The sequence below is a fragment of the Arctopsyche grandis genome, chromosome 4 (genome assembly GCF_051622035.1).
Source record: "Arctopsyche grandis isolate Sample6627 chromosome 4, ASM5162203v2, whole genome shotgun sequence".
Classification (NCBI taxonomy): Eukaryota; Metazoa; Arthropoda; class Insecta; order Trichoptera; family Hydropsychidae; genus Arctopsyche; species Arctopsyche grandis.
Genome location: NC_135358.1, coordinates 6,296,847 through 6,368,935, shown reverse-complemented (window position 1 = coordinate 6,368,935; position 72,089 = coordinate 6,296,847).

Here is a 72,089-nt window from a genome sequence, read left to right as displayed (position 1 = left end):
ATTTTTTTAAACGCTTATATCTCGTAAACGATCACCCACCAACAAAAATAATTATCATATTAAAATTCAGTGGGTCAAAGTTAGTAAAGATTGGTTAGTCTCCAATCTGGTAACTAAAAAACGTGATTTTTGTTTACTCAGTGTAATTTTTTGCTTTTAATATTAAGTTAAATTCCCAAAGAAGCTCTCAACTGTATTTTTCAAAATTATGACGGGAACATTTAGGGATTTTCTATAAAAAATAAAGTGGCAGTTTTGAGCATGGCAAATAAGGATTGCAATACCGGTATACCGGCATACCGGTGTACCCGCAAATAAATAAAAAATGTAGCCATCGGAAAATACCGGTGCTAAATAAGTGTTATTACTGGAAACTATTTTATCACGAATAAATTACATATACAGGCAAATAAACGGCATTATATTACATTAAAATCGATGCCAATGGCGTATTGTGGATTAGGTCGTCTGGAATTTGTTAGTTTTTAATATGAAACGATCAACTAAATCGTAATAAATGTGATTAGACGATTGTTTCAATTATGATCGAAACTTTCAAATGGTCCAAATTTTAAATAAATATAAATGTGATTGGTTAAAAATAAAACAAGAAAATTTATTTATTATTACGAAATAACTTATAACATTATTCACCAGAGATTTATTTTTAATTATTTATGATTAAATCTAGGCTAACGTTTTTAGGAAAAGTAACCACATACGATTATCTAATCTACGAAAAAAACTTTTTTCATTAGGAAAAATCACTTACCGTCTACTGGTTTATGAAATTTTACGGTTAATTGAAATCTCTAGTGGCGACTTTGAATTCTCGTTAATCAGTCAAAACTCATCACAATCAATCTAATTAAACTGCAATGGGTTAAAGTTGAGCGTTTATTAATTTTAATAAGTATAAAATAAACTGTTTAAAAAAAGATGCATAAAAATAACCACTAATTCTAAATTTTTGCTTATATAATATAAATCGATTGGGTGGAGGAAATTCGATGAAACATTTTATTTACCTTTCTTATGATACGATGCAAGCTTTCCACTAGGTCCATAGTAGGATATCTGAAATTTGCATTTCTCACACCGGCCTTACATATGTATGTATGTACATATGTTTATATGGTATAAATTTATAAACACACTGAAGATTTATGTATATGTACATATATTGACTCGCCCTCGCCGAAGACAAAACGGAGATACATAACTGGGGCGGAAGACTTAAGCAGATATACAGACACATTTATACAGGGTGTTCCCCGTAATACGTACATACATATTTTGTCTCTGTTGGTTACCACTGGCGTTTGGTCAATCGGCTGTTTTTACGGCGCCGTAACACCGACGCAAATATGTCCGCTTTTATTTTATTGCTCCGATATTACCGCTTTATGCCTCATTCTTCATTCCTACTTGCGCTGCCTGGCTTTTTATTGTCGGGAGCCAATTCCGGCGCTGAGATAACTCCGCGTAATGGTGATGATCTTCGCAAAACCTCCTGGATGACGGGAAAAGGGAAAACCGGGAAAATGAACGCGATAACCACCGCCAGAGATGATAAATACGCCAAATCCCCCCCCCCCCCGCTTACCCCATCCCATCGTGCACGTCGAACAAATATTTGCAACACAATCAAATGCTAATTGCCGTCGTTAATTATATTGATTGGCTTTCAAATATTCAATCTATTTTGTGCGTCAGTCTATTCCGTATCGGAGCTTCCCAAACCTATTCGAAATTTATTTATTTTTGATTTTTATAATAATAATAACAATAATATGACCGCTGTGACCTGACAGGTTGCCCCAAAGTGTCACATCAGTCTTAACAAAAAATAAAAGAACAATAAAAGTTACCAATCATTCATCTGATTCAAATACACTCGTGTCGAATCTAATGAAACTGACCAGCTCATCAACATGACAATTGAACTGGTCCAAATATTCTTCTATCATATTAAGGAACCGGAAAGCCTTCACAAGAGACGAGTTATTGAAAGCAGACGTTTTCGCAGGAATAGGTTGGAAAAGTGAATGATGACGCAAAGCTTTGAAAATTTAAATTCCAATAAAATTGAATATATGTATAATTTCGAAATATGCTAATGTATGCTTTTGGTATAATAAAATATGCTCACCTTTCGATCAATATGATTGTAATTCTATTTTTATTTATAACTAGTTGTTTTGCCGGGCTTCGCTCAGTATTTGTAATATAAACAGATTGATTTTGATTTTTAAATGCTTTTTATTATTACTAAATTATGTTCACAATACATCTTGGGTCTATTTTAATAGCTGCTGATCTACTATTCATTTTCTATTTTTCAATTTTAGTTTAATTTTGTTAGTAATCATAGTATTATGTATATTATTCTAATAATATAATAATAATAATAATAATAGCTTTTATTCCAGACGATGAGGAGAATAGTGCAATCCCCAACGCCCATATAAATAATATATAGATAATAAAAAAAAAGTATTGAAAAATAGTAAACAAAAAATAAATAAATAAATACATAAGTAAATATATAAATATTACTGATAATAAATAATAATAATAATAAATAATAATAATAATAAATAATAATAATAATAATTATAATAAATAAGTCTAATAATAATAAATAATAATATACATAATAGTACAGCATAATAGGAAAAAGAGCTCAAAAACCTATTTACAATTCTTATAAATGCTCATAATACATCTAACACATGATATTAATTAAATAGTAATGTCGATGATCTTATTATTTGAAATATGTTTCATGTAAGAAAATAAGCAAATAAACAAACATTTATATCTAAATATAACAATTTAAACAGTAGAAATATGATCGATTAAGGAAATAATTAGATAAAGATTATACTTTTTAAGATAAACTACTTATATTTTATACTACATATAAAGATTGACTGAGAAATTGACTCTTTGAGAAATTGGAGCTTAAGATACGATTTATATATCACTCGTCACTCGACGCTCCGTGAGAACGGACGTGCCGAAGACGTACTCTCTGTGCGAGCGCTCATAATACAGCGATACGCCATACCGTCAAAAAACCCACACCTTTTAACATACAAAACAAACACCCCCCACAAAACGAACACCAAACGAACACATGTTGGCACCATGCGAGGATCCAACCTGAAAAAGCGAATTAAGAAGACACTGATAACAACAACCGAAGCTCCTCAACCAGGCTGCTCTCAGACCGCTCAGATGGAGACCGAGTGGCAGTTTCCAAAACATACGGCAAAGAACGTGAAAGATGTTGCTCCTGAATTTAAAATTCAGGAGAAAAACAAATTTGAAGGGCTCTTGGAAGTTTCCGATGTCCCCAGAAGCGGTGGAAGAATCCCGCCCATCATCATGACAGCTACTGGCACTCACGGCAGCATGATCGAGTCGATCAAGAAGTTTATAAAAGACTTCACAATGACTTACATTGGTCAAAATAATGTCAAGATACAATGTAAAAGTCTTGAAGACTTTAAAAAACTTCGGGATGGATTGACACCAGACCGACAATTCCATACCTTTTCCAGGAAGGAGGAAAAGGAAATAAAAAGTGTCGTACGTGGCTTGCCGAAATTGCCGGAAGCTGATATTAAAGATGACATCATCAGACAGGGATTCCCTGTAACCAAAGTCATACAGATGAAGACGAAGGAGCCTAGGAGCAACGCCACCGAGCTATACTTGGTGTTCTTCGAGCCATCGGTATCGGCAAAGAATATTAAAGAAATCCGGTACATCTGTTACACAAAGGTCAGTGTCGTTAAATATACTAGTAAATCACAAAATATTACTCAATGTTTCAGATGCCAAGAATATGGACACGCTGCGAAAAACTGCAATCGGCAGGCCAAGTGCGTCAAATGTGCCGGCACTCACCTCACCGCACAATGCAATAAAGGAATAGTTACCCCTGCTGTCTGCTCAGGCTGTTCAGGATCTCACCCCGCTAACTTCAAAGACTGTCCAAAAAGACAGAGCTATCTGAAAATGCTGGAATCGAGGAAGAATCGAGCATCGATTGTCAAAGCCAACCCTTGGAAACTCCCAGTGGCGCAGCCACAAAATATCCCGGTCGTTAACGATCATAACTTCCCAAAGCTACCGACCATTAAAACTCCTTCACCAAATATCCCAAATATCCCTAAAAAACCCCACCAACCAACCAATCCCAACATTCAACCAACAACAGACCTAACTTCCATGGCGTCTATGACGAAGATGTTGAAGATCCTCCAGGAGATTCGTGCCAAGGCCAGCGGTTGCACCGACAAACTAGAGCTGGCACTCATGCTTGTCGAATATCTCGATGTCTTTGATTAACGGGAGGCGCCTGAACATTCTAGCTTGGAATGCTCGTGGACTTAAGAATAAGATTGACGAACTAGAGTCGGCGATCGGTGAGTACTGTGTTGACATAGTTTTAATCTCCGAGACCTTCTTAAAACCTCATATCCGTATTAACCTACCTAACTTTAACTGCTATCGCGAAGACCGAGAGCAGCATGGAGGGGGAGTTGCCATTTTTATAAAATCGTCAATTAAACATTGTCGCGTAATAACTCCGCCACTAAAAAATTTAGAACTAACCGCCATCGAACTAACAATTAACAACACCCATCACATAGTAGCATCCGCTTACAATCCTCCCCAAAAACGATTATTGGCATCCGATCTTAACAAAATATTTAACATTGGTAGTTCGGTAGTGGTAGCTGGTGACTTTAATGCCAAACATCCGTTATGGAGTTGCGTAAACACTGACCTACAAGGCACAACTCTTTATAAATACATTCAACTAACAGATACAATCTTACTTCATCCGGATACATACACACACTATCCCACAAATAACTCACAACCATCCACACTAGATCTTGTCCTCGTCAAGAACTGTCCAAAAATATCGACACCAAATGCCCTTCAAACCCTGTCGTCTGATCATCTCCCGATAATCTTCTCAATCGACGGGAAACCCGAGGAAATCATCAAGCATAGTTGGGATTACGGGAGAGCTAACTGGCGAGAGTTCAAGTCATACATAAATGACCAAACCATTCTAACTTCTACCACACTCACAAACAAAACCGAAATCGACAGCTCCATAATACACCTAACGGAATCAATAACTCGATCCAAACACCTTCACATACCTAAGACACAATACATTGAACACAAATTAGAGATAACTGACTTTGTTGCAAATCTAATTAAAAGTAAAAATAAACTCCGTAAAATTTGGCAAACATCAAAAAATCCAGCATTGAAAACATTAATTAATAAGCTCACATATCAAATTAAAATTAGAATCAAAGAAATCAAAAATGAAGCTTGGTCTAAAAAATTAGAAAAATTGAGCTCAGTTGATGGCTCTCTATGGAAATTAGCTAAAGCGATTCGCAGGACAAAAAACTCGATTCCTCCATTAGATGATGCAGGAATCTCAGTGACGCGTGATTGCGACAAAGCAGAACTATTATCAAAATCCTTCCAAAAACATCACACACTCACACAACATTACAATCAAATACCAACGCATAATAAAGTCAACCGGTCCATTAAAATCATCACAAAAACTCCCACTAACAGTACTAAAAATATAAAATTGGTGCATCCGTGTGAAATCCAAAATATAATACGTAATTTAAAAAATAAAAAGGCACCTGGGCGAGATTCAATAGATAACATCACAATCAAACAACTTCCATTTAAAGCTTTAGTCTCACTATCTAAAATATTCAACGCATGTTTACTCACCGGGTATTTCCCAGAATACTGGAAAACAGCCAACGTAATTCCCATACTTAAGCCCGATAAAAGCTCAAAAAACCCGGCCAATTATCGACCCATTAGCTTACTTTGAACGCTTTCAAAAATTCTGGAAAAAATAATCTACACACGTTTACTTAAAGTCGTAAATAAGAAATTAATAAATGAACAATTTGGATTTCGCACTGGACATTCCACGACCCAACAACTAACAAGACTAACTGAACACGTGACGGAGAACTTTAATATGAAGAGAAGTACCGGAATGGTATGTCTCGACATAGAAAAGGCCTTCGACACGGTTTGGCACGATGGACTCATTCATAAGCTCCTTATTAACAAAATACCAAACTACCTAATTCTCATCATCAAATCGTACTTAACTCGTAGAAAGCTAGTGGTTAGCGTAAATAATGAATTATCGTCTCCAAAAATAATCGCAGCTGGCGTTCCGCAGGGGAGCTTGCTTGGCCCACTCTTGTTCTCCATATATATAAATGACATACCTATTCCAAAAAACTGTCACATAGCCCTATATGCAGATGATACAGCTTGCTTCACAAGTAGCAAAAAACCAGACACTATTCTTAAAAATCTTGAATTTGCAATTAAAACAATGACTGAACACTTCACTAAGTGGAAAATTCAAATTAATCAAACCAAAACAGACGCCATATTCTTTAGTGTTAGAAAACATAAGCCAAGTTCAGATCTGAAAATCCCCTCTGGAGAAAGTCTGAAATGGCAGTTAGTAATAAAATATTTAGGAGTAACGTTTGATAAAAGAATGAGATGGGCACCTCACATCGAGGCAGCAAAATGCAAGGCGATGCGGGGTATATCCTCAATATATCCAATATTTAATCGCCATAGTTCTTTATCAACGCTAAATAAAATAAAATTATATCGCGCGCTCATATTACCATTATTAACCTATGCTTCACCTGTATGGAATAACGCCTCGAATACTAACCTTTCCAAGCTCCAAGTAATACAAAATAAATCCCTTAAAATAATTTATAATACACCCATATATACTAACCTGAAAAAACTGCATGCTATATATAATATTCCGTTTGTTACAGACATTACTAACAAACTAACCAGTAGATTCTATGAAAGAATCACTAATAACCATACTAACACACTTGTGAAGAGTCTCGGTGATTACAACAAAATGTCTATACCCTTCAGGTATAAACACAGATTACCTAAACACAATCTGCTTTAGGTCATCGACTTTAGATAGTCTTTAATTAATATTATGTATTAGATGTATTATGAACATTTATAAGGATTGTAAATAGGTTTTTGAGCTCTTTTTCCTATTATGCTTTAGATTAACATTAGAATAATATAATACTGTAATTACTAACCAAATTAAATTAAAATTGTAAAATAGAAAATGATCAGTAGATCAGTAGCTATTAAAATAGATATAAGATGTATTGTGAACATAATTTCGTAATAATAAAAAGCATTTAAAAATCAAAATCAAAATATAAATATACCAATTAATTGTCCGTGCTAAGAAGAATAGATTGACTTGAATACCGTGAAAATAACAAAAAGATGTACGTTTGTAGATGCATTGTTATTATTTCACCGATTGCAATTTTTATACTCTAAGCCATTTTTTTATAAGAACCCGAATATAAACTTCAAAACTATGTAACAACTGTTTGAAAATTAAATGACAAGTATAAAAGGGTTTGGTGCATCCGCTCTAAAATCGCCAGATTAACAGAACGGCAGCTGTAAACGTAATTCTCGTTTTCTCGAATGATAGATTGCACATCAGATAATAATTGCATCTGTGCACATCGAAAGGTTACCCGTCATCTGATGTGCAATCTATAATTCGAGAAGATGAGAATTGCATTTAAAGCAGCCGTCCGTTAATCTGTCGTTCAATTTGTCTGGCGATTTTAGAGCGGATGCACCGCATACGTATAAAAAACTTCACTGCCAAACAGTTGAGAAACACTGAGAAACGATCTTCTACAAAGACGCTAGTTTTTATATTATTGTTCGATCTGAGTAATCGATGTTTGAAACGTTGCAGTTCACTTCCACGGAATCGTATTGCAAACAAGGACTTTGAAGACGTTTCACCGATTGATACCAATCTGCTAAAGTGTATTCTATTATTCCACAATATCAAAAATACACTTATTTACATATTATACATATTTATGTGCACGTAAAGGTGCTGAATTTATCCACAATGGTGGGTGAGAGGTGAGGCTATGTGAATTTTTGGAAAAGTCCACCATCCGGTTGTCGGATAAAAGGATAAATAATCTCTCCTGGCCCGGGTTAAAAGTGCGGTGTGGGAGTTGGATGATTATGTGGTTCAAATATGCGTCAAATTCAAGGCTTTATATGCAAAAATGCACTCGTTGTGCATTTCTATCGGAGTTAAAAGCTGTCGGGACAAAATCGGTTTGCCGTGAAACCAATTTGTTTCGCGTGTCGAATTTCGATGCTGTACAAAATCGAGTAACGTGGAATGAATTTCATTATTATTTTTTATTTTATTTCATAGAACATAAACACTTGCCTTTACAGATCGCTCCAAATCAACGGTTGCACTTAAACAGATACAATACAATCAATATACATAATCATTTTATATAATGCGAATTCATACAAACGTCCACAGTGACATCTATGGAGAAATTTTTGCAGCATTTCATAATCAAATACTTGAGATTAGTAAGAGAGATAGGAAAGGAAATGCCAATTTTTTCAGGAACCGTTTCAATGAAAAATAGAAAAGTTGGCAAACAAACGAACGTTTGTTTCAATGAAAATTGGCAAATTCTGAAAAGAAACGATCGACCTGGAGTCAAAAACGAAGGTCTGGCTAGTAGCGGGACTCTATTGGGACTCGAACCCGTGACCACTCTGCTTGAAAGCATAATATACCAACCACGAGTCCAAGCCACTGGTTTCCATGTACATATATTTGTCCAATAGTCCAATTGTCGTAAGATCTTTCTAAAGAGGACAATAATTTCACAAGGACAATAATTTAATTTCACACATTTTCGCTATTAATGACGGTTATTGAAATAAAATGAGCATCTAATAATTGCTTAAAACAATAATTACATATAAAATTGTCTTTGGGTTTGTTATTTTAAATTACCAAGGCGTAAAAACGCTGAATTTTTGAATGATATTGGTGCGTTCTTGGCCTCTTGTGGTGAAAAGCTCATGTATACACCACGGAGGTTTTTTTTCAACAAGTTTCTCCTACATTTCTTCTAATATGGGAATCATCATTATGCATCACCGTTAAACCTATGTCAATACAAGGGTTTTTGGCCAAGGTGTCATACCATAGATTATGCGTGATAGCGGTATTATTACATGTGCAAAACTATCTTAAAAAAAAGCAACACGTGCCGAATGCCTCTTTCTGTGTCTGCACCTTAAATGTACATATATAAAGATCGATTTTGATTGATGATTTTGATAGTGATTTAAATATCATCTAAACTCTGTAACTGTTTTTAATTTTAAATAGCAAACATTATTTTAAGATGAAGCCTTGCGGAACAATCATCATCGTTTTAATGAATATTTTAAAACCCTCAGCTTTGTACAATATACATACAAGCAGAGCTTCAACATTGAATGACTGTAAACAGCAGTATAGGTATATTGTTGTTCTTGCATTTTGATAACACTAGGTATATAAGCCAAAAATACGTCCATTTATCTTAATCAATTTCCTTGTTTTCATTATTTTCTGTTCTTCCCAAAGGCAGTGAAAATTCACTGAAAAATACCCCTCCTATGGCGTTAATTTAATGGTAAGCCGTTAGAATGAGTCAAAGATAAAGCAACAATCAAAATAAAACCAGTGCTACATTAAAAGGTACATGCATATGTATACAATTTTTTATACTTCTTGAAGCAATAAAGATTGTGGGATATCTTTATTCAGGAGATCATCATTATTTCGCTTAACTTCACACTGAGAGAAGGTGCAACGGTATGTAATACTTGGATTGTAATTTTCGTTGGTGGGAAAAGCCTTTGCGGTTCCATGACGTGGGACACTTGGCGGTCGGCTCGGAGATAAACGATTTTCCACAGAGGAAAATGAATGGCCGCAGAAGTGTCTTGACGTGCGGTTAGCCAAAGCTGGCTGTAGACAAAAGCTGTGTAGTGCAGCTTTGGCCACTCGCCCATTGATCGGCGATATTTTCTTAGAGCTTTTCCGACTGCACACCATGCGCCAATAAATACCAATAAATTATACCGACAAAGTTCCTGACCAACTATACCTACATACATATATATAAACGGTCACCCTGATGGGACTTTTTGGGCTTTTTAAGTGTTTTCGACGCTTCGATGGATTCGTTTCGAATTTCGTTTGATCCGGTCGGCACAGTCGGATCGGTGAATGATGCATTTAGTGAAAGTCGAAGCGAGAGTTGAGTCAACACGAGGAAACGAACGCTTTTCCATTATCGACATCGAGTGTGTACGGGGTGCATAAATTTCGTGTGTACGTTTGTAAAATGCGCTCTTTTGCAGCAGCTGAATAAATATAAATTCTGCCATTTTGTATACAACCTTCACCAAAAGTATTGAGAAAACTCTGCAATTGTTCGAGATTTCATGATATATATTTATGTAATATGTGCGTATGTAGTAAAGATATTCATTTAAATTATTTTTTTTTTACATACATACATATATACCAGGAAGACCTTACAGGTAAACCCCAATGCGCCTTCCTGGCCAATTACAAATTACAATGCAGCATTTTCATTACAAGTCGTTGAATTACGATACACTGAAAAACTCGCAAATTAATGAGACATCTATGAATTGTACATTAATCATACTCAAATAGTGGTGACATAGTAGGTAGGATGGATTTTTAGCCAATTTTTAAACGGTAACTGTTTTAAAAATGAAATCAGATAAAATTAGCAAACTCTGATAGGAAACGATCGACCTGGAGTCACAAATATCCAAGTCTGACCAGCAGCACTACAGATGTACTCAGAAAAATACTTTTCGATCGAGATCACCTCACGGGATTGAACTGAAAGTAATTACGTCCCAAAGTAATACGTCCCACCTGGGACGTACCTAAAACGGATTATAATTTTTCAGAGAAATTAGTGTTTTTTTCGACTGAAGCTCATCATATATCCAAACATCGCACATTGGAGATGGAAGAGTCAACCATCAGCTGGAGAATGAGGAATAAATTATGAAAAGTCGCTTATCAGCTATATTTAAAAATTTAAAGTAAAAAATTTCCAGTGAAGTACTATCAGTATTGCAATCCCTAATCATGATATAATCAAGTCGAAATTGAATACAAAGACATGCAAATATTAATTAAAAAGTATCAATATTTACAGTAAAAAAATCGGAACAGCACAGTGAATGACTTTGGAATGTTACTTGAAAGTTGTAACATAAAAATAAACAAAATCCGCAATTTTGTTTTTGCTATGTATGAGTTTGACTGACATCTTCTTTTATAGAAAGCAAAAAATATATTAGGGGCGTTAATTACTTTCAGTTCATGCTGTGCGCTACAAAATAAACTGCGATCAATCTGCCTATAGTATGTTCGAGGACTTAATTCATTTTTGCGTCGAACGGCGCGAATAATTAATTATTTTCATGGGCTTGCATTTCGTCGCGGTGCACCGAACCGTTTCGAGGAATAATTCGTGCAAAATAAATTAACGAGACTTTCCGGAAAAGAATCACGATGAAGGGTGCGGAGGGTGGCAGCTCAAAGAAGTACCTTTCTGCCCCCGAAAAAGCAAACCGGAAATAAAACACAAGCCAGGCTGAAAATTAAACGCCCACAACGCACTCGTTTAAAAGTTAAATTATCAGCCTGTTAAGAGGGCCTTAATTAAGGGCATCAAAAGCAAACCTGCATGCTGTACCGATTATACAATACACTTACATACATATATATATATATATATATATATATATATATATATATATATATATATATATATATATATATATATATTCGACGGAAAAATTGATGATTCGATAACATGTGTATATTTGTACACGGTGGGTTTTGTTTGTTATTGTACGTATGCATTCAGAGTTGTGTGTGTTCGAAAATATCATTGGGAAATGAGCAAATGCTTTATTGCAAATAGTGCAATCGAGCTTTTGAAGCTCACTCGCGTGCAATTATTTAATGAGGTTTTAAGCTTTTAAGGCAAAGCTTTCAACCGTAATTTGTCCATGTTTCGCTCGTACACTTTTCAATATACACATTTATGTTTATTGACAAAGCTTCGATTGTACATATGTACATATGTACATACAAAAATAAAATGAAAAAGAAAATCAATGTATTATATGATATATTTGGCATAAAAATAAAAATACTTCCACACAATCACTTTGATGTAGATATTAATTAAAAGTTGATCATGAATTGAGACTTTATATTTGAAAGTGGCAAAAGTCCAATGTCCAGCATCTCGGAAAATTTTTATTTTTCAATATTGTTAAACGTAAAGCATAATATAAAATGTTTTGTGAAATATTTGCTGAAATGAAGAAAAGTGGACTTTTGCTACTTTTCAAATATAGCGGGTCAATTATCGACTTAAATACAAAAATAATAAATAATTAAAAGTATTGTATTTCGTTTGATTACGTTTCGCACAATAGCCATCTCTTCCCTATGACTGTTAAATGGCATAATGACCTTTCTCCGACTCACGAAAGCTATAAAGCGTATTCAAAGACCCATTTAATATAATTGCTAATAAGTAATCATACGTTGGATCAATAGTTAAACCTGTTGATTGCCACGATCATAAAATAATATATGTACATATGTCTTTATACTACATATATAATAAATTAATTTCAGTTAATATTTTACCATTAACCTCAAAATCATTTTTAAACGTTCATTCTACTAAACCTTCATAAGGAGTATAGTCAATTCTATAACGAATTTTTATTTGTTAAAGTAAATTTACGTTTTAATAAATTTAAGACAGCTTTACTTATTTTATACAAAACAATATTTCAGTTTGATTGACAGGTATATGTAAAACATAAAGCAAAGAAAAGCTAACATGAAGGTAAATAATATACCGCAGATTGAATAAAATAACATGTTGTATGTATGTACATACATATGTATGGTATGAATAAATGAACCCAAATTGAGTATAATAATCTAACGTTATTAAATAAATTTCATTGTTGGAAATTTATCACAATTTGAAATCTCAAGCTCAAATGTACTGTAAAATATTATACATCATTTTTAAAACGCACGAAAACTACATTTGAGTCATTTTATTATTTTATAAGCATAGGTCCATGTTTCCCCATTTCTTGACATATTTCGCGAAACAGTAAAGTTTCGCAAAATATGTTTTGCGTAAAACAATATTTTAAAATACTGGTGGCCTATATCCTGCCCTTCCAATATTCTGGAAATATAAGAATTAAAATAACTGATAACAATTTGTGAATTAAGTCTAACAGACGCTGGTTTTTTTTAAATTGAAAATTGGACTTTGGAATATAACTGCTCATATGTATGTATGTATGTTAATACATATATCGAGTTTATACATGAGTAAATACATAAGTTTAATATTAGATACATATGTATGCACAATATACATACATATGTAAATATATATTATCTTACGTATATTTGTACATATTTATATGTATATTTTATCAATTATATTTTGAAAACGGAGTTCGATAATATACATATGTACATCAGATAAAAATTTTCCTTTCAAACCAATAAAAGCTCGTTTTACAAGGTTGTTATTATGATTTATCTCGACATTCTGAAAATTTATTTAAGATATTGTATAGGTACTCTAGAAAATATATACAAAATACCGAACATTTATGTAATCTATCTGTTATCGCAGACAGAATTGATTTAAGATTGAATTTACACAAGTGATTTTATCATAAAAGCTGCTCTATTAAAAAATAAATTTACGAAGTTTAACACGTGTGAATCTAATGAAGCCTGCATCTATCTGGCTTATTAACAATGTTGATAATAAATAAATTTATGATTATATATTTTCTATAAAATTTTGTATTCTTTCAGCGATACCCGATCTCCCAAATTGAAATAAGTGCAGACGTCAATATGCATACATATAAGCGAATAAAATGTATATAAAACGGCATTATGCAAATACATAGAATGTTTCGAATGCGACAAAATCGATTCTCTTCGAGTGGTCTTGGTCCACTTTCGCCACGTTCGAAGCCCCACAAAATACACACACACACACACACCCACACGAAGTGTCCTTATTGCGATCGAATACGACCGACAGTTGAAGTGTGCACGTATGCAATCGCTTTGTGGCCTCTGCTGCAAGTATCGCTTGCAACGTATGCAGATGCAATTGTCGCGAAGCTTGCACCGCTCCGTCTGACCGTGTGATATCGACGATTTTCCGCTAGATTTTCTCCGTGTACATCACTCGATGCCCTGCGAGGGGGTGGAAAATCGCATCCCCCATCTAGTGGGCAGGAAAGCATTCAGTTTGAGCAGGAAACGGACTGCACGGCGATTCTCCCGTCGAGTTTCCGGTCTAGAGAGCGTTCGCCGGAAGCTGAATCTGCACACCACCAGCCCAGTCCGTCTGCCTATCTCGGTGTGCACAATTTTGATAGATAAAATCAAGATAGCTGATAGTTCAACATTAATTTAGATCGGGGGTATTGCTCGTGACGAAATATAAACGAAAATTTATCTGTCTCTGTAGACGTAGGCAGGTTGAGTTTTCCCCGGCTCAAAGTGAACTTAAGGTAGGGTTTTTGTGTGTCAATGGGGCTGGGAAATGGGAACCTAAACAGTTTTCCTCCCCTCTTGGATAGGGTCAACGTCGCACCGATAGTAAATTCGTTGAGCATTATGGGGCTTTGCGCGGTCTTAAGACGAAAAGATATATTGTAACAATAGACCGCTGTATTCAGTTAAGAAGAAAAAATATATAAAGTGTGTGTAAATTGTTTTTCTATTACATTTTAATTGTGCGCTTAACACTGAACAGACTTTCTTCGTAGTCCAATATACGCTTGTATAAGACTATCTAGTATTGTAACCAATGTTTCGTATAAGTGGGGTAGCTTTTCCTAGGCTTTTCATTAGTAAAAAACAAGAAATTTAAAAGGCAAACGTATCTACTTCAAACATAAATTTCTTTCGAGGAAAATAATAATTTAATTGTAAGCAACGGTATCTCAAGAGTGACGGAAAATAAATGAGGAAGGTCAACATTTTATATCCATAAATTGTATGTTATAAAAGGTCACATCAAAAGGTTTTGTATCAGAATGAATCTTTTTATATTTTCATACAGAAAATACTCCAAATTAATTAATTTATAATATATAAAATTGATTCAATATACATAAAATGGAGTACATACAACGCCGTTAAAAGCCCTACGTTACATGAAACGTAAAAGTAAAAAAAATGTTGGACTGATTTAAATACAATTTTCTTCAACAAGTTCTGAATTTTTACATTAGGCACTTAGCAATCAGATGTTAATTATGACAAAAGGCTGGATAACTAATATTAGATATTAAAAAAATAGAAAATGCACGTATTAAATGTACATATGTATTATAGTTGAGAGGCATGCAAACTTTTTTTTACAATATTATTCTAAGAATACTATGTATGTATGTACATATCTATTTAATTTTTTTGAACACATGTATATACATATATGTATATGCAAGGTTTTACAGGAAAACCCCAATGAACTTTTCTTGCCAATAACAAACATGGATAAAATATTATGTTTTTACAGTACCATAGAGATATCTATGGATAAATTCGATCATACTCATAAGACGAGACATAAATACACTTTTTAACAGAGAGGGTAGCATTAATAACACCTGAAAATTAGGGATGCTACAAATTTGGTGGAATCGTTTCAATACAATCCGATAAATTGGCAAACTTGATTCATATATTTATTTTTTACAATTTCGCCATACTGACATTACAGATAAGCTCCAGTCGTCACTATGGCTAATTTATTACAAGATATTGAAAATTCATAATTAACGAGACATCTAAATACATAATTATTACATACATACACATGTAAATCGAAACAATACTTGACATCTATGGTGAGATATTACAAACATCGTATAAAATACGATTAATAACATTTATCATGTAACATTACGAATTTTTACATTCGATAAACAACCACAGAGACATGGTGAGAGATCTGGCGAAACCTGAGATATAACAATAACTCCAGGCTTGCAACAGAAAATTGGGAAGGAAAAGCCAATTTTACAGGAACCGTTTCATTGAAAATCAGAAAAATTGGCAAATTCTGATAAGAAATGATCGACCTCGACAAACCAAGGTCTGGCCAACAACGAGACTCTTAGTGGGAATCGAACCCGTGATATCAAGCACGAAATAATTCAATACTCACCAGTAGACCACGCTGCTGGTTAATATAATAATAATCAATAATAACATATGTATATCGAAGGTGTGAACAGCAACGTAGGTCAAGGAATTAACCCATTAACTCTTACACTTATCATTAAGATATACATATATATGTTCATACATACATATATGAATATAAAATGAACATTTAGATCTTAATTGTCTAAATTAATCGGAATAAAGCTCGAGATAAAAAAAATAAATGTGTATTTTTCACGAATTTATAAGAAAAAAATGGACCGTTTATGAAACAAGGACTGTGTATCCAATGATGATTTATCAATCGTGACATAGACGTCATTCCCTGTTTTGACAACATTGATTGACATTTTAACATCTTTACTATCGTGGCAATCAACTTTATATTAACTATGACTTTTATTTATTTGATATACATACATATGTATATATAAAGTCGTGTTCTTCGATAGATTTTTATTATGTGAAAAACGGTTTCCCTTACGGAATAAATCAATGCACAGTTGTTGAAATTCTATGGCTTGCTTAAACGAGCAGTGAAATCCGACAAGCTGAAGTTGTCGAACTTGTGATCGTTCGCGTTTTAAACGCGACAAGCGTAGCTTTCGGTAAAGTCGGACTTTTTCCTCTTGCGACGGGGCCGGAAAAAGAAGAAAAAGCTCGGTTTGTCAGGGTCGGAAAAGTCTCATAGAACAGTCGAACGGAAAGTTGCTTCGGTGGCGTTTGAAGTCCGTGTCATTATAACAAAATTTCTCTTTGAGAGTGGAGCGCGCGTGACCCGCGAAACTTTCGAGCCAAAATGGTGTTTAAATGTACTTGGAAATAAATTACGACATCCCCAACCCCACACCCCCTCCGTCTTATCATATTGATATTCAATTTGCTTTCTTAAGGGTAGTTCGTGATATGGAATAAATTACGCGAATGCTCCTCCCCACCAGTAATCGTCGCTGTGAAATGGGTTCTTAAACGATTTTCCGGAGAGGAAAACAATTGCCGGAAAATATTTGCTTACACAATTCTCACGGTGTAGACGAAGGGGGTTGTCGCCGCTTTTCCGAAAGCACTCCGCAGCGACCACCTAATATCGGTATTCAATGTATTTTATACACCTTTATACGAAACTATAGCTGTATCTTATATTGGATGAGACAATTTTCACCTTCTACGTTAGATTTTTTTACGGTAACATACTCATTTCTTATATTTTATACGAGGTTGAGAATTCGATTATATATATTGACTTCATTGCTTTTTCCGATAATTGGGTATGGTTTGTATGTTTGTCATACGATTTTTTGAAAATATTCATCGAATAAGTCGTTATTTTTTTAAGCATTATTATTAATATTGTACAGCATTATTTGTGAAAAATGTCAATTTATGGTAATATTGTCAAATACGAAAAATGTCAATTTTGTTCACATCTCGTTGTTGGTTTGAAAAAAAAACAATTAAAACTGTAACGTAACATGTATTTTATAAATTGCTTTTTATAATAAAATTTAAATTAGAAATCTCAAAAAAATTTAAGCATGCCCATAAAAATTCATAAATAAAAAGCCTTGTAAAAATTAAATTAATTATGGCGTTTAATTACACAAAGCAACAGAAAAAAAAGTAATTACTAGAGCGGAAACAAATCTTTAGTAAATAATAAATAAATCTTTAGTAAGTAATAAATCTTCAGTAAGTTATGACCCACTGAATTTGAATATGATAATGATTATTTTGAGCCACAGCGTAGTGCACCGGCATACCAGTTGAGAGGTCATGAGTTCAAGTCTCGGCAAAATTCACTGCAGGTAAGATTTTGGGGTTATTAAAATATAGATCAACCGTCTCCAGCTATTATTTTCCGACTTTTCTAGCTTAATTGTTGTGACGGATCCAATAAATCAGTATCCTCCCCTTCAATTTCTCGCAAATTAGAGTTATTAGCATCTGGAATTTCTCGTATCTTATAAAATGGTACTTACATAATTCATTTCCATAAATGTCTCTGATGTACTCCTATGTATGTAATGTTATGTTTGAAAAATTGTTAGTAATTATGTACAGAAATAATATGTCGCTTTGAGGTAATTTCTGTCATAATAATTCATTAATAAAATGATATTAGTAATTTTTTTTGGTTAGTTCTTGTATACGAACATTTAGAAAAAAGCGCAATTTTTACAGTTTTTTGGCTTTTAGGGTATTTATCTCAAATTCTAGTTTTTCTGTACTCAAAGTGAGAATTGTAATCAATAGTCAGATGTTTTTTTCTAATAATTATGATTATTATTACTTAAAAAAACTTATAATAAATTCTCTAGAGATTTTTAAATGTCAAAAATAAAATTTTTTCATGACAATATGCGTTTATTTTCCCAGTGTTTAATGTTTTATTTTATTTATGTATTTATAAAAGGAAGGCCTAACAGGTTAACCCAATTATCCTTCTTGGCCAATCACAAATGAAGTAATAATCATTGAATAAATGATATGAACGGGTCTGGGTCACTGCATCGAAAATCGAAAGCCGAAAGATCGAAAAGCAAAGATCAAAAATAATGTATGCATGGTAAACGGTACTATATATGTATGTACATATCTTTGGTAATATCACCCGTTCTTCATATGTATGCATGGTAAACGGAATATTTCACATATTGTCATAAATATCATAAATATATTGACTTTCAATCAAGTCAATTTCATTGCAGTGATGGCCACCGCATATAAATATATATATATACATACATATGTATATACACAGATTCAATCAAAAGGAAGTTGAAATACAATCATTATCACAAATCAATTTAATTTAGTGTACAAAATCGTAAAGCAATTCAATTAATTTGTTCAATAATAACTTCATAAAATTTATTGCAGTTTTTAGAGTGCGACACAGTGAAAAATCACCAGGCTCATATTCACAAACTGAAAATCACAAACTGAAAATGTATTTATTAAACGTACGTCAGTATTAACCGACATTGATTGATACTCCCGTTCGGACAGAGGCCATAAATTAAATAGCGAAATGTTTACTTTTTACCGACGTAAATTTTCACGAGGCCTTTGACAGATCATCGAAAACAAATCCGGAAAAATGAAAGCGATATACAATACGACGACACGCCGATATCCGTAAAGTTTTTCCCATCGATTGAACGTCTCATACGTCGTTAAGTTCTGACGCATTTGCTTCGGAGGAAAAAACTCATTTTCGTCCCAGCAGGAGACGTTCATCCATTTACCCCACGCGGGTGTGGGAATTAAATTAAAAGGTTTTCTTTTTTTTTTACCTTTTTTTCTTGGTTCTCCTGCCAATCTCGTTAGCTCAACTCTCGACTGTGCACCGACCAAATATTTACTCAATTTCATTGCTGTCTCGTCGCTCCTCCGGTTTACAAACGTTTATTGAAGGTTTCGCGATCGGATTGGATCTATTTCTACTGCTCTTGTGGGCAATAGAGATTGTGTGATTGTATTATTTATAAATGAAATCCTCGTATCGTTTGTAATTATTATTCGACAACGAAATTGATCCAAATACGGGAAAGCTTTACAGAATGCTTGCTGGACTTCGACCGTAAAAGCTTTTGCAATTCAATTCTGTACCACCGTTGTATTTGTTCAATGTGAATTTTATATACATAAATACATACATACATATATACAGTGAAGATTCCAGTATAAAACTCGTCCAAAAGAGAAAATAGCGTGAAATGGTCGAAACAATTGACTGCACAGTAATTGAATAACAACAAATTGACATTGTTTTATTGAATGAATGTATTTCAAAAATTAATTAGTATATATAGATATCGTAGTATTATTCAATTCATTTCTAAACTATATGCCCCATATGTATTATATTATATATTTATACAAAAACGTACGTCAAATTCGTAATGTCAGTCATATGTGAAGAGGGTCGCAATTCTGGTAAAAATGTAACTATCTCAATATCGAGACAAGTGAGAAAACATTGAAACTATTATATTTATGTATAATACATAAAATGAATATATAATAATTATTCTGGCTGTTACTTTTACATGAAATACAAATTCGTTTTGTTATTTGATAAATTAATAGAAATCGCACAAACATAAATAAGTATGTACCCTAGCTTAGTAATACATTAGAATCTAATTTTTCTAATGCAATCATCCAATACATATGTACAAACATACGTATGTGATTATCTGGTTGTTTTCATGTTTATCTTAAGTTAAGTTGCGTAGGGGTGGGTGGAGGATCCAAATAAAAGGCCAAAGTCACTTCACAGCATTTATTGGGTTATTAAGGAGATCCACCCACTGCCAGTGCTCCGTCCAGAATGCCTTCATATGGCCTAAGTACCTGCTTATAAAGGGCAGGTCGCTCACTGGATCTTTTTCTACACGTTTGTTTACCTATTGTTATAGTCACGTACTATGTATGCAGGCCCACGGTCTCGTCATGCAGTCCCACGCTTTCGCGCTGTCAGTTCTGAGAACTATATCAGGAAGTGGCTAGGTGCTGTTACTGACCACTAAGTCCATTCGGGAGTCTCTATTGTTAGCCGGAAGCACTTAAGCCTGGAGATAATCTTCAAAAACCAATTATAACGGCGGCTCTTCTTAGCATATGCTACAATACTGTTGCGTAGGGGTGGTTGGAGGATCCAAGTAAAAGGCCAACAGTCGTTTCACAGCATTTATTGATGATTCAGGAGATACACGCAGTGTCACGGCTAAGTCCAGAATGAATTATATCGCCTACGTACCGCCTTATAAAGGGTAGATCTCTCAGGACGCCTAATCTGTTTACCTGTTGTATAGTCACGTATTCGGATATGTATTTCCAAGACATTGGGTCTTTCCGTACCGATTCTGAGAAAAAACTAATAACGGTCATTGTTTAGCCTAAATGCACTTAGAGTCCAGATATAATCTTTGGAAGTAAGTGCATGCATTTAGTTAATCCAATAACAGATATCCGTTGGTGTAAGTACAATTCGCTCAATCCACGGCGTACGTAACAATCATATATATAACGACGGTAATCTGTGTGTGTGTGTGTGTCCTAACTCTCGCCGAACATAATGAACGAATCGATAAAAATCGATTAATTCATTTTTCGACGAGACGACTTTGTCGCGACTCGAACCGATCACCCCAAATAGCCTGAATATGGGTCTAATGAGCTAATGGTCTCGGACATCGTGCCAAATCCAATTTTTCATTTCGCCTTTTTTTATTAAACATTAATTGAAATATTCCTTCTCGCCATATAAAAATACGTAATTTTAATAATTTCATTTAGCGAGGTTTTGAACCATTTTTTTTTCTTTTCATATAAAACAATTAAATATATATTTTTAATTGAAATTATTGAAATTAATTTATATTTTAGCGATATTTGAAAAATAAAATTAATTCCAAAACGCGGGATCGAGCTGGGGTCCTCGCGTTCAGAACATTCACGCTAACCACTACACTGCGGTCTCGATAGAAAAAATGCTCTTAATTACGTACATAATATTCGATTACCCTTTACAAGTATGGGGAACCAATCATTCGCGTATCTTCGGCTTTCGTTGACAATCGACAATCGACTTTTTTTTCAAATTTTTCATCTTTTTCATTGTTTCCATTTTTTTCAGTTTTTTCATTTTTTTCATAATTTTCATTTTTTTCTGCCTTTGTCTTTCCGAAACCAGTCGATTCCATATCTTTAACTTTATTTTTATTCGAGTTTCAATTTCTTTTCGAAACCACCCATTGAAATCAACGGGCCCTACACTAGTACTAATAATAATAAGCCAGCAGCATAACTCATTAAGCTTCTGCTTAGCGTCGAGAGGCGCCGGGTTTGATCCCATGAGCTGACCTCGATTGAAAGTATATCTGTAGTGCTACTGGTCAGACCTGGATATTTGTGACTCCAGGTCTATCGTTTCCTATCAGAGTTTGCCAATTTTATCTGATTTCATTGTTGAAACGGTTCCCGGTAAAATTGGCTAAATTTCCTTCCTACCTACTATGTCACCACTATTTGAGATTGATTAATGTACAATAAAATTTATGTACAATTCATAGATGTCTCGTTAATTTGCGAGTTTTTCAGTGTCTCGTAATTCAGCGACTTGTATAATAAAAAAAAAATGCTGCAATGTTTGTAAAAATGCTGCAATGAAGGCGCATTGGGGTTATCTGTAAAGCCTTCCTGGTATATATGTAAAAAATAAATAAATAAATAACTGTATCAAATGTACATTGTTTCTGACCAGGAAGGCGCATTGGGGTTACCCGTTAGGCCTAACTGGTATAAATTTAAGATAACAAAAAGAAAATAAAAATTACACGATAACACCATTTAATTGATTAATATTTTAAAGATTTAACTTTTCCGCATTGCACCCAAATATAATATAAAACATCACATCGGAAAAATCTGACCCGAGCGCTCAAAATGTATACAGACATTTTGAATTGATAAGGCGGCCGCCCACGGCGTGTGTTTATTTCCTGTGTAAAAATACGCCCTTAGCGAGTGTATGCAATACATCACGTAGAGTCTTAAAAGTTGTAGTCAGTGATATTAAGCCTCACGCCCCGCGAGGATTGTTTACCTTCCAGGGACGTGCGTCGAATCTAAAACACACGAACAGGAGAAAGGGAACGGGATGAAACCCCCCTTCGACTACTCCAAATTTTTCGTCGGTAATCTCGTGATTGAAGGTTTTTCCATATCGGCTGAATAAGGGATATCCTCGGGGCTAGGTCGTCTTCACACTTGGAAACTGTCATAACTGATTTAGATGTTTGCTCTATTATGTTTGTGTGTGTGCGAGTCCCGGGACGAGGGTCTGACTTCATCCAGTGTCGCTTTGAACTCTCGCGCTTTTCCGTCGCGCGTTCAACACGTGTCAATTTCAAGTTTTTCCTCGTCGTCGCTTTTCCGCACACTTTTCCCCGAGACACACCTATTCTGTTCGCGCGGCGACAAGTCGCTCCTCTACGGTTTTCGAATTCGATTTTCGCATTGTGAGAACGTCAGTGTGTTTAGGATTTTGAGGTGTTCGTTTCGATGAATTGTCGTGACTTCTATATGGCACCATTTTCGTACGGCAAAAAGACGGTCGGGAAATTATTTGTTATGTATAGAGACTATTAATGAATGTTAACAAATCTCGCTATAACAAACCGTTTAAATATTTGGGTATGCTGAAAATTGGTTATAATGAAGCTTAAAAAAACAAACAAACAGTAAAATGCCATATTGCACTTTTGTCTTGGACCGGTGAAATAATTGGTCATGTTGGAATTTTCGATCAAAGAGCAATCAGTTATAATAAATAACTGTTATTTTTAAATTTAACTTTTTTTATTTATTAAAAAAAGTTTGATGAGGCTTCGAAATTAAAATAAAGTATTCATATTATTTTTTGCAATAAGCTAAAAAATTGAAAAAGTCGACGATTTAACTAATTAGATTATAAAAGGAGACATTGGACTAAAAAAATATAAGAGTTTATTTTATAAAGGCTGAAGTTATAATTTAATTTTGATTATTAAATGAATTGCAAAAATACTCATTAGTTGAAATTTATTATTTTCGATTTTGAAAATTTATATATAAAATTACAAATTAAAATTTGAAGTATTTGTACATGCATTTATTAATGTTTCATATGAAAGTGTTATGTAATATTATGAGAAGCAGTAGTAGCATTATTATTAGAAATAATATTGTAGCATTAGAAGGAAATCCTAAAGAAAGATTGTGATTTAAATCCAAAACCTCCTCTTCTTGTCAATTAATTATAGGGGAATATATAATCTATATAGAATACTTCATTTTAGATAGAATTCACTAAGTAAAATGAACATTAATTCGGTTACATTATACTCAAAATTAGATACTCTTCACTTAGCCTACACTTTATCTATGTCTATTATCGAACAGTTTTAAATTTAAAAAATAGATACTATTCACTTAGTAGACCTTAATTAAAAAAAAACAAGGTGAAAAAATTATAGACAAATAAAAGTCAAAATTAAAGTTCAATTAAATATCGCCCTTAATTATATAAGTTAATAATGTTAATAATTTATTTACAATAAATTTTACTATCAAGGAGATTTACAAGTAAATAAAATCGGTTCCCGGAAGAATGCACTAAATAGTGGCACAGTTTCGAGAAATCCTAATTTTTAAAGACGCGCAAGTAGAATTTAAGCAATATATGTATTTATGTATATACATATATTATATACGAATATACGCTTTTTTGTGGAAGTTCTTTTTGAGCATCTTTGAAAGTTTGGATGTCTCGAGATTGCGGCTCTCTTGAGTGCATTTACCCGGTCACTAATAAAACCATGACCATTAAAATAAAACATGACTCAATACGAAGATATAGCAATCCCAATAGCAAACAGCCAGCAGCATGGCTCTGTGGTCGCGTTTATGTTTAGCACCGAGAGGTTACTGGGTCCGATTCCGTGCTAATCTTTAATACTGCTGGTCAGACTTGGATATTTATGCTCCAAGTCTATCGTTTCTTATCAGAGTTTGTCAATTTATCTGATTTCATTGTTGAAACGGTTCCACCATCAAATTTGCAAAAAACATTCTACCCGCTATGTCACAAATATCTGAATTTAGTATGGATTAATTAATTTATTAATAAATTGATAATTTCTTCAGCCTCTCGAAATATAGTGATTTGTGTGATAAAAATGTTGCAATGTTTGTAATTAATTGTCTAGGAAGGCGCATTGGGGTCCAACTGTTAGACCTTCCTCGTATATTTTATTTTATTTTATTTCACATAGATATATAGGTATACCAGGAAGACTTGACGGGAAGACTCCAATGCGCCTTCCTGAACAATTAATTACAAACAATGCAGCATTTTATTATTACATACATAAATCACTGTATTTCGAGAAGCTGAGGAACACGAAATAAAAATTAATTAATTAAAAAATTAATCCACTGAGACAACTATGGATTTTTAGATTTTTACATAATAAAAATATCTATGTAAAATAAAATGAAATAAAAACACATATGTACATATGCAGAACTGCAGGAGATGTACGACTACGATAAAAAATACGATATTCAAAAGTGTCGCATAAATATGTAAATTCGTTAATGACAGTATATAATCGAACTTTTCAAGAAGCGCACGCGGAGTGGAATAAAAAAAATATATGCAAAGAGTCCCGAGCGCCTCCAGGATCATGATCCTGGCGTATAATTTCACTATCGCGCCCCGTCATTTTTCTTTTTCTAAGTCGCCGTCCCCGAAATCCACTGATTTATTCCGAGAATGTGCCGATAGATAAGGTGCGGGCTGTGAAAATTTTTTCGCAGTGCGATCACGTCGAAAAATTTGCATGATTTATGATGATAATGTTGGGCAGGTATTTGAACCGCTGACCCGTGGGGGTTCCCCACCCACACCCCACCCCCACACCCCACAGTGGTCCTCCCCCCGACAGGGCCGGAGTGAGATTTATGCGTCGGATGTGCCCGCGTTTGATTGATAGCCTTAACGCTTCATCACACGGGGAGCACCTGGCGCGTGAGAGGGCCGGACCCTACGAAAAACCGCCTCTGTATTCATTATATCTGAAGAACGGACCCAGGAGTGACCCTAAAAGGGGAATCCTTAAATAAAAACGATCCGATCGTCCGAAGCACTCCACACGCTTGTTGCACTATATTATAACTATACCAAGAATAAACCAGGCATTCATTTTAAAACGACCTGAAATTTATCTATTTTTTATCGTAGAACTACATCTACATATATTATAATATATGTATGTACATAGTCGCTCGGCTACAAATCACTGCAATACACGCGGCTGCATGATCATTTCGATTTCAGTATTTTTCATCTCGATGAAATTCGCAACTGTTTGACTACATGTTCACTCGAACTTGTATCGATGTCGAACGTATGGATGACTCTTTTGCACGCATATATTTTGCCGCGAGTATGTCAGATTTCCAACATACCTCTCCACTTGTTTTGTGATACTTGTCAGGATCTTGATATTTGTCTCGAATTTTGCCTTTTTAAACTTGCCAAAAAGATCGCGACAACTCGATGTTAATAATTGCCAATCATCAATGCACATCGAAATATCATCTGTGCGAGCCAATGAATATCTCGTCTTTCGTACATGCTTACATTCAAACAGTCGCAAATTTCGTCGAGATGTCAAATATCGTAACGTGGCAACATGGGAGATAGTATCCACCGTCTATGTCCATTCGTGGGTGAACAATAGATAACCCGGATTAGGCTAACGGGACTCAGTAAGTGCCCGAACAAAAGATACGCTGGGGTTCTCACAGAACGGGGCGAGTGCGGGTAGACTCACGTGCCTAGACACTAGACAGGGGATCGGGTATGCTATGATGTGCCATTTGTCCTTTATAAGGAGGTACACACGGTAGATCAAGTATTGTGGAGTGAGCGGTGGTTACGTGTGGACTCTTATACAATAAAACTAGCAATACTCTGACTTTTGTTTAGTATTGCGTTTGAATGAAAAAATCAAATGAAAATGAAGGTAGCACAGAGGTTGATGGACTATTGGCCAAATGGTCACTTGGCTGACGGACATTAGGGCGATGGACGCTTGACCACGGACACTAGGCCGAACCGACACTCTGCCGAACGGACACTAAGCCATTGGTATCAAAAATACCAATTTTTAATGATACGAGCCGTTATATTTGAAATTCGAAAATTCCACTTTTCCTTTCCACATCATATCCAGTATCATACATATTTCGGAGATATCATTTATTCCAACCACTGGGAGGTCCTGGGTTCAAGTCTTTGCGTTATTTTGGCAACTTATTAATGCCAATGATGTCCAATGATAAAATATACGAGACAATGTGATGTAAGTATGTACATATATGAATATACATATATGAAGTATAAAAGAAAATAAATGTAGATGAGTGAATAGGTGGCAACGATTACAATGAAATCTGATAATGTTTTTTGACGTAAAACTGGAGAAATTCAATTTAGTTCAAGAGGACGAGCATTGTGATTCTAATAAATACGGATGATGTTATAAATCAGGAAATTATATTTGAAATTTTATATGAGAGAATTATTAGATATTACAATTTATTCTTAAATTATTGTTTTTTTATTTATTTAATCTAATTTTATATTCAAATATTCTTCAAATATCAATATTTATAGGTATAGATACACAATATTTTTTATCCTATAAATGCTTTTAATAAGATTCAAATTAGAATAATCAGAATTTAAGCGGAAGAAAAACAACACGAAAAAAGCCCACAGAAGCGCTTATCTAACTATAATATCAGCATTAATTGTTTGGTTAGCTTTCAACAACTCTTAATAAATAATTCCCTTTATATCCCACCAAAAACAAAGCATTTAGAATTTAGCAAAGAATTTAACAAAAAGAATTTAGAAAACCACTGTTGACTGTTTCGAACATCGATAGCACCTCTACCGTACACATCACATATGTTATTGGTTGCCACTGTTGTATTATGGCCTTTATTAAATTCAAAAAGTAAACAGTGTCGATTTGCACTATTTTCTCTGACATTTTCAAAAATCACAAGTGCTCTGTATACCTCGTCTGCTGACGATAGACTGAAAAAAATATTGAAAGAGACCCTCCTCTACATAATACAAAGGCAAAATTAAGCACAGATGCTAAAACTATTGGTTAAAAACAACATGTCATAGTCTATGTAAAAATACGACGTTACTTTTGCATCAACCTAATACATATAGAAATCTATAGATTAATTTTAGCCACAGCTTGATTAAGTATTGTTTTTATACGCAAATATTATCCAATCAGAATATATTATGTATACATACATTCATAATTATGAATCTGCCAGTTTCAGCTATCGAAGTGGGACGTAAGAGATGAGAGGCTCTATTTTTAAAAATATTACGAGCACGAAAATAATATCGGAAAATGCTGAAAACGAACATAACACTTCCTTGAAACAACGAATCGATTCATGAAAAGCAGAATCGCAAAATACACCAAATGTATTAGCTATTTATAAAATGAAACATAATTTATAATTACCTGAAACATGTATAGTTAAATATGTTGTATAGTTAAATATATACCAATGTGGAGAAGATCATGTGTTCGAAGATTAATAATAGAACATCTTCAGCAGGGTTATCAAATATTCGAATATCGACTAAGTAGGAGGATTCAATTATTTGGATAAAGTTTAAGAAAAGTTAAAATATTAAGAGAATGCTAATCTGGTACATCAAATAGAATCAAATTTGCTGTAGGTTGAAAATAAAATAAGTTCGTCTTAAAATTATTCGAATACACAGATTCAAGATTCCTTATCTTAAGAAAGTCTTCAAGTTAATACATAATAGACGTAAATGATAGTAAAACGTTGCAAAACAATTTGGTTTATATTTGGATATATTTGATAGTGGCTAAGGTCAAATAATAAACAACTATATATAGTCAATTGTCTGGTAATAAAATGATAATAAAAAGTAAAGGCTACTCGTATCCTTGTTTGGATTCGTATTACATATTATTCACATAAAAACAAACAGATTTTACTCAAAGAAAAAGATTGTGTATATATAATATGTATTGTAAATATGTGATGGTTGAAAGTGTTTGATATAAGATTAATAAGAACCTTTCGATCTTCTATTGGGTTGTATTATACATATGGACAAACACAAAAAAAAGACAGATTTAGTTCACGCTTTGATATACATAAAATACTTGGAAGCAATGATCGGTCTTTTATAGCATATTTTCAAACACATCGCTGAGATTGGATTCAAAGCAATAATACTAAGCAAAGAGAGTGTGTAATGCGATTGAGCATTCAACGAAATATGTGAGATGAAAGGCCACCATACACGCTGAATACAAAGAGCTTTCACGTAACGCGTCCGCCGTTTCCGTCAAAGAAGTGACGCAAGGACTCGAAAGTCTTTTTGAATGTCAAAATAAAAAAAAGAAAGAATGAAGGGGAAAAAATGGAGTGGAAATCCTCGATTCCTTTCCTCCTCACGGTCTACGTGGCACATATTTGACGGCGTTTCACAGCACGTGAACGTGACGTATCGCCGGCGTGCAATCTACGAAAAGACCCATTGCAATTTTGAATAATATCTCAATATGCTCGAGATGCTCGAGATTGTAAAAATCCATCTTATCGGACGTGAAAACGGCCACATTACATTACACCCGCATACGTTTAGGTACCGTGATTGATGTATTACAATCTAATGCAAGGTTCGAATCGCACGACCGAAACACTCAATATAACATACATATGTATTTTATTTTACTTATTTTTAATTTATACCAGGAAGGTCTAACAGGTAACCTCAATTCGCCTTCTTGGCCAGAAACATTGAATATTTGATACAAATAGTATTAGTATTATACAAAGTACATAAATACAAATCAATTAATATCCACACAAACATTTATGGTCAAATTGGTAAATTTGCAGCATTTTCAATCAACTCAGGGGAATTCAGTTAATACATATCAATTAACATCCACACAGACATTTTAAGTCAAATCTGTAAATTTGCAGCATTTTATACAATTTGGCGAAATTCGAGATTGCTGAAAACTCGAGGTTTTGCGAGAAAATGGCTAAGGTTGCCGATTTGTTGGAACCGTTTTAATTAAAATCAGATAAATTGGCAAACTCTGATAGGAATCGATCGACCTGGTCTCAAATCCAAGGTCTGGCCAACAGAAACCAGTGAGATCTGAATCCGTGACCACTTTGTTCAAAGCATTATATGCTAACCACTAACCTTTCCTGCTGGTATTATAATATATGTATATATGATTCTGAGACATTTTTTCGGGTTTGAAGCCCTTTATTTCGTTTGTTAAATATGTAACTGTTTACACATTACGAGGTTCAACGCTCGCGGGTTTGCGGAAACTCGCCTGTAAATCCCAATGCGTGCACCTATGAAAATTTGAATAAGCCGGAGAAAATTTGAAATACCTGTATTTACACTGGTGGAAAGGAAAAATTAAATCTGTGCAGGATAAATATGATAGAAATTTAATACGAAGGAGTATCATTCTTAGTCGGGAGGTACGAGCAAATAAAATCTGAATACATTGCTTTAATTTTCCGCGAGCATATCAGTCATGGGAAAAGTGGGGTTTGAGAGCCTCTCTTGAAAATTTATATATAACTATAATGGATTAATTGTCAAACATTTTAATTAGCCAGATTAGCCAGCAGCACAGCATGGTGGTTTTGTTAATGCTAACCACTGAGAAGTTGCTGTGTTCGATCCCGTAGGTTGATTGATTTAATTTATAAAATAATTGATTCCAAGTAGGTATTATCTGTAATGCTGTTGGTCAGACTATTGGATAGGGTATTTTCCGACTCTAGATCGATCGATTCCTGCTAAACTTTGCCTATTTATCTGATTTCATTTGTTGAGACGGTTCAATAATTTATAAGGCTTAATTAAAATAATGAAATATTGTTTTAAAAAAATTACTACTTTCGGTGTACAAATCACAACCCAAAACCATATCAACTCTAAGTTAGTACATAAAGAATACAAATATAAATTTTCAGCTTGACACGTTCAGGGGTGTGGAAAAAATCGTGTGGTCCCAACATTTTTTTACTTTTCTGAGGAAAAAATCCCACTTCCGGTTTATTAAAATTATTGATTTTCTTTTATTTTCATTAAATTGATACAAGGGTAAAATTAATGACTTTTATTTTCATCGCTTGAATTTTGTCGTGAAGAGCACACATGTTCAGCAGCATAGATCAACGGTTCGCTTATAATGCTCTTTATTGTGTGGTCAAGGGTTCTATCCTTGGTGTATGCTGATGGCCAGACCTTGGGTATGTGTCTCCAAAATCCGTCATTTCATTGTCGATTTCATTGAAATGATTCCAACAAATTTGCAACCCTGTCCTGTTTCTCGCAAAAATTAAAATTATTCAGCCTCTCGATATCCGCTGATTTGCCTTGTATAATACTTAGTACAATAGTTCTGTACAATATTTGACCATATATGTATGCATATCATGTTTTACGTTTAAAAATGGGTGTATGTATGTCACCTTTTCCAAATAAATAAATATAATTTTTACTGAATTTTCCCGAAAAGTATTGTTTTTAATTTATATACACGTATTTAATATGTTTGAAATATTCCACCAAATATTATATACATATTTATGTATGTACATTTTTACATAATTCATTTAAATGACATTTGGATATTGTTGTTGTTATATTTGAAAGTGGCGGAAGAACAATTTTCAGTTCCAAAAACACTATTTCTGTTTGACTTAATTCACAAATTGTTGTCATTTCTTTTAATTTGATTTGTCCAGAATCTCGGAATAACAGAATAAACGTATTATAGGCCATCAGTATTTTTAAATATTGTTAAACGCAAAACATATTTAATGTTTTGCGAAATATTTCTCGAAATGAAGAAAAGTGGATTTATGCCACTCATATATCGGTTTTAAATGTAATGATGGTTACACATATTTTTTGATTGCTTTCTAAGGAATACTATGTACATATATATTATTGTTTACACTAACTCGATTTTTTTAATATAATATTATAAGTAGTTAGGAATGCATCGATACATTTTCTGTTTTATTTTGTATATTCATTTTTATTATATTTTAATATATTTTATTAAACATTTATAAAATGATGTCAAAATTAAAAGTTAAGTATTACAAGAAATGATATATTCTTAAATATACTTTTTCAACTACTCACATACAAGGTAATTAAATTATAACTGAAAAAACTGAGCCCAGCAAATGATCGAATTTGTATATCATATTTTTTTTTTTTTAGTATTTTTAAAGTAAAAATAATACAATTTGTTTCTATAACGTCCATTATGGTTGACTACCCCTGCTATATAAATAATACACGTGTTTGTGTATGTTTTGTGGAAGCGTTTTGTATACGTCGGTGTGTCAATAGCACTCGGAAGCACACAAGAAGCTTGTCAATCATTTTTTCCTTGCTTTTCGCTCGCTCACGAAACGAAACTTTTCCGGAATTTTCCACCGAACCGCACATAGACAATAAGTTATCGATCGGAAAACGTGGGCCCAACCTTGAATCTCGCCTTTGTGTACATTTTATAAACGATCTCGGTTTGGCCTAAGTCAAATTAAATCCGAAGGAAACTTTCAAACATAACGTATCGACGTGTTGAGATATACACACATACAAATGTACATAGTATACTATTTATGTATGAAGTCAAATTGCAAAATGTCATATATGTACATATATAATTTAAATATGTATATTTAGTACATATGCAGAATTGCAGCTTTAGCAATTATGGACTTGTGCACAGTTTCTATAGTATATAAATTGAATAAACGTGGCTTTCCCGATCTATTCTGCTGGATAAGTGACGGCCAATTGGTCAGTTTTCATTGAAAAGCTTATTTTATATTGCATAATGAATTCAAAAATAATGAAAGGCCTGTATTTGTTTGGTCAGTAGCTTCGTTCGATCAGTAAATAGATGGGCAGTAAGTTATATCATCGGCTCGACTATGTTCTGTTTGTCAAAAAATACTTAAATCAACAAGCAGATTACTGGCCGTTAATTTATATTTATTATCACTGAATTTTCGTAAAAGTTGTGACCATTCATTGAAAAAAACAGATGATTTAATTTGTTGCTGTATATGTATTTATTTATTTATTTTTTATTTAATTTACACCAAGAAGGCCTAACAGGTAAACCCAATGCACCTTCCTGGCCAAAGACAATTATATAAACATATATGTACACCATCCATATATACACAAATTCTTACACGTATACACAAATACACATACATACATTCATAAATATAAAAATACACATATATACATATACATACACACCTACACATATATATATATATATATATATATATATATATATATATATATATATATATATATATATATATATATTCACATATACATACATACACATATACATATACATATGTATGTATATGTATGATACGTACGCAATTCAAGCCTTAGTTTTTAAATAATTTATGAATCAGTAAAAAATAGTCATATACATATGTATACATATATGTACATATGTATGTACATACACACATATATAATATTATAAAAAATATTTCATTTTAAGATCATATTAATACAAAAATTTAAATTCGGTGTGTATGTATGTTCATATATAACATAGTTAAATACTTATAAAACATCGGCGTGTTTCATTGATCAAAAAAAGTTTGATTTATTTTTATTATTTTAAGAAAGGAAAAAATATTATTTTAAGAAAGGAAAAAATATTTTAGTTGGCATGCGAAGAAAAATATTTTAAAATTCATTCTTCTTCTTTTCATTCTTGGAAGTAATCAATGTATCATTTTTATATATGTATATACATATATGATTTTTACGTAAAGGTATTCGACAAAACGTCTCATTATTTATAAAAAAATATTTGAAGGCATCCCATAGGAATAATGTAAAAAAAAGAATAATAATTTTTCAGATATTCGCTCAACTTTTTTATAAATTGACAATTTGTGGATAAAAACAGAAATTGCGATAAATTTGATCAAAATTTGAAACCCTTTTTCGAGAAAGATATTCAAAGCCTCATATAATATATTTTATACATCGTATGTAGATATGTCTAAAAATACATAAATACATAAAATATACGTATGATAAAATATTTTTTAGATTTTTTTTTAAATAAAAAACCACACCCACTTTTATAACAATTTCAATATCAACTACTGTTATTAATATTGTCAAATAGCGCCAAACATCCTCCGTTCCAATATATTAGTATAAAATCCGAGTAAAAGCTACATTATATAGGTATATTTCGCTATGAGGAGAAATTACAAGGTACACAACTCAAATGATAGGATAGAGTCTAGAGCCGATAGACGATAAAGAGGTCTAAATCTGAACAAGGGTAAACCACCTTAATACTACAGAAAGAAAGATTTGGTCTACTATCAAAGGTAAAGACAGTGTTTACCGATCAAACGGCGGGGTCAAACGGCACGCTCGGCAGTACGAAGCGGAACGCAAAACCAGCAGCAGCCGGCGAGTTGTCATTTTAAAACAAGCCGGCAAAAACTAATTTAAGTCTGGCGCAACTTTGCCAAGATATATATGTATGTATTTACCAGCGACTGAATTCAATTACACCAAGTGACAAGACGACGAATCCGTCTTGCCGGCGCCCATAAAACGGGCACGATCGCTGCAACAATATAAGAAAGATAGACAGAGATGGGGAGGTCGGGGTTGGGATCGGGGCCCCGGAGGGGGTGGGGGGAGGATGAAAGAGGGCGGTGGGCCTTTATTAACTTCCCAGCGATCCGCGTAAGCCCTGCGAGGTTTAGGGCAAATCTTTGAAGTTAAATTAAACGAAGAAACGTATCCGGCATACAAAGGTTTTAAGGTCGGATTCACAAAGCGCGCCCCATACGCGATAAGAACGCGAGACTATCTAATTGAAAACTTTAAATGCACCCGGTGTCAACCGATCGATGTCAAAAATACAAATAAAATGTAATTTTTAAAAATATATGTATAAAAAAATGTTTTTTAAAAACTAACCTCTTTTTTATAAAATTAAGACAATATATAAAAACCCTAATTAAGAATTCACCAATTCTCTCCGTAAACTTTGATCATGAGTATGGCAAAGTGCTCAATATGCCATAGTGAAAGGGTGGTGAGAAGGGAAAAAACGATCAAAACAGTGTGGACAAATAGACAGTGTGGACGATAGACGTCACCGTCAACGATAGACGTCACCGTGAAGTAAGATGCAGTATTTTCAAACGTGTCTATTACGATTATTTTTCATGGCGGACGTCATTTCCACTTACATATATTGATTACCAAACCGAGCAAAATGGCATACGTCTTTTATACTTTACTTACGATTCAAATTCAGGAAAAAATTTGCCTCTTAACCGATCGTTTTCATACATTGCCATATTGCTCATTTTGGTCAACAATATAAGTAAATGGATCCTCCGCCACTACGATGGAGAAAAAATATCGTTTTGGACGCGTTTGGAATTTGAATTTCTGAAAAGTGCCTGACGCTTATCCAGTTTTTAGTTTTAAACATAGATGGCGGTAGTAAAATAAAATTATTGGTATTTTTATTCAAAATAATAATTTTTATTAAATGGACTGTCACGACTAAACAAAAATATATACTGTGGAGGCTTGCCGAGCCAACGGTCTTGAGTTTTGCCACACCGGACTTAATGCAGGGTGGCCACACTGGGACATGTGGCATACTAATTTATACCATGTATTTAGCTACATATTATAAAACAAAACATTTTTTGAAAAAATTAAATTCTTACTATTTTTTCAACATCCAAATTTCACCCGTTCGAATGACTATATAATATTAATAAGAAAATATCCTATATAATAATGACTATATAATATTATATTATATAAATAAATTAAACAACTACATACATCGTTTCATCATATCCATATAAATATATAGTTCATATACATCTGTGGACAAATATATTGGGCCACTTGTAAAAATGGTTTTAACCGAAAATACTCGCGAATTCAAAACACTTCTACATATTAGCATCGCATCACCTGAAATTCCTCTTTTATTCTACCCCACCTTTTTACGAACCTCTTCTTACTTTACTTTCGATCTTTTCTTCCTTCTTTTACAAGTGGCCTAATACATTTGTCCACGGCTGTATATCCTATATATGTACATATGTACATAAAACGAATTAAATTTGCACACCGAATCGAAAATAACGCGCTCGAACCTACATAAGTACGTAACTAGTCACTTTGACTCCTCACAGAAACACTCGAATCTTTGAAAAGACATTCAGCTCATATGAAACACGTCAAGTCAAAAATCTGCAAACGCGCTCATTCGTACGAACATACATACATACATACATATACACAAACATCGAAAGATCGAAAATGCCAAGTTCTACGAAGCAAACACCGGTCTACGATGCAGACGAATTTCCTTCGTTACGCTCGCGAAGTTTTCCACGGCAACACTTCTGCAACCTCCCATCTCCCATCCACCCACCCACCCACCCCTCCCTCCCCCCGGCTCAGCCCTGAAGACGTTCAAATAGGGGTTACTACGACTCGACATTAATTTCGTCAGATTAAATAGACGAGATTAATACGGGACGAAAGTCCCCGAGATAATAATGGAGTGTTACACTTATCTGTGTCTCCCATTCAGCGCCCGTCTGAATTAACCGTTTCCTAATAGCTAACTCCGAAAACGTGACGCGAGGGCAATTTGTACTTAAGAACCGACAGCTCTTTGATCAGACATGGTATAATTTAATCTCGCATTAAGCTCACACATACTTATAACATATGTACGTATGTATTATATATGTATATACTAGTGTTACCATATTCTGTCCATCGGAAAATAAGACATATATTTGGCACATATAAGAACTTTTGATGTCAAAGTTCTTTGAGTAATAATTGCTTTGGTGACGTCACACCTCACAAAAATTTGCAAATTTGAAACATTGCACGAATATAGTGAGATAGTAGAAAAATCACCTCATCATTTCATCTGATTCTATACTTCTCGTATCCTTCCTTCTTTGGAAGTATGTACACGTGGTATTTTAAACATGTCTTCAACTCACATACTTATAGTCAATGAAATTATCTCATTTCCGTAACAATGGGTTCTAAAAACTTTTGTTTTGACACATTATAGTTACAAAAACTTTTTTTTTTTCTACCAAACCAACCAAATTCAACTGAATGATGTGCTATTAGGATAATATCTTAACATCTCTGATCATTACGTCTATATAGAAATGAGTAGTTGTTTCGGGGCTAATAAGTGAACGAGTGAAAATTCAAAATGCATGGAACAGTGAATAGTAAAACTTCGGAACATAAAGTCGAAATGAGGACATTGGTTTTGGTGTTTAAATTTCTTGTATACGTTGCATTTATTTATTCTCAACAATATCCGACTACTAATGATTCGAAAATACAATGCTAAGAAGGAAAAGTTTATTTACGTACTTTAAAGACATTTGAACGACATGTTTCTGGAAATTTTAAACTTGTAAATCTTTGAAAATCCACTGAATGACATCACAGCTTTCACACACCTACATATTATATGTATGTATGTGTACATAGGAAATATTTATATGGAGTTTTAGCAAGGTCAAAGTATGTTTATTATTTCAATAGAATCTTAATCTATGTACCTATAGATACATCGAATCGAATCGGACGTGTTTATTTATTGATTTATTTACATATTTTTGCCACAGTGACAAAACTAGAGGTAGGATAACCAAGGTGCCGTTTATTGTGCATTTAAATGTTGTAAATGCATTGTTAAAGGTTTGCCGAACCTTTTTTACAAAGCAATTACAACAATTGAACAATAAGTGGCACCTTGGCTATCCTACCTCTAGGCATAACAGAATACTCTAACGCGTCACTGTGACCAGACATAAGCATAATACAAATACTATATAATATTAAATATATTGGAGTACTTACATATGTATGTAGATTTGAGACCGATAATAAGTACATGTTTTATTTGTGTATATTATTAATTTAATTGAATCTATTTATACTTTGCCGAAGATTATATTTTTTCTGGTAATATCTAACTATGCGTAAAATGCGTCTGAGTCTACATACATACATAGATTTGTTAAATTTTGATTTAATAGTAAAATACTGATATAAAAGGAGCATAAACGTGTTAAGAAGTAGAATTCAAATAAATAAACACACAAAATAAAAACCTGGACATGTTTTGCATATTCCAAAAACCAGGTCAGATGGAAATTTAAGGCCTCAAAAGGAGCACATGTCCGGGGAAAAGGGGTCGCATGGTAACCCTAATAATACAAACTATCATATGTATGTATGTATGTATGTACATATGTAAATACGCTCAAATGGAGATATTTGAGTTTGTGCGTTTTCCAAATTCAATAAGGTCGGAGTGCGGTTTTTGATACGATGCGATGATACCTTTGAGAGTGGTTGTTTTCGTGTTTAAGTGATTTTATTCCGTTATAACGACGTACTTTCATTAAGTGTGCGAACACCTCTGCCATCCATAAAAAGGCTTTACGGCACAATAAAGTCGCGCAAACACATTTCCTAATGAGAAAGGTGGTTGTTATATTAGTGTCTATCCAATGGGCTTCGTGATTGGTCTGTTTTGGAATAAAAACATAATTGAATGGACGTCGACTTTCGGGTTCATTAAATTATACACCTTTGAATCATATATGATGTACAATATAATATTATGTCTGTTATGATCATTTGATATAGAAATATATTCAAATTATTTCAAATTTCAACGCTAGTTTATAACGATGTATTCGTTCGGATATTTATATATATATATATATATTTTAGCTATCAAGCTAATTTAAAAATACATCTTAATTATTATACTTAACTCTAAAATTTATAATTAACTTATATGTACTGTCCCTCACAGAGGTGTCTCTTCGCACCTCGCAGGAATGCATCCATGTTTTTAGCAGACCTGACGCACTCAGGGAGGGCATTATACATGAGCACACCCCTGTGAAAAACACCCCCAGCCGTCTTATTCTTTCTTACTCTACTTACAACTAGTTTGTCCTTATTTCTAGTATAAAAACTATGTTTATCTCTATTCCTTATTATATAATCATCAAAATACTTAGGTAATAACTTATGATCTAACTTATAAACAAAAGACAATGTACTAATATTTAGACTAATTCTAATACTTATCCATCCTAATTCATCTAACATACTTCCAATACTCTTAAATCTACTCACATTCAAAATAGCTCTCATAGCTTTATTCTGTATTTTTTGCATTTTTACTAAATCTTGGCCACTAAACAAATTAAGCACAGTGGCACAATAAACCACATGTGGCAAGACAATTGAATTAAACACTAAAATTTTACTTTTTTTACTTAAAATATTTCTTAATCTACATAATACACCAACTTTTCTAGCCATTTTTTTTATTATATAGTCAGCGTGCATTTTAAAATTTAGTCCTGAATCTATGTATACACCTAAGTATTTTATATTTTCAACTTTTTCAATTAACTTATCATCAATTCTAATTTCATTCAATATATTTTTATTTTTACCATTCAACCACATCATTTTTGTTTTATTCACATTCAACTTTAATTTATTTTCACACAACCAGTCATTCACATAATTTAATTCTATATTTAAAATCTCAGACATTGCATCAACATTCTTTCCAATTATATATATCAATGTATCATCTGGAAACAAATGTATTTTACACATCTTAATTACCTTAACAATATCGTTTATATATAATATAAATAATAAGGGTCCCAATTTGGACCCTTGCGGCACTCCATGAGGTGTCACAAATTCAGAGGATAACACCTTATCAATTTTTACTCTTTGCCTTCTATTATTTAAGTATGATTGAAGCCACTTTAATACTATACCATTTATTCCTAACTTATATAATTTTTGTAATAAAATATTCCTATCTACTGTCTCGAACGCTCGCTTAAAATCTAGAAAAACTGCTCCAACAACCATGCTAGATTCATCCATCGTCTCCATCCAATCAGAAACCACCAATTGGATAGCGGTTTCTGTTGAATGTTTCACTCTAAATCCAGACTGTTCCACAACCAAACAATCATTTATACTAATGAACTCTTTCAATTGAATCATAACGATTTCCTCCAGCATCTTCTCAACAATTGGTAACATATTGATGGGCCTCATTTCACTGGCTTTATGTGTGCCAGTAACCTTTGGTACCGGTACAATAGTAGACACCTTCCATGCATCCGGGACGGATATGTTTAGTTTGGAATGATTATATTTAAATATCAGTATCCAGTGGACTAGTGGTTGGCATATGTGCTTTCGAACATAGTGGTCACGGGCTTGAGGCCCACTGGTTGCTGCTGACCAGACCTTGGTTTGTGACTCCAGGTTGATAGTGTCATAACAGAGTGTGCCAATTTATGTGATTTTCATAGGAACAGTTCCAAACAAATTGGAAAATTTTTTGAGAGTTTTCAGCATCTCCAATTTCACCGATTCGTATAAAAATGCTGCAAATTTGTCCATAAATGTCTCGTAAATTTCAAGATTTTTAGCATCTCAAAATATGACGATTTATGTACGTATATAAAAATGTTCAGAAAATGTAAGTTTATCAAAAGTTTATTCGTAGATGTCTCTATGATGTTTTTTTAAAATTATTCTAAAAATTGTATGTCAATTTTGGTAATTGGCCAGGAAGGCGCATTTTGGTTTACCTGTTAGGCTTTCCTGTTACATATGTATATATATATATATATATGTAGGTATGTATGTAAATAAAAATTCTTTAATGATTATTTAACTAGTAGCTACATATGTAGTTACATATATATTAATCGACCTATCTGAAATTTGAAATGTTAGTTATTATAAAAGTCCGTATAAAGTTTTAAAATATGTACAACTAAATTATTAAGATGATAAAATTTTCAATTAAATTCTTTATGTTTGACTTTATTATACACAATAACTGACTGAAAAACTCTTTTATGCGATGGGAATTAAGTATTTTCCTCTTATAATTTAAGCAAGGAGAAATTGGGATTTTTCTTGTTCGCAAACGCTATTTAAAAGCTTTTGTGTAGTTTTGATGCAATTTTAATAGTGAATACTAAAAATATTATAGCATGAACAGAATGTTGAAAGTGCTTGTAAAAAAGTAAGATTTTCTGACGTATTCTATTTTAATAACGCAAATGATATATATATTTTTTTATAAATGAATACAGAATTAGCACAATACTTTAGAATTGGTATATTTTCATATATGTATGTATGTACATATGTATGTTTCGAAAATCAAGAAAAATAAAATTATTGTATTGGAATTTTCTAGTGAAGAGCATTCATCTTAAACAATTCGAAAAAAAATTAAAAAAAGGAGAGAAGAATAAATTGCCACTTCCGGTTGACAGATATTCACTTAAATTATTATGAAATTGATATTTTTTTGAAAAATACAGACACCAATTTACAGTTGAATAAGTCGAAAAGTTTTGGACGAAAAATTTTAATGTATGAAATTCATTTTACATGTAAAAATAATTCAGCCCAATCTATTCAGTGGCTTAAGAGATAATTGAATCTAAAAACGTATAGAAAACGGAGACCCATAGATAATGGGAGGTACCACTTCCAGTTCCCAAAAATTAAAAAAAAACTGATACTAAATTTCAGTGACATAGAATCAGCTGTATTCTAATCATCTCCAAAATGCATACACATATTTTTCTGAATATGATCAGAGATTTTTTCCGAGTTCAAATCAGTCAAAATTTCAAATATTGCAACTAAATAAATGTATCATAAAAACTGACCATTTTTCTGCCGCACTCCATACAAGTAATTTTTTCATTGAAACAGGATAATTCTTCATTGAAAATGCAAAATATCTTCATTTAATTCAATACACAATTTTTAACACAAGCACTTTTATATTAATTTTAAACGAAAAAAAACAAGTGAATTTTTTTCTATTGAAAATGTCGTCACTATTTTCACTGATGAATTCAACGAATCTACTTGAAACCGGTTTTATTCCACAAATCAATGCACATTATCAACGATTCACAGTTTGAGAAACACCGACACGTTTAATAGTCGTAACATCATCAATTTAACGTGAACAACGAATGACCGAAACTCGAACTGCAACACACGAATAGTAACTGGTAACCTAATAACAGTGAATTTGTTATTCGATATCTATTATTTAATTATTCAAAAAATAACTACAGAGCCTTTGAATAAATTATTCCTTATTAAAAATACGCCGTAAAAGCAAATATTACTGCAGGCTTCGAAATAAAGAGCCCGAAGGGCGAAACGAGAAGGGTTTTCGTTAGCAATTAAGTTTGATTCCGGCTCGTTCGCGCCTCTAATGGCATAATTAAATCATAACGCGAAATTTATGATAATGCCACTGTGTAAATACCCAGCCGTTCGATAACTCAGTCCCGATTACCCGAAACCTTTGTCACCGGGCTTAGTTATGATTAAAGGGCATTCCGAGTAATCAAACGATCGTTTGTGCGTCATTATACCGGATCAGGTTAGATAGCGAATTTAACCTGCTGGAGAGAAACAACAGGTATTTTGATTGAGAACATTAATCGGCACAGCGTCGGTTGGGAAGGGAAAACCTCCGAGGACCGGTCGTTGTTATCGATTTACGAGACGTGCCCTAAATAAATAAATCCTCCCCATCCCCGTCGCCGAAAACGTAAACAAAATCTCTTAAAAGAGCGAAACCGCAAAGTGTTGCAAAATCAACAATAGGCGATCGCAACAAAAACACGCGAAAGCGCGTAAACGGTTTATTCGAGGATGATTTTTTGCGCGCCCACATCAATCAATCACCGGGCGTAGTGTGTTTCGGATTTTTTTTCGGCTGTTGTAAAATTTGTTTTATTATTTTTAAATTTGAAAGGATAATGTATAAAGGAATTATGTAAATTTTTCGAGAAGGACGTCCGTGTTAAGATAATAAATATGTAAATAAATGTCAAGGCGAGCGCCACAATAAATTTTGTTCCCCAACGTTGGACACTTAATCTTGTCGGGCGCTTATTTTATATACATACATATGTATGTACATAGGTGAGTCTCTATGGATCTGTGTAGTGGAAATTTTCAGTGGATTAAGGAATTTGAACTGATTTTCATCGGTTTGACCGTTTTGATTTTCATCCTTATTTAATTTTTTATATACATACAGCAATTTAATTTGAATCCAATCTTTTGAACGGCTTAGGAGATAATTGAATAAAAAAATACTCCTATGTATTAGGTAAAGTACCACTTCCAGTCAACATAAAATTTAAGTTTACAACGTAACGATAAACATTTAAGTTAGTGATACTAAGTTTCAGTTCGATTGGATTAACGGTGCTAATCCAATTAATTTATCTCTAAAATACACACTCACATTTTTATTTAAAAACTATTGAAACTTGATCAGTGACCATTGTCGAGTTTATTAAGTAACTATGTACATATGTCGAGCAACTATTGTTACAACATAAGTATAAGATAATGTAAAAATCTTAATTCTATTATAGCACAATCTTATATCTGGAATCTATATATGTACATACATATGTACATCAGTGGCGGACGGTGGGTGTTAATACCGGGTGTGCTGTGTATGCCGTAGGGCATAGGGTATAAAATTAGCAATTAAAAAAAAATACTCGTTTTGCATTACAAAAATGTTTAATTTATTAGTTATTTATACATAAGTTCAATGCGACGTTTCTGAGACATAAACTTTTCAATCACGTCTGCATAGAATGTGTCTTTCTGTTTTAATTCCACCAATAACTTTTTTACTATTGAAATTAAGCTAAGGCCACATAATCTATCTTGACCTTGCGTACCTCTATAGCAAGTTTTTATTCTTTTCAGCGCCGAAAAAGAACGTTCTGCTGAAGCTGTACTGCTTGGTATCGTTAATATTAATTCTCCCAGCTTAAACACCTCTTTAAAACCAGATTCGAGGTTATTTTTTGTCATGAATTGTATTAATTCATGAACAGGTTTCTCTGAAAATTCAGAGCTGGAATATAGCACAATGAGTTCGTTTTTCAATCGAATATAATCAAACAGTGATCCATAAAAATCTTTTAATTTATTAATTAAAACATTTGGAAAATTTTCTTTATATTCGTCATATTTATCATTACAAAGAAGGTGAAAATATTCTAATTTGGAAAGTGAAGAATATCTACATTCGACTTGTGCGATTATGCTATCAACTATTTTGAAATATAATTGACGAAATGAAGTTTTATCTTCTACTTCTGAATAATTTTTTAATCTTTGTGGCCTACGATCATGATCATCATTTTTTTCATTTAAATAATTATTCCATAACATTTCAAAATTATTATCCCTTTCGTATTTCAGTTGCTGCAAAACATCATTAATTTTTTTACAACAATATAAAACGTCCGAAGATTTAGATTGAAGAATGTTATACAAAACATCAGTTATTCCAAACAGTTTTGAAAAAAATTGAAGAAGTTTAATTGTTTGAAAATCCTCTAAAAAGCCTAAAAACCCTCGTGCTTTTATAACAGTATCTGTGTCCCATAATTCACAATTTTCTATAACATGTCGAAAAAAATCTGTAAATTGACTTCTGTATTGTTGTACTGTGCTACTTAAACGAGATGTAAAATTCCACCTTGTGGGTGCTACAGAGGGCAGTCTTTTTGTCACAAATTCCTGTAAAGCGAATACTCTTTTGGAAGATTTTGAAAAGTATGTAGACAATCCATTTAAAGTTTGAAAAAATGATTTACTTTCTTTAATATCAGAAAGACCTTGCTGCAATACTAAATTCAATACATGAGCATAACAGTGTGTAAAAAGAGCAAAAGGATAAGCATTGAGGACTTTGGATTGCAAACCATTTACGTGTCCACTCATTACACTTGCTCCATCATAAGTCTGTCCAACCGATTTGTCTTGAATTTTAAATTCTTCAACTATGTTCACCACGTGACGGAATAGACCATTAGATGTTTTATCAGCACTAACGTCTGTAAAACTAATAAACCGTTCATGTACATTGCCTTTACATACAAAACGTAAAACTGTTGAGAGCTGTGATTTTGTCATTATATCTGAAGTTTCATCGAGAATAATAGCAACAAAACTTGCTGACTCTACTTCATTTTTTATATGAACTTTAATAACATGAGCGATTGCTTCGATTATGTCATTTTGTATACTTGGAGAAGTACCACGAAAGGTAGTAGCAGTATTTAAATGAGTATCTAAAACAGAATCATATTCTCGAAGAGCATTTAGATATTCAATGTAATTGCCTTTGTTTACGGAATTACATGACTCGTCGTGACCTCGCAGGGACAGTTCTTGTTTTCCTAGATAGATTATTGCGTTAATAATTCGTTTTAAAACATCTCTATTTTTATTTACTTGTTCATTATGTCGACTTATTTCGGCTTTACGTTGACTGTCAATTAATACGTCGATTCGTTGTTTGCCAAACATTTGTATGGAAAGAAATGATTGAACGTGTGCCTGCGATCCTTCGTGTTTCTTCAGTGCTGCTGTCAAATGGTTGAGATCAGCAAATCCTTCTTTGTTCCACACATTAATATCTTTGGAGAACAATAAACATGGCCAGCAGAAAAGTTTGGATCGAATTTCACAGCCTGTAATCCATTCGAATTTTTTATAATTTGAAACGCAAAAATGTCTAGTGTAAACTTTTGTTTTTTCTTTATGCAAACTGGATAAATTTGGAAGAGACGGACACGGTTTCCCATCTTTAATTATTTTTAATTTTATCTCAAAACTTCTATTTGAAAACGGAATAGTTAAAATGTCTTGAACACTGTTAGCCATTATTAGTTATTAGAGGTATGACTGAGATACGAATGACCATAAAAATACGAATGTGCGAAAAAGTACGAGACCACGTGTCGCATCGCATTCGGTCAATTGCCGAGTGGTGCGGTGCGGTGCGGTGCGGTGCGGTGCGGTGCGGTGCGGTGCGGTGCGGTGCGGTGCGCGGTGCTCTGAAGTCGTAGCACACCGTACGTCTTAATATCGCGAACAAACCTATACAAGCGAATATCCGCCTGCACACTCCAACCAAACCCACCAATTTGCTGCACGGCATAGGTATTCTCTCGTCGCGGCGCACAAACTACATCTAACATCACACAACACGCTGCAGACTGCACACCACACCATACACCACACCATACATTTAGCGCACGCGGTAAATACACCATACACATCAATGCCTGTTTATACAACAACACATTATTTTGTATTAAAATACTACTTTATGTGGTCTTTGGTTTTCACGGGTGTGCGCCGCACACCTAGCACACACCCAATATACGCCACTGATGTACATATGTACATATAATATGTAGGTATTTTCTAAAAACTACATTTTTTTTGTTTTGAATTTTTTTTGTGATCAATATTCTAATATATGTATGTATAACTATTATCCGCTGATATTTTTCTAATATGTATTAAGTTAAATAAAAAATGTAAGTCATATGTATATGTATATATGTAATATTATTTAGAAGATATAAAGTCATCACAATAAATATCATATGTATTTATGTTGGTTCAAATGATGTATAGTTGCTACATATGTACATATTATGTATATAATATGGGTTGTGAAGTTATATATAATATAAAATTAGGGGTCGAAAAATAGTGGAAGAAAAATCGAACAAGAGTATACTGCCACTTCCGGTAGACGGATGCTCACCAAATTTTCTATAGTATAACTTGATATTAAGCTTAAACTTCTAGAAATGAAATATCAGATCAATAAACCAAAAGGTTTACGTCGGATCGATAAAAATTTTAGTAACCGATACTAAATTTCAGTTCGATAGGACGAAAGGTGTTCTAAAAATACCCAAAATTCACGGACACACACACATTTTTTCTACATATAGATCATGAAAACGTGATCATTGATCGATTCCTAGTTCGAATCAGTCAAAATCTCGAGTTCGAATTTTTGCATGATCATAAAACTTCATATACATACACATTGTTACTACGTATGTAGATACATAGTATATACCAAGGTAGATGAAGTAAAAAATAATATGTCAGCTTCACGACTTTCATAAAATTGAATGTCTGTTTATCTGTCTGTCTGTCTAACTCGTATAGGCTCCTAAACCACTCAACCGATTACGATGGAACTTTCAGGATTTGTTGTATGCATGTCAGATGCTGCGTACGGACAAAACTAACGACAATTTGGGCCAACTTTTTTAACCAGCAGGATAAAACCAGTAGCGAACAAAATATTGAAATAAAAATTAAATTAAAAAATTGAAATTAAATTTCAAAATTAAGCTAAAGAGCGAGATTGAGCTAAAATTAGATTTTCGTTGATGTTTGAATTACAACAATGTTTTGAATTACGACGATACGCATTTAAAACCAGAGAAATATTATAATTTCTCTACTTACGAGCGAAAAAAAATCTTGTTATTATTTCTTTAAAGTCGCCACGATATGTTACTGTATTTCGACCGTCGATGATCGATAAAAAAACAATTGACACAAAACCGCGGTGTCGGTTGTCAGTGATTTGTTAAAGGGTTTTTTTTTCTTTCGTCGAAATAAAATTAATAATCACACATTATCCGATAAATTTTACCTCTGAAATGATTTATTACTTGATTTATTTCGACGAGAGAAACAATTGAAGAATAAAAAAATCCGTTTGATGTAACCGACAACACCCCGGGTTAGCAAAAATCGTTGGATCACCCATACTAATACATGATATATTCTCAGTACTGTTGCGTAGGGGTGGGTGGAGGATCCAAGTAAAAGGCCAACAGTCATTTCACAGCATTTATTGATGATTAAGGAGATACACGCACTGGCAGTGCTCAGTCCAGAATTATCTGATATCGCCTACGTACCGCCTTATAAAGGGTAGATCTCTCAGGACGTCTAATCTGTTTACCTGTTGTATAGTCACGTATTCGGATATGTATTTTGACGACATTGGGTCTCCCCGTACCGATTCTGAGAAAGGACTAATAACGGTCATTGTTTAGCCTAAATGCACTTAGAGTCCAGATATAATCCTGGAAGTAAGTGCAAGCACTTAGTTAATCCGATAACAGATATCCGTTGGTCTAAGTGCAAGCACTTAGTTAATCCGTTAACAGATAACCCTTGAACGGTCACATAGTCTCTGGGATTCTATTCGCTTAATCCGCGGCGTACGTAACAGTACTGTGCTTTACGGGGAAGTAAAAATAATAATTCTTTGATTTTTTTTCGATCTTAGTGCGTATCTTCGTAAGTCAAAACATCTTAAGTCGAGGATTACCTGTATGTGATTGTTGATGATCTAATTTTAGGTTAATCTCGAAAATTTATTTAAATTGTGCATCTTCTGTTTTAACTTTCAATATTTAATTTTAATTTTAATATAATGATTATAATTTTATTTTGATATTTGAATTTAATTTTAATATAATGATTATAATTTTATTTTGATATTTGAATTTAATTTTAATATAATAATAATAGTTTTAATTTTGATATTTAATTTCAATTTTTAAATTTAATTTTTATATCGATATTTTGTACGCTACTGGTTTACAAAGTTGGCCCAGAGACCGTTCGTTGGTTTGGTTCGTACGCACCATGAGAAGATTATTGTGAAAAAAAAAACGGGAAAAACCTGTTAATAATAATATTCGTAATAACGATTTTACCGACGCAAAAGTTTGAAACGCCATTGTTTAGTCAAGGAAATGTGTTTGTTGGTAATCACGATACCAGTTGGTTTTGAGAGACTTTCGGCTTTTGAGAGACGTTAGTAGATCTCCAACCATCACTTGGGAATGGGAATGCAACGGGAACGGGAATTGCATGCCTTATTCTGGCATTGCAACGCATTCTGGGTTCAGCTAGTATTATACATATGTATGTATGTATATAAATGAGTCAAACTGTACAAAGAGTATTTTTCGTAAAATGTTGAATCATATTTTGGTTGATATTTTTATATGATTATGGATTGATCAATTGTTGCTTTTGTAAAATATAATTTTAATTTCTGGCTATATATGTATGTACATGTGTGTACGTTCTATGGATTAGTAAAAAAGAGCTTCCGAAGCACCAAAAGGTTAAAGATCATTTACGTGACCCAGAAGCACTTGGGAGGATCAATTGACGAACTTCACCGAATAACGGTTGTTATGAAATCCTCGTTGAAGGTCTCATGGGTTGATATTTCAAAGAGATATGTCGAGGGTTTGATACCCCAACCCAAGTAGTGTAGGAGGGTAGACAATTTAAAGTCAAATACTGTTTAGAACATGAAATGTGTGTAATTTGAAGATAACAATTTGAGACTTTAAAATCACTCATTAGAATAATATATTCATGCATCGTGGACTAGTGGTTAGTATATTAAGCTTTCGAGCAGAGTGATCACGATTCACTATTCATTCCCACTAGTGGCTGCTGGCTAGACCTTGGTTTGTGACACCAGGTCGATCGTTTCCTATCAGAGTTTGCCAATTTTTCTGATTTTCATCTGAACGGATCCCGTAAAATTGGCATATCCTTTCCAATCTCTCTTGCAAATCTCAAGTTATTCAGCATATTAAGATTCGCCGATTTGTATCATAAAATTCTGCAAAATTTTCTCCGTAGATGTCACTGTGGATGATGTTTGTATGAATTCACATTGCATAGTAATGCTTGTATTAATTGTAGTATTGTATTGTATCTGTATTAGTACACTCGTCTTTTTTGAGCGATTGAAATAAAAAACAATAAAAGATTTATAAATTTATACGTAGTATAAATTTGTATCGATATTTCAATACAATAATACAACCGACGATATGTTAACCCGAGATTTGTATCAACTGTCAATATTAGCTGAAAAATGTCACACGATATCGAGGCAGTTAAACACATTGAACTGCTCTAGTTGGTGGCGACCCCCATAACTGAGGAAGCGGTATAGTGAATGAAAAGAGATATGACATATTTCAATGGAACTAACGCAGGCCTTGAAGAATGGCCCGAGTTAAATTGTGCCACAGTCCATGCCAGAGGAATATGAAGTAATAATACGTATACTATTTGAATAGAGAAAAGGTGGGTACATAGTTTAACCGTTGACTTTTCTGGTGATTTTAATATTCTAAAATTTGAAATATGTGGTTGTTTTCATTGTGAGGTGTGAAATTATGAATCGTCGGTTGGCCGGAATGACATTGGCGTTTTATTCCCCTTATTAACATAATCCCGGTAGCGGGCGTCCCGTGTATCCCCCGGGATTGTAATTTGCAGGCGTCGTGAGCCCAACATGGAATGGGTCGTTCATAATGGCGGATAAATAAAGCGTCCCGACGCCGCCAACAAAGGATGACGTTTATTAGACGTACCGCTACACGGGATTCGCCTAAATAAATCACGCCCAAATTTACACGTGAAAAAAAAACCCAACAACAAAGTAAAATAAATAACTTATGAAAATCCCGCCAGAAACGTTGATGGAGGAATTTTTAAATTCTAAAAAAAAATAATAAGCCGTTAAAATTGGGTGATGGCGATAGTAGAAAGGTTTGTTATAAAAAAAGGACACTTTATTTTATTTCAATCGAACATGTACACTCACCTTTAAATATCGCTTACCAAAGCGATGAATGAACTAGTACAGATGCAAAACAATAATACAATTAATAGTTGTATTATTTTTTTGCTACATATACCAAGAAAGCCTGACAGGTAACCCCAATGCGCCTTTCTGGCCAGAAACATTGTAAATTTGATACAAATATTATTAGTATTTAACAAAGTACATAAATCCATATGAATTAATATCCACAGCGACATCTATGGTCAAATTTGTAAACTTGCAGCATTTTCAATCAATTCAGGGGAATTCAGTTATGACATTATCAATTAACATCCACAGAGACATTTGTGGTCAAATTTGTAAATTTGCAGCATTTTATACAATTCAGCGAAATTTGAGATTACTGAAAACTCGAGATTTTACGAGAAAATGGGTAAGGTTTGTTGGAACCGTTTCAATGAAAATCAGATAAATTGGCAAACTCTGATAGAAAGGACCGACCTGGAGTCAGAAACCAGTGGGATTCAAGTACGTGACCACTACATATGTTCGGAAGCATATAAGCTAACCACTAGTCCACTGGTTACTGATATTTAAATATAATCATTCCAAACTAACAATATCCGAACAAATACATCGTATAAATTAGCGTTGAAATTTGAAATAATTTGAATATATTCCAATATCAAATGATCGTATCTGACATAATATTATATTGTACATCATATGTGATTCAAAGGTACATAATTTAATGAACCCGAAAGTCGACATCCATTCAATTATATTTTTATTTGTAACATATTAAATTGGAAATTTTCTACTAAATAAATAAATAAATTACGCAGTTAAAAATATTCAAGTACTAAAATATAAAAAATCATAGTCTCGGCTTAGATAACAACCTTAGAGGAATATCTTTATATGGACCAAATATTACATATATAATATGTATACTAGAGGGTATACATACAATGATGATGAAGATTTAAATCATAATTGTAATTCTGCCATAAATAACAATCTAAGTGGAATATCTTTATATGAACTAAATATAATATGAATATTTCATATCATATTTAGTTCATATAAATATAATATGAAGTAGTTGTAGAATATGAATATTTCAATCAATATAATTAAATATATAATTTATAGTCTTGGTCCGTTTTTTATCATATTGTTGATTAGGGATGGGTGGAGGATCCAAATAAAAGGCCAAAGTCACTTCACAGAACTTATTCGGTGATTAAAGAGATCCACGTACTGTCAGTCCTCCGTCCAAAATGCCTTGGTATGACACAAGTACCTGCTTATAAATGGCAGGTCGCTCAGTGCATCTTCCTTGACACGTTTGTTTACCTATTATTATAGTCACGTAACAGATATACAGTCCCATGGTCTCGGGACGCAGTCCCACGCTTTTGCGCTGTCAGTTCTGAGAACTCTAGTGGGAGTGCCGTTACCGACCACTAAGTCAATTCGGGGGTCTCCATTGTTAGCCGACTGCACTTAAGCCTGGAGATAATCCTCGAAAACCAATTAAAACGGTGGTTACTTTTCGTATATGCTACAATATCATCCTTATGCGATATATGCATGTACGTATGTATGTATGTAGTACATTTCATTTAATCTATTAAAAATTCGAATAAGTACATATAATAAGAAATACTTCATACGTGTACATAAATATATTGTTATCACTAAGGTATACAATATCACTAGTCCTTATTTTCATATTAAATATTTGATATTGTACAATGAAAACTACTTAAGTATGTAAAACAGACGAGAAAAACGTCGAGGCCCTTTCTAAGAATGACAGAATAATGTTCGTATATAAAGCGTATTTTCACTTAAACACACATAACAATTTATATTTATTATGTTGAATTTATGCGAAACGACGTTTCTGTATAGTTGGAGCCTTGAATCTTAAAGAGTGGAAAATTCTTCACATGTGCGTACTTTAATTTGAACGAACAATTAACTTAATTAAATACTGAGATTTTCATCAACAATTTAATCAATCAAAATCAACACGAACTATAGCACAGTTCAACCGTCAACGACGTCCGCATTTGACACATAATCAACGACGAGAAATTGCACATGCACTATATACACATACCTATGCATATATTGCAGTTGAATGCGGAAATGTCTTCTATTGGAAATAATCCGATTAGAGGAATTGGGTCACTTGATTGTTTGTAATTGAGCACGGAAATGAACGGTCGACGCAGTTTGCTAATTTCGATGTGTCGGCTATTTGTTATGGAAATTTGACGTGATATTACATATTTGACCGTGTGTTAGTCAAATATACCTAATCAAATATTAATCAGCATCGCGTCGATCGGAAATGATCAGTAGTTTAAGTTTTATTGGTTGCAACTGAATTTTTTTGATATATAATGTACATATAAATAATGGGCAAGACTGGGAAATATTGCTCTTGAAAACTACATATGTATATCTACATATGTGTATTTACTTAACCTTTGAAAGACGAAGCATCGAGACGGAACGAGTGTCCCGAACCGGGGTCGAGTAAGACCCCAGTATTTTTTTAATCAAAATACAGCTTTTCTCAATACAAATGGGTTCAATATATATCTTATTAATCATTTTATACATCAACATAAAAAGTTTTAGTCCTATAGCATGTTTTTGACTATTTTTGTATTAAAAAATAACGACAACCATCGACATGCAAACGCACATAAATAAGGCCAACATGTGACTGCATGACTCAATACCACGCGCCAAATGTGACGAAAACAATAGCTTACGAAAATATAGCTGTCTCTTTCTCTCACATTGATTCATCGATCAGTAAGAATATGCAAGCGAACAGTCAAAAACATGACTTATCGCTACTGCCTTTAAATCATACTTTGAACGTAGAAATGTATAAATGTATTTTTACGATGTACCCCTTTTCTAAATCATACACAATCTATTAAAATAAATTTCTTGTAGTTCATTCTAGGAATACAAGAAATATAGGGTGTATAGCTTTGAAAACTACATTTTTATTACGAAAAACGTAAAAATCTAGGCACTTGCATACCCCACTTCAGTGGGGGAGGGTTAATAAATAATATTAGGGATTCCAAAAATACCGAAATTGGTCTATACCGGTACTACCGAAAAAAAAGCACACTCTCGGTACTACCGGTATAAACCGGTATTGGTTACACCTTGCAACTAGTGCAATGATATATAATTAATTTCCAAAAAAAAATATTAATTTATTAATTGTAGATTAATTATTGGTAAATTATTTTCTAAATTACAAAATGGTGTGTGGAGTACTTCTAATTTGTTTTAAATCTCAGGTATTGTAAGTACGATATTTTTGAGATACATCATTTTTGATCTTATATTTATGATACACTTAGTGGCTCCTTTCAATAGCAGGTCAAAAAGATGTCGGGTTGAAAAGACTCATTCTACGACTAATTCATACTATGCTTTTTTATAAATTGAAAACAATTAAAAACATACAATTAAAATTTTAGTACTACCGGTAGTACCGAATCTCAAAATCTTTACACAAAATCGATAGCACCGGTATTGGAACCTCTAGTCTCCACTATTTAGGTATAAACACAATTTGCTTTAGATCGTTGACTTTAAAGAGTCCTTAGTTAAAAAATTTATAATCATTGTATGCATAAAATGTAGTATGAATATTTATATTAATTATGTATAAACAGGTTTTTGAGATGTTTTTTTCCTATAATATCAGCGCAACATATATAAAATAAAATTATATTAAAAAATAAAATCTTATCTATGTATGTATATAAAAATGAATGTTTGTCTGGCTGTGTCTCGAATAAGCTCCTAAGTCACTGAACCGGAACTGTCCGGAAAGATTACGGTGAAAAATGGGAAAAAACCTCTTAATAATAATATTTGTAATTACGATTTTACTGAGTTGAAAGTAAAGCTATCCTCCCGCATTCAATGCATTAAGCCGCGAGTGTGACAATAATCGCGCCGCGCCTACTTCGCACTCGAATATGCTCGGGAACGGGAATTTGGAAACGGACACGCGTTATTGTGGCATTGCAACGCATGCCGGCTTCAGCTAGTGTATTATAAATACAAGAAAAATAATGTGTAAAATAGACACATTTTGAACAGTAAAATGTTTTTAAAAATTAAATCAAAATCAATTTCAGTAATCAACTGTAAGAGATTAAATCTTGACAAAAGACATTTGAAATTATCGAAAAATTGAATAGAAAATTAAATTTCATGTTTTTTTCAGTTTACGTTCCTAAAAATGAGTACTTAAATATGTCATAATTTTCGTGTTCAAAACGAGCTCAACTTGACTAGTAGTAAAGGTAGTAAAGGTTTAAGGCCTCATATTGTGAGAGGTCTCAGGATGTTGCACCTGATCTGGCAATTTGTCGCTGAAATACACTCCAATTTCCTTCACATCCGGTTTTTTTTTATACCACCGAGTAAACAATGAAATCTCGCTTTATTAACTCGGTTTTGCGAGTTACACCATGCGAAAAAATTCTGCGCTTTACATCAAAGGTGAAAATTTCCGTTTTGGCTTTCGCAATGAGACGCTGACTTTTGTGAAGAATTATAATGAAAATTAGGCATTCGGGTTTTTTTCATTTAATTTTATAAATTGTGAATTCATAATATTTTCAACACCATTTCATCATATGATTTTGTTTTAGGATAGTCGAAATTCAAAATTAAATATATAATGAACGATGTTTTCAATTCCTAAATAAAATGCTATATATGTACATTTAATGTATGTACACATATTATATTTAGGTATGTACATTCTTAATCAGAGTTTAAAGTATGCAAATAATTTAAATTGGATTTCAATTTAGTGTAATTTGAACAGTGAATAGACGATTTTTGTTTTACAATGCTAAAATATTTTGGATTGAATTACACACGAGACCAAGCAAAGTTCCAAAACTTTTTTAAACAATATTCCCAGAAACTAAACACATAATTCAAAAGTTAATTTAGTATTCCGCCACACTTTTTAACAACGCCAACATAATCTACATACCTACATATATATCGAAACGATCGTGGTGTATCAAAGTATCATTTGTTGATATATGTACATGCGGTCTGAAGACATGTGGTCCTAGCTTTATCTTTCAGCAAGATAATGACTCTGGAACACACATCTAAACTTTTTAAGTACTTTTTAAGACAATAAAATTAAAAAAATCATTTTGAAAAATATGATTCGGCCACCTCAATCACTCAATCAAAATTCTTTAACTTTTGTGGGACCAGTTGAATAGAAAAAACCGGATACATCGTTTTAAATCAATAAATGACCTTCTGAAAATCATCTGAAATAATTTTGGAAGTCCATATCTTAGAATTCAAAACTTAATAAATAGAATGGCGAAATTATATACAGAAGTCATTTCAGGTGAAGATGGTTTTTTTTTATGAATGTTACGTTTGATGTTTTTATTTTTTTACCTTTTTATTTTAAGTAAATTTAAAAATATGTTTAATTATTTTAATAGATATATAATTTATAAATAAAAATGCGTTTGTTTATTTTAGATTATTGCAAAATTGTATAAGTTATACTCAAAAAACGCGTTGATCATAAACTTATGACCATTAGTGTGTGTACAAACACATGTACATATACATATTTGTATATATAAGACTATTCACACCTGATATAAACACAAATAATAAGAGGTAAGTAAAAAGCTTATTATTATATGGCTTTTTCGTTTTTACGGTTAAACTTTTAATCCGGTTGTTTGAATTTAGTAGGTACGTATACGCTCTTTACAACCGAGAATTTTCATTTTCAACGTAAGCTCGAGCGAACACACATAGATTTTCAACGTCGGTAAAAGTTATCAACGTTGTATTTGCACAGGATTAATAAATTCGAAACGAGACCGAAGAATGAGAATAATAAAAAAAAATACAGCCAGAAAAACAGGAAAATGATTCTGCTTTTGAAAACGGTACCGACAGTCGTTGAAAGTCAAACGAAATATAAACGCTGGAATTCATTTCACAGTTATGTTATATTATAAATATACATATACGGTGGCTACTATTTCCGATAGCAATGTTTTGCGCTTTGGAAAAAGAAAATACGTGCAATTTAATTCTATTTTTTAAATGGAGAACCAAAGAGCGATGCTTTCAAGAATACTAAAAAGTACGTACATACATACATACATATATATATCTATCGTTATGTTTGATTAGAGTGCATCGTGTGTCCATTCATTGTAGATGTTTTTTTTTTGCTGTGTGATTCGATTGAAATTTAAATATCGGGCTTTGTATTTGTCAAACAAAAAAACACCTTTTACAGATAAAAATACCCTTTCATTAAAGTGTATTGTGCATAGTGTGTATTGTATTCGTAGGTAACGTTAAAGGATGATTGTAACGAATTTGCAACTTGAGTGAGCAATTATTCATTGGTTATTGCATATTTATATGCAGTTGTTCTCGTGAAAATATATTCAACGAATCGGGAAAAATAAATCGCTAAATTTTTCACGCGGCGTGCCTCAAAGCCAGCGGTTCTCAAAGGATTGAATTACGAGCGCGTCTGGCAATTGCATTCTTGGCAGAAAATATATTATGTATTATTTTTTATCTAAATCTTTGTCATTTTGTAAAAATTGTCTAGGGCTAATTTTGCCTAGGGCTATTTTGTTAGCTAGCTATTATTACGTGCATATGTACCTACATATGTATGTATATGTATGTAAGTTACGGTTATTATTGATAATTACTGGTACGTATGTACTGTCACGTTCCAATGAAAGATTAAATAATTTTTCTTTTTTAAAACTACTTGCTTAACTAATCAAGATTTCTTTATTATTATTAAAGCGTTACATTTATCTTATTTGTAGAATTTAATTATGGAACGAATAATTTAAATGAGATACGTAGAACTGTTTCACTTTAGCTTTGCTTCACTATTTAACTTTGTTCTGCTGCTATTGTGTCGACTGCTACTCTCGGAGTTTCGATGGTATTTTCTACTACCCTCGGAGTCTCGATGGTATCGACTACCACTCTCGGAGTCTCGATGGTGATGACTTACTTAAATTCTAACAGTAATGAATTTATATACTCTTCTTTAAAACAATGAAGTGTTGAAGACACGTGTCGTACAATTTTGGTTAGTCAGTGCTTAAGGTGTACTATAATTCAATGGTGTTACTTATTAAATTAGGTGTGCCACAAATCAATGGTGTGTCTTATCCTTACTTGTTAGTCGACTACATTGATAAGCGAAAAACATTTCATAGTTCTACGTTTAATCTATTTCCAAAATATTATAATATTTTTCACCTTACTTTTCCCCAATTGACCCAAAACGACGAACAACAAAGTTTGGAATGCATATTAGGTAGCATCAGATGGATGATAGAGCAAGGAAATATAAAAACAGAAAAAATGAAGTATTTATCAGTCTAAAAATAAAATAAGAAAAAAAAGAAAACGTCAGAGCAGACTTTCATTGAATAAATTATCCGCAGTTTGTTTGTTCGCCGCGAATAGTATAAAGGTAAACACACACACATAGGCGCACGCTCCCGTCGGGCTTCATGTACCGTCAATAATTTATCGCCGGTCCCCTCATAAGCCTTCGCTGAAATACGACCGACCTGATGGCGAAAGACACCACCGGCTGTTGAATTTATATTTTTCCTACGTTTTCATCCCCCTGCCTTCGGCTTTTCTATCCCCTATCAAGCCCCGAACCGGTCGAAGCCCCGCGGTCCACTTACGTCTCGCCCCGATCTGTCGTACGCTTCGACATCGGACATACGTACGTACGTACTGGGGAGGATAAAAAATAAAACATAAAAAACAGCAAAGATTTATTTCTTTCGACGTGAACGATTGATACGTTTTGATTTGTGTCTGGGTTACGTTTTTCTTTCACGCGTGGTGAGTTTTCGCGACGTGGGCGCGGCTTTACATTACATATTCGTGACGTTCGAATGGAAATGCATCCGTTTCTGGAAATGCGATCTTATACATACATATACATAAATAGTTCTCCTATCATACGATGGTCGACGAACATATGTAAAGTTGATCTCGTTTGAAAATTTTGCTATTTTATATAAATACTTTTTATATACATAAATACATTTTATATAAATACTTTTTTCATACATATATTTAAAATTTGAACCTTTATTGTTCTTGATCCGTCGTCCTGCTAACTCCGAAAGAAGCACGGAACAAAATCTTCTAATATTTATACCCCTTGGTCGCGTGACCTTATATATGTATATAGTCACGTGAATAATGGTTGACGAGCCAAACCAATGGTTATAAGACGAAGTAAACGAATGGTTGACGAGCACCAACCACCTAATCTCCACGTTACAATATATATATATATATATATATATATATATATATATATATATATATATATATATATATATATATATATATATATTTAATTTAATTTATCACAATTTTATTTGCCTAAATTTTTTTTTTTAATTAAGACCTACTATTTCAATTTCCTACTATAATTAACTTTATTATTGTCATTTTGGAAAAGTTTAAATTGACAGTAATAAAGTGACTTTATCAAATTTTTCAATATAAATATTCATATTTTAATTAGTGAAGTAAAAATATATATGAGAGATAATGAGAGCTTATGTATATTGCTACCGGCGATCTAACGTTGGATGGAGAGGTGTTGGAAAGAGTCAAAATATTGAAATATTGGGTACCTGGCTAAATGAAGAGATTGACCCAGATGAAGATCTAATAATCTGCATAGAGATGGCTGGAACAGCATTTATCAAAATTAAGGCAGTGCTTAGAAACAAGCATCTCAATCTTCGTATGCGTTTGAGATTTGCGAAGTGCTGCGTCTGGACAGTGTTACTACGTAGATGTGAAACGTGGACTCTGAATACCAGGAAGATCAGCCGCATAAAACCTTTTGAGATGTGGGTCTACAGGCGTATGTTGAAGAAGCCTTGGACCAAAAAATATCAAATGAAGCTATCCTCGGCATGATAAGGAGAGGCAGGGAACTTGTTTCTGTCATCAAGCGGAGAAAAATGGAGTACCTCGGACACATGATACGGGGTCCAAAATACGAATTTCTCCGTTTGATAATCATGGGGAAAATAGAAAGTAAAAAATGGATTGGCAGGAAAAAGGTTTCTTGGCTTCCAAAATTATTGCATTCTTAAACGTGTTTATTACGGTCATTTTTCACCATCAAACTATCGTAAGGGATTAAAATTTCTATCAGTATCCAAATCACGCAAAATGGCAAAGTTTGAAACCGATCGGAAGAATGTAGGAATATTGCCCGAACAATTAGCGAAGTCAAACATAGAATAGCCCTGTAAAAATGATATTTAATATAAAATTCCTAACTTTTTAACAAGATTTTTTTTAGTTTCAATATATGACAGTTAAATATTCCGATCTCTTCGATATTTTATCGACATACGGAGATAAGCTCTCAATAAAGTAAGGAAATTTCTCCGATATGATGCTAAAGGGATTTAATATTTAACAAAATCATTAAAATTCATCAAAATCGTCTGTAAGATCGACGTGATGATATCTGACTAGTCATGACGACATTCACACCACCCACCTCTAACTATGAGTTACATACAAAGGTTACATAATTGAACAGTTAGTTAAAACAACATTTAACTCATTTTCAGTCCATTGAATTTTAATATGAAGAAAACAAATTCAGGCAATTTTTATTTAATTCATAAGTAAATTTAGTATTGAATATTAAAAGCAATACAAATATCATTGATATAATACAGATTAATATGAAATAACTTACAATTCTAAAGGGAGATTTATATTTGTATTAAGAACTCTACATATATTTGATGTAATTAATATGCATTGCATAAGACTTCGGTTCAAATGCACATAGGCCATGTTAATCGTGAGCGTTCCCAGAAACGCTTCCAGTCATGGATCAATAAACGATGCACATTTGCATGCTAGACTTGAGGACTCTAGACATATACTTGAGTCTAAGCAGACTCTCTCAATATACCACATAGCATATGTATATATGAAATAGACGTACATATATATATATACAATATATATACATATATGTACCATTGCACCGTAACGTTGTCGATTCATCGAATGTCTCTATCTACCTTGCGCTTACTGTTTTATGTGGGGTGTGTATATGAGAGCTATGCTGTACAGAAGGGGCTCTGAAACAGTGGTCTATGGACCATTTTGGGATGTCTGAAAATATATGTATTTGAGTCTGTGGTCAGTCATTGAAAACTCTACTTATTATTCCAACAAACTTTGAAATCTAGCATTTTTTAATTCCATTCTCACTACCAGTGGTGGCTGGTGAACAATTACACACATTGAAAGTTAGCTCGTTACAAACATTAGGACGGAAAAAAGGCCCTTTCACAAGCAAAGGTGATAACTTCCTACCTGAAAGACGATGCAATGACATACGACTGGGAGATTGGAGATCTTCGAAAGCGATCGCGAAAAATCGTAATTTTCATCCAAATTAGCCTTTTTTAATAAAAATACCTATATATACATATATATATACGTATATATATATATATATATATATATATATATATATATATATATATATATATATATATATATATAAAATCGTAATTTTCATCCAAATTAGCCTTTTTTAATAAAAATACCTATATATACATATATATATACGTATATATATATATATATATATATATATATATATATATATATATATATATATATATATATATATATATATATATATATATATATATGTATATATATATATATTATAATTTTTAAATAATATTTCATTACTTTATTTCAACCTTTTAAATTATTTTTTTATCTTCTCGATATTAATGTGTATAATATGTATAGTGATTTTAAGTAATAAAAAAATTTGAACAATATCCGACAACCGGAAGTAGAACTTTTGTCTTGTGTAAGATTCCTTGGATTTGCGCTCAATTTGTATCGAAAATGCTGTCATAGCCGGTATGTGTGAAAGTGTATGTTTGTTTAATTATTGAATTTGGTTTTTTATCCTTCTAATATTCCTCAAATACATGGATAAAGTCGTGCGTTGGTCTCATCTGAATTTTATTATTATATTATTGTTGTTGTAAATTAGCTATTGAGCTATTTCTTAAAATAAATATGACATTTTGTATGGAGAATTTTTCAATAGCAAACATTGCGAAACAAAACGCACATTTGAAATAGATCGTTGACGCACCAGGCTCGGCGGGAACAATTGTATGTAGGTACCATATGTATGTCCTACTATATTTCATCAGTGTAGAATACGCATAATTTCTTGAAAATACCCACTGATTTTTAGTGATTTTTCATTTATTTTAGTGCTAGTATAGTATATAAATTTTTATAAAGTATATTGTATAGTATATAAATTTCACCGCACCAGCGCAACTTAGGACGAGCCGCTCCTGTTCACTACCTTGAGCTAGGGAAATTATAATTTTATCGACGGTAAAAATTTTACTGTAACATATATGTATACGTACAAATGTATATTAGGGAACTAATGCAGAGTAGATAAGGACGCAATAAATAATTCAAACAATGCTAACAATTTGAAGCGTCCCGTTTTAAGTGTCCTCACAGAGACTTTAGAACTGTATCCTTTTGTGCTTCTAAGTAAATTAAAAGCGATCGTAAAAATTCGAGCCGGGCGTACCATCTCCGTACTATCTTTCGCAACTTTATTCGGCATTCGAATATGCACAAAGTTTGCGAGCCATTTTTATTATATACCTACAATGTAATGCGGTAGATTACCCAAGTTAGTCGGTGCGCTCATATGTATGTATTATATGTAAGTTCTATTATTGGACCATCGTTTTTAGTGCTCGATATTGGAAGCTCCAAGTCGACGAAATGGGTATGTACATATGTGCATAAATCCCATGAAGAATATGTAATTGGTGCTTGGATCCGGCCAGACGTTAAGGCTTTCGCGGATATATTTGAATAAAAGCACCAGTTTCTAAGAGCGTCGTACTCTCGCTTAGATCGTCTACCAATTTTCGATTATGGATGTTCGGCTGAATGGCGAACCTCGATCGAATGCCATGTCGGAGGGAAAATTGAGAGGGAGAGATATCATTAGATTGCGTAATGTTACTTAAGGATTTACCCAAGGTAAATGGTTCGTTATAACGGTTTATTAGTTCAAGTTTTATCTGTTGGAAATAATTGAGAAAGTATTCACTCTAATAATAAACAATGATGTGCTGACGTGTTTTGATAGACCTTACCATGTGTGTATGAATGTACTGTTACGCAGTGGCATGTCGTGGAAATCTCCCTATATTTTTTATCGCACAGATTTAATAAGATAAGATACAAGGGGACTAAGTGGCGTCATATCGAGTCCCTTTGTACTAAGGGATTTTCACGGTACGCCCCTGCTGTTACTTATCCCGTGTCGCTATAGCGCATCTTGTTCTAATTTTGATAAATACACCTTACATCGTAAAAACGATCAGATAAACGTTGACTCATCAGAGTCATTATATAAACCACCCCCAAAGTACGATAGTCAGTTCTTAATAAGAATTCAGTCAAGTCGGACATTAGACAGAGTGAACCATTGCAGTAAATTATAAACAGTTGTACGCGTGTCTCAACTTCATCGTTCCAATATTAAGTTCGACTTTTAAGATCATGTTCAAATATGCTTTTCTAATGTATTAGAGATACTAAAAAGTTTATTTTCTGAAAAATTTAAGATTCAGTGTTGAAAGAATTTCTTTCATTATATGTAACTTGTAACAGAATTTTTAAATATAAATTGAATAAAAATAAAGATCATCATCCTGATCAAGTTTTTAAAGAGATAGAAAACCCTTGGTACGTGATAGAATGTAAAATATGGAATAAGTGTAATAAAATAAAAAATAATACTTTAATTATATGGGATTATTTGTTTTCTTCAATATACTGGAAAAAGATTTTTTATGATGTACATACATATATATTTATATTTTATAGTTTTGGACCATTGTGGCATTACAGGATGAACCTAATGCGCCACAATGGCCTACATTTGCATTTGAATAAATCTTTTTAAATTTTGTATACTATTTATCAAATATATAAATTTGTTATTATGCACAATGGTATTTATTTTCAATATGTTTTATCGTTTCTTCGGTATAAGTACTCGCCCAAATGGCAAAGTTTCATCAGATGAACAAATGAGAAATAGGAAATGTTATATTTGTTTGACGGAGTATAATAAAACGTCGTTAAAAGTTTTTAGAAAATTACAGGTATTTTAGCAACGTGAAAAAGTTTCAAAAACATTGAAAAGGGATTCTTCTCATTATCTTAATCGTTGAAATTTTCCCACGAAATTCAACGGCCACCGTTGCAAAAAACGATTAAGAACGGACGGCCACTCGTTCTAATAACGCGTCATTACATTTTCCACACCGGTACTTTACTTTATTGACACTTAGGTACATTTATGTATTTCACATTTTCCATCTCCCTCCCCACACTTATTAAGCGAAGCACAAGTGCATCGGCTAACAATCGTGTGCAATGGCTGTCGCTGTCAGCCATCTGCCATTAAATATAATTGCCACGAGGTAAATTATAATGGGAGAATTCAATTTGAGCTCTCTAGTGCCATTCGTTCTATCATAGATAAAACCAGCCAACCCATTCCTTTCTTCCTTTTCATTTAATTAATTAAATTGTTCGGGTGATTAAATTGAAACGTCACAAGCAAAGCGAGTTCATCAGATGTTAACACAATTATTATGCACAAATTCAACAAGTCAACTATGTACGTACTTAATCAAATAAATAATGTTTATTATGCAAGCGACTAGAGTACATTTTTTTCGAGATGGTTTTAAATGATATTTTTTGCCCATTTAAAATTGTAAATATTTGGCTTGATTTAACTACAAAAATTTTAGTTAATAAGATATTGCGGAAAGATACATTTCGCTTTTGAAGTGGTCAGATAAAACCTGGATTTAAACCTCATAGAGATACGTTTTTTTATATAATTTGTAATTTAACATGATGCTATTATGGGTTTTACCATTGAGCGACACCTATGGTATTTGAAATTTGAAATCATATTCAATAGATGGTAACAAATAGTAGGTAGGATGGTTTTGCCATTTTAACGAGGAACCGTTTCAAACATGATACCTCTGATAATAAACGATTGACTCAGAAATATCTTAGTCTGACCAGCAGCACTGCAGAAATACTCCGAATAAATACTCTTCCATTGAGGTCAACCTAAGACTTGAACACAGGAATCTCTTGATGGTTAGCTTTAAAGCAGCCACTGATCTACATATACTGATAGCTTTTATAAACTTAAAGCTTCTAAACCTTATTTCAAGTAAGAATTGATATACATTATAATAAAATGCTTGGTATAATTGAATTAAATTCAGTACTTAATGCCTTGAAAAGATAAGGCCGTATTAAAAAACATAGATAAAGTAAAAATAAGAGATGACTTGAGTGTTCAATATAATTTTATATGCAAAGATTTTTATCATAAATAAAGTGTTTTGATTGATAAATTAGTTTTAAGATATTTTTATGACTGAAAAATATCACCAATTTCTAAGCATTTTAATTTAATTTAATAATTTGTATTGAATTTTAGCAAGAACTACATTTTAGTTCGCTGTCATAATTAGTTTCATTAATAATAATAATTATGATTATGATTTATTTCATAATATTGTATTTAAATGCAATAAAAACATTTTACCCAAACTTGTTAACCTTGTCAATGTATGTATGTATGTATATTATAATATATTTAGTCAAAACTAATATGATTTATCTCATAGATTCCAAATTTTCCTGTGTATAAATATTTAAAATTAAAACTGTAAAAATAACATAAAAAGGGTATATAAAAATAATGGAAGTGATACAATATAAAGGTCAACAAAACAGTTTCATTCTCCCCCGAAGAAAATATGCTTAACATTTGAAGGACGAAGCGTCGAGATCAAACGAGTGTCCCGAACCGGGGTCGAGTAAGACCCCATTATTTTTTAATCACAATAAAAATGTTTTTCTCAATAAAAATGTGTTCGATATACACATATCTTATTAATAATTTTATAAATTAACATAAGGAAGTTTTAATCCTATAGGATATTTTTGTATTAAAAAATAACGACAACCATAGACATGCAAACGCACATAAGTAAGGCCAACAGGCGACCGCATTACTCAACAGCTACGCGCCAAAAGCGACGAAAACAATAGCTTACGAAAATATAGCTGTCGCTTTCTCTCGCGTTGATTCATCGATCAACAAGAATATGCAAGAATATTCCTTTTCTAAATCATACAAAATCTATTAAAATAAATTTCTTGTAGTTCATTCTAGGAATACAAGAAATATAGGGTGAAAACCACATAGTTATTACCAGCTTTGAAAACCATATAGTTATTACGAAAAACGTGAAAATTGGGGCACTCGCATACCCCACTTCGACGAGAGAGGGTTATTTATGAATTTGAAAGAAGATTTACACATACATAGTCGCAAAAGTAAATATTAGATAGTATAAAGTTTAAATATGTATGTGTGTACATATATATTATCAACGTAAAAATTGGGACGCATAGTCGCCTTAACTTTGGGATAAAATACTGTGAGAGTCTCGTGTTGGCTACGCTAGATTTATTTCTAAAGGGTCTCCCTCCAATTGTGCTTAATGGAAGGGCGATCTCAAGTTCGGAGTGCGAAATTTCGAGAGGACGATTTAATAGGGTGCGTCCGATTCGGTCGCGGAGGAAACTCGGAAAATGAAGTGGCGCCGAATTGTTGGCCGCAGAATTTCCCCGGCCATCCCGGACCACAATTATCCCGATTAGTGTGATCAGCGGCGGACTAATAGCGCCTCAGGTGGGGCAATAAGCAATCAGGACACCCCATGATAACGATCCCCGCCACGCCACTGATTTATAGGATGTCCGACGTAGGCGCCGAGCACTAATCATATACTGCAAACGCAGTCCCTACGAAGAGGTGGGGGTGGGGGTGTCTTCGGGGAATTTAGGGAATGCGTTATTAAACGTTTATTTGGATCGTTATTGCTTTATTGTGAAAAAGCAAAAAGCGATTGCCTATATACTGGCAAAAGTTATGCATCATACATATGTAAATATGTATATCGATAGGAAAAGTTAGAGAAATTCGATGCGATTCGTCTTCGTATTGAGTTTCATATTCAAAAATATTTTACTTTTAAATGATTTTCAATCAAACTTTTATTATCATTTCAGAATCCACTATGTTCTGAATATATATTTAGAAATATTGATTTGGCTTATTTTAGTGAAATATCAAAAATACTAACGACTGCATGTCATCGAAAGTATTACTAGTGTTTATTTATTTATTATTAAATAGAAAATTTCTAATGAATTATTACACAATTAAGAATTTTAAACTAAAACTAACAACTATAATATAACATAGTTAGCAAAATTAACACAACTATAATTAGTAATCCTAAAATAATATAATATAATTCCAAACATAGCATTTTATTAAACTTACATGTATAATTACGTCATCTTCCACAGAGGTGTCCATTAACACCCCTCAAGAAAGCACCAATGTTACTAGCACCTCTAATTCTCCCAGGAAGGGCATTGTATATTTGAACACCTCTGTGGAAAACACTTCCTGTAGTTTTTGCTTTCTTAACTCTACCCATAATTGATTTGTTCCTATTTCTAGTTTTATAATTATGTATATCTCTATTCCGAACGATATGATTATTAAAATATTTGGGTAATAGATTCTTATCTAGCTATGTACATACATATATATGTACAAATTTTAAAGTGCTTAATTTATTTCTAATATTCTAACATTCTTACGTTTCCTCACATTCAAAATTGCACGCATTGCTCTATTCTGCAGTTTATCAATATATAACCAAACTTAACAAAAGTCATTAACTGATTTAGTTATTTCATCTATTTAAAATAATAAATCGAGTACTTTAACCGTATAGACTCACTTTTTGCAAATATATTTCTTTTTTGAATTAACTTTATTCGATCATGTGAGACTACTAATCCAGAATAACGATTTTGCCGTCAAATGGACAGGGATTTGTTTAAAATAAGATAACATGATAGCATTCTTTAAATTTTATATCAATAATAACATCGATGAATGGTTATCATGTAATGTTTTTAACCGAATAGTCACGGGTTCAATCCCTATCTAGTATTGCTGGCCAGATTTAGGATCTGTGACTCCAGGTCGATCGTTTCCTATCAGAGTTTGCTAATTTATTTGATTTCATTGAAACGGTTCCAAAAATCTGGCAAACTTTTCCTAATTTTCATAAATTTGATAGGAAGATACTGATTTATGAAATTCTGCAAAAATGTCGAATTTATCCATAGATGTCTCCATGATGCCCTGTTGAATTACTCTATATCCAGGTCGGGTTTACCAGGCTTTCTTGGTTTACATATTTGTATGTATAAAATAATAATTATAATAATGCTTTAGAAATTATATTTCTCTTATTCAAAATAATATTAAAACTAATCCCAAATCATTTTGGTCATATATAAATTCAAAAAAAAATACCTCCTCTTCATATCCTTCCGTAATGTATTATGGAAATAAGTCGGCTTCACATGGTTCTGAAATCTGTACCATTTTTGCTGACTATTTTGACTCCACTTTCAATAGTGATTCTACCATTAACCTTTCTATCTCTAATACAGATACTTCTTCTTGTAACTTATCTACTTTTCATTTTGACTTATCTACTGTACTCAGTCACATCAACTCTCTCAATGTTAATCTTGGTGCGGGTTGTGATGGTTTGCCTTCTTTTTTCCTTGTTAAATGTGCTGTCCCATTATCTCTTCCCATAACAATCCTTTTCAATCTTTCTATGTCGAACGGTAAATTTCCTGACTATTGGAAATTATCTTACATCACCCCTATTTTTAAAAAAGGTGATAAGAATCTTATTGAGAATTACCGTCCTATATCTAAACTATCTGTCATTAGTAAAATCTTTGAAAAAATTATCTATAATTTCCTTTTCTCCAATTTCAAAAACTACATTATACCTGAACAACATGGTTTTTTTAAGGGGAGATCGGTAGAGACTAACCTGCTTAATTTCACTAGTACTCTCACATCTTATATGGACAAACGAATCCAAATAGACGTCGTTTATACGGATTTCTCTAAAGCTTTTGATAAAATCAATCACAACCTTTTACTCAATAAACTTTGGTCCCTCGGAATCCGAGGAAATTTATTTCGTTGGATCTCTTCGTATATACTAAATCGTCACCAAATCATAATTCTCAATGGTTTTAGATCATCACTTAGACATATTCCTTCCGGTGTCCCACAAGGGTCGCATTTAGGTCCCTTATTCTTTTTACTCTATATTAATGATATCTCATACATCTTCAAACATTCCTTTATACTTCTTTACGCTGATGATTTAAAAATTTACAAACCTATATACACCATAGACGATTGTCATAAGATACAAGAAGATCTAGATAGATTCTCTATATATTGTTTAAATAATGATCTTTTTATTAATCTAGAAAAATGCTCTATTTTAAATTTCACTAGAAATAAGTCAATTATTACTAATCAATATCAATTAAATCATTCAATCCTTAACACGTCATCTTCTATTAAGGATCTTGGTGTAATACTCAATGATAAACTAGATTTCTCTGAACATATTTCTTTTATTACCAACAAAGCATTTAAATCTCTTGGATTCCTACTCCGCTCAACAAAACCCTTTAATGATCCTTACGTACTAAAATTACTTTATTTTTCCTTTGTAAGGTCTCACCTTGAATTTGCCTCAATTATCTGGTCACCTTTTTATTTATCCCATATTAATTGTATTGAGAAAGTTCAACTTAAATTTATTAAATCCTTACGCTACCTTTTTCCTACCTATACCCATTCTACTGTTTCCGACATTTTAAAAATCCTTTCTTTTAACAATCTTTCTGTCAGGCGACGACATTCTGATGCTATATTCTTCTTTAAGCTCATAAATGGTTTCCTTGATTGTTCTGATTTACTGAATAAGGTTAATTTCAGAATCCCAGTTCGATACCCTAGACGCGTTGCACTCTTTTCACTTGATCCTTTCAATACTAATTCCCAAAAATATTTTTATCTGCAGCGCGTTTATCGTATGTTTAACGGAGAGCTGAATGAGGTTGATCTGTTTGGTATTTCCCTACATCAATTCAGGTCTAACATCAAGAGAATCTTGACCGATTGATTCATTTTTTCTTCTATTCTATTTTTCCAATATTTCCATTATTTTTATACTTTAGTTTAGTTATGTAATGTGCTATTTAATCATATTATAGCTTTCATTCCTTTCCATTTCATTTGTTTATTTTGTATTTACCTTTTTCATTTGTTTTTTATATTTGTAAATTTCAATTTCTTCTTATATTCTATCTTATAACCTTTTCCAATTATTTTAATACTATAGTTTAATTATGCAATGTACTACATATTTTGTCATGCCTTTATTCTTTACTTTTTAATTTGTTTTCCTTATATTTATCTTTTTCATTTTTGTAAAAATCTATTATTGGACTCGGGTGTTACATATATTATTTATTTACTTTTTGTGTTTTTTATACCTATCTCTGTACATCCTGTCTGTTGATTTTTCAATTAATAAAATAAAATAAAATAAAATAAAATAATATTTTTTTTTTAATTGTCAAGATCCGAATAATATTCATTCGCACTCGTCACTCGACGCTCCGTGAGAACGGACGTGCCGAAGACGTACTCTCTGTGCGAGCGCTCATAATACAGCGATACGCCATACCGTCAAAAAACCCACACCTTTTAACATACAAAACAAACACCCCCCACAAAACGAACACCAAACGAACACATGTTGGCACCATGCGAGGATCCAACCTGAAAAAGCGAATTAAGAAGACACTGATAACTACAACCGAAGCTCCTCAACCAGGCTGCTCTCAGACCGCTCAGATGGAGACCGAGTGGCAGTTTCCAAAACATACGGCAAAGAACGTGAAAGATGTTGCTCCTGAATTTAAAATTCAGGAGAAAAACAAATTTGAAGGGCTCTTGGAAGTTTCCGATGTCCCCAGAAGCGGTGGAAGAATCCCGCCCATCATCATGACAGCTACTGGCACTCACGGCAGCATGATCGAGTCGATCAAGAAGTTTATAAAAGACTTCACAATGACTTACATTGGTCAAAATAATGTCAAGATACAATGTAAAAGTCTTGAAGACTTTAAAAAACTTCTGGATGGATTGACACCAGACCGACAATTCCATACCTTTTCCAGGAAGGAGGAAAAGGAAATAAAAAGTGTCGTACGTGGCTTGCCGAAATTGCCGGAAGCTGATATTAAAGATGACATCATCAGACAGGGATTCCCTGTAACCAAAGTCATACAGATGAAGACGAAGGAGCCTAGGAGCAACGCCACCGAGCTATACTTGGTGTTCTTCGAGCCATCGGTATCGGCAAAGAAGATTAAAGAAATCCGGTACATCTGTTATACAAAGGTCAGTGTCGTTAAATATACTAGTAAATCACAAAATATTACTCAATGTTTCAGATGCCAAGAATATGGACACGCTGCGAAAAACTGCAATCGGCAGGCCAAGTGCGTCAAATGTGCCGGCACTCACCTCACCGCACAATGCAATAAAGGAATAGTTACCCCTGCTGTCTGCTCAGGCTGTTCAGGATCTCACCCCGCTAACTTCAAAGACTGTCCAAAAAGACAGAGCTATCTGAAAATGCTGGAATCGAGGAAGAATCGAGCATCGATTGTCAAAGCCAACCCTTGGAAACTCCCAGTGGCGCAGCCACAAAATATCCCGGTCGTTAACGATCATAACTTCCCAAAGCTACCGACCATTAAAACTCCTTCACCAAATATCCCAAATATCCCTAAAAAACCCCACCAACCAACCAATCCCAACATTCAACCAACAACAGACCTAACTTCCATGGCGTCTATGACGAAGATGTTGAAGATCCTCCAGGAGATTCGTGCCAAGGCCAGCGGTTGCACCGACAAACTAGAGCTGGCACTCATGCTTGTCGAATATCTCGATGTCTTTGATTAACGGGAGGCGCCTGAACATTCTAGCTTGGAATGCTCGTGGACTTAAGAATAAGATTGACGAACTAGAGTCGGCGATCGGTGAGTACTGTGTTGACATAGTTTTAATCTCCGAGACCTTCTTAAAACCTCATATCCGTATTAACCTA